This window comes from Podarcis erhardii, assembly GCF_964252035.2.
Source record: "Podarcis erhardii genome assembly, chromosome: 8".
NCBI classification, from domain to species: domain Eukaryota; kingdom Metazoa; phylum Chordata; class Lepidosauria; order Squamata; family Lacertidae; genus Podarcis; species Podarcis erhardii.
In genome coordinates this window covers 32,702,037-32,774,125 of record NC_138499.1, presented here as the reverse complement: position 1 = coordinate 32,774,125, position 72,089 = coordinate 32,702,037, and the positions used below count along the sequence as shown (strand labels likewise).

At 42.8% G+C, this 72,089-nt stretch overlaps 1 protein-coding gene across 2 annotated transcripts; it reads left to right on the top strand.

Annotated features, from left to right (window-relative positions):
• The first annotated feature begins 28,384 nt into the window (after positions 1-28,384).
• CRISPLD1 (cysteine rich secretory protein LCCL domain containing 1) lies at positions 28,385-58,684 on the top strand. Of its 2 annotated transcripts, none has more exons than XM_081874406.1 (15): positions 28,385-28,841; positions 30,446-30,768; positions 43,562-43,680; positions 43,833-43,965; positions 44,582-44,697; positions 48,217-48,317; positions 49,735-49,887; positions 49,985-50,045; positions 50,149-50,215; positions 50,790-50,920; positions 52,678-52,721; positions 52,815-52,887; positions 53,591-53,666; positions 56,124-56,254; positions 57,894-58,684. In XM_081874406.1, the coding sequence occupies exons 2-15, from the start codon at positions 30,511-30,513 to the stop codon at positions 57,943-57,945; spliced, it is 1,515 nt and encodes a 504-aa protein (XP_081730532.1). In that variant the 5' UTR covers positions 28,385-28,841; positions 30,446-30,510; the 3' UTR covers positions 57,946-58,684. The 2 variants fall into 2 exon arrangements, with proteins under 2 accessions (XP_081730532.1, XP_081730533.1); XM_081874407.1 differs by lacking the exon at positions 28,385-28,841 and adding an exon at positions 29,611-29,672.
• Positions 58,685-72,089: the final 13,405 nt, after the last annotated feature.

The following is a 72,089-nucleotide window of genomic DNA, read 5'->3' as shown; positions in this document are numbered from 1 at the left end:
TGAATAGGCAGCTGTTCCTTGTTTCTTGGAGGGATCTGGATATCTTTCCTCAAAGTAGTGGTTCTGTTTCAGTGATACTGCATTCTCCTAACACACATAGCACTAGACTGAATTACTGGGAGAGTGGAAAATTCTATATTCCCTGCCCCACTAGACTGTCAATTGTGGCTGTCAGTTCTGGGAAAACCTAAGTCTTATTCAGGCATTGTTAGAATAGGGATTTAAAAGCTTATCCGGGGACTGTGCACACCAACCCTGATTCCCAGTGTCGCCACCAGCTCTACTTCTGACCATCATGTGCTCAGAACAAAGATCGGAAGGGAGTTTCTAGCTGTATTGAGCTGAAAGTCCTTATTCACCATGATTGGGAATCCTGCACAGTCTAATTGTGGCGAGGCTACTAACTGCATCAGGACCACTGGGATGGGGGTAGCATAGTGCATTACTGCTGGCCACACACACAAAAAACCAGTAATTTGATTGCTCTGTCACATGTCACAATCAATTTTTACCATGTGATAAGGTCAGTAACTTTTCTCACACCTAAAATGGCCACAAGACAAGTGGTCTGTGAGGATATTGCACCCGAGAGCTAAATGAGATGTCCATTGAACTCCGTGTGCAGAAAGAACTGATATTTAGGGCCAAACTGCATATGATATTAGTGGGGGTGGGGGAGAAATTCAATTCAGTCCACATTTAAAGGCAAACCTACCTATTGAGCACATTCCAAAACAATGTGCAAGCCAGAGCACAGCCATCCATCAAAATTTATACTTCTCTGAATTTCATAATACAGTTATGCAGCAAAGTAAGTAGTAGAAAAAATGCACATTGTCAGAGTCACCCGTGGTCCCAGCTCACAAGAGACCAAAGTCCACTCCAGCTTATGTACAAAAGCTTTTATTCAAGAACATCAGTAGCTTTAGATCCGAGGTCCGTGACCCTACGTCTTGTTACCCTTAGACCGCTGAAGTCCCCTCTGACTCGCTCCCCCCTCGACACCAGTTTAAGAGGCTTGTACTGGTCCACCTCTTTCTCTCTTTCCTTTTCCGCAGGGTCTTTCTGCCCCCCTGTGTTCTCTCCCTTCGGGACTCTCCCGAGGCTGAATCCTCTGCCGCCTCCTCCCCCCTCCTTCGGGCTTTGGGACCAGGCTCCTCCCCAGGACTCTCTTCATTTCCGCGCGCCTCCCATTTTGAACTTGGCGCGCTTACGTTGCTCTTGACCTTCCTTTCGACAGTTACATTGCCCTCAATACTACTTTCCTCCCCTTCCGGCAGCACGTTTTGCCCTGATCTCCTTCCCCTCTCTGCTTCCTGTTCTGCTCCTTCTGACACACTGGTCACTCCTCCCCCCTCACTCCGTTCCAGCGGAGCAGCCGGTCTCGCTCTCCAACTCCCACTGGGGGTTCCCCCTTCCTTTCCCTGCTCCTGACTGCTTCCCCCTCTAGCTCCCCTTGGCTTGACCAGAGGGGCTCCCTTTTGGGAGTCCTCCGATTCACTGGACGGACTCATGGACAATCTTGGGTCATTGTCATCCTCTTCCTCGTCAGTCTGGAATCCTTCCCCCTCACTCTGCGTCTCTCTCCCTGAACCCCTGACATCCATCCCCCCCTCGAAGCCCCCCCTTCCCCCCTCCCGGCCGTCGGAGGCAGGTCGTGGGAGCCGCATCTCCTCGGAGGTAGATGCAGGATACAGTTCGTTTGCTTCAATGTCCTCTGCTAGCAGCTCGGTGTATGTGTGTTCGAATGCGGGTTCTTCACCCAAGGTGTTCTCGGCTCCCTCTTCCATTGCTACTTCGTCTGGTGCTGCCTGCCAAGGCCCCGTCAGCCATTTCTTGCGCCAGTCGTCCTCTGGTTGCTCGTCCCACCAGTAAGAGGGTTCTGTGTCTACCCCCGAACTCGATCCCCTGGGCGGGCTTGATTCTGGCGTTCTCTCCTCGGCGGAAGAAAAGCCCCTGAAAGTACTGTCTGAAAGTGTGGGCGTAAAGAGCCAGTCATCAAAATATTCGGCTGGCATGGGTCTATGCGGGAAAAGTGCATGGAACTCGTCTTTCAGAAGAGGTTCGTCTAAAGCGTAGTCCGGCACCCAAATATTGGCACTGGCCGGGGTACCCTCTCTGGCTAGAAAGTATTCTACTCCCTCTACCCCCCATCTCGAGTCCAGGATCTCAGTGACCTCGTTGAGTGGTTCGGCCCTGGGCGCCCCCTCCCTCTCGGGTGACTGAGTGCATGCGTGCGGTACTGTGTCAGACTCCTGAAACCTGTGCGGGGTCTTGTAGGGAGTGAGCACCGACCTATGAAAGACCGGGTGCACTCTGGAACCTTCGGGGAGGGCCAGTCGAAAAGCTACAGGGTTAATCCTAGCCTCCACCTGGTATGGCCCTAGCTGCCTGTGTCCCAGCTTCTTCTTAGCCAACGACCTGGCTGGCATCGCTTGGGCCGCTAACCATACCCAGTCCCCCACCTGGATGTCCTCTCCCACTCTCCTGTTTTTGTCTGCCTGCACCTTATATGCTTGTTTGGCTAGCTCCAAATGTCTCCGCAGCTCCTCGTGCACCTCTTGCAGCTCTGCTGCGAACTGGTCGGCTTCTTGCGTCACCCCCTCTCCCGGTGTTACGAACCCCGGGAAGGTTCTGGGATGACGACCATTGTTCGCGAAGAACGGCGTCACCCCCGTCGACGCGTGCTTCGTGTTGTTGTAGGCAAACTCCGCCATCGGCAGGTAGTCTACCCACGCCGCCGGGCGCTGATTGGCGTAACATCTCAGGTACTGCTGCATGATCGCGTTGACTCTCTCTGCTTGGCCGTTGGTCTGCGGATGCCTTGCCGACGTTAGGTTGATCTTGACATGCAGGATACCTAGAAGCTTCCGCCAAAAAGTAGAAACAAATTGGCGCCCCCTGTCGGACAGGATGGATTGTGGCAGCCCATGCACCTTGAACACGTGATCGATGAAGAGTTTGGCGGTGTGTTCCGCCGTCGCCACCTTCGCGCAAGGAATGAAGTGCGCCATCTTGGTGAACAAGTCCACCACCACCAGCACCGCCGTCTTGCCTCTGGAGCTGGGCAGGTCAGTGACGAAGTCCAGCGCCACCCTCTCCCACGGTTGCTGTGGCGTCTCCAGCGGTTCCAGTAACCCTGCTGGCTTCTGGTGCACTGGCTTGGACCTCTGACAAGTGTCACACCTGGCGACGTAATCCGCTATCTCTCCCCGCATCTGGGGCCACCAAAAGTCCCTGGCCACCAGTTCTATTGTCTTCTCCTTGCCGAAGTGGCCCGCACTGGGGGCGTCGTGCAACTGCTGCAGAACCCTCGCGCGGAGCTCTTCGCCCGGTACGTAGAGGGCACCCTTGTGAGTTAACAGCCCGTCGCGTAATTGGAACTCATCTTCTCTCTGCGAACCCCTGCGCAGCGCCTCCATCTTGGATTGTGCAAATCGATCTACTTGCAACGCACGTCGCACCGCGTCCAGGTCGACTGCGATGGTAGCGCACGTCCACGCCTGCGGTGCGAAAATGTGCTTGGCAGCCACTGGCGCTGCTTCCTCGAGATATTGCGGTTTCCTGGAGAGCGCGTCGGCTATAACGTTGGATTCTCCCGGGATGTATTCTATCCTGAAGTCGAAATCCGCGAAGAATTCAGCCCAGCGCATGTGTCTTTGGCTCTGAAGCTTCGCCGTGCGCCAATACTCTAAGTTCTTGTGATCTGTGCGGACCTGCACTGTGTGCTTGGCACCTATGAGGAAGTGTCGCCATGCTTTGAAGGCAGCGTGGATGGCCAACAGCTCTCTGTCCCATATGGTGTAGTTTTGCTCCGCCTTGCTGAGCTTTCGGGAGTAGAAGGCACAGGGTCTCCAAGCTCCTTGGGAATCTTCTTGCAGGAGTACGGCTCCCACCGCTCTGTCTGAGGCGTCGGTCTCTACTCGCATGGGTCTGCCCGGATTCACGTGCAGCAGCTGCTCCTCGGAAGCGAAGAGGCTTTTAAGCTTCCTAAAAGAGCGCTCTGCCTGTTCCGTCCAAGCGAACTTCTGCTTTTTGGAACTGAGGGTGTCCGTGATTGCTGCTGTCTCCTTTGCAAAACCCCTGATGAATTTGCGGTAGAAATTGGCGAACCCGACAAATCTCTGGACCTCCTTCCGATTGCGTGGGCTCTTCCAGTCTAACACGGCGCGGACCTTGACGCTGTCCATGGCCAGCCCCTTGTCAGACAGCTTGTAGCCGAGGAAATCCACCTCCGTCACATCAAACTGGCATTTCTCCAACTTGGCGTAGAGCCTGTGTTCTCGCAGTCTCTGCAGGACCTCCTTCACGTCTCTTTCATGAGCCTCCTGCGATTCCGAAAAGATCAGGATGTCGTCGAGGAAACACACACACTTCTTGTAGAGGAGCCCCGCCAGCACGTGATGCATAAAGGCTTGGAAGACGTGAGATCCATTTTGGAGACCAAACGGCATAACTCTGTATTCATACGTGCCCAGAGGCGTGAACATGGCCGTCTTCCACTCATCGCCCTCCCGGATACGGATGAGATTATACGCTCCACGCAGATCCAACTTGGTGAAGATCTTCCCCTTCCGCACGGTCGCTAGGAGGTCATCAATCTTGGGCATGGGGAAGGCCTTGGGCTTGGTCATGGAATTTATGGCCCTGAAATCCACAATGAGTCTTTTCTGGGGCGTGTCTTTCTTCTTTACAAAAAACACAGGACTGCCCCCCACTGCTTTGGACTCCCGGATGAATCCACGCTTCAAATTATGCTCTATGAACTCCCTGAGTTCTTGCATCTCGTCCTCAGACATGGAATACAGCTTCGCAGTCGGCAGCTGCGCCCCCGGCAACAGGTCGATCGCGCAATCGTAAGGTCTGTGGGGCGGCAGCCGGTCAGCTTCCTTCTCGCAGAAAACCTCCAGGAAACTCTCGTACTTGCGAGGAACTGCCTGCGCCATGCCAAGTTGCAGCTGCTGCTCCGCCCCTTCCTCCTGGCTGGACTGGATACAATGTTGAGCACAGTACGATGAGCAAAAGGTGATCTGCCGTTGGTACCACGCTATCGCAGGACTGTGTCTCTCCAGCCAACTCATGCCTAGTACTATAGGCGTGTCCGACAGGCGGGTGACATTGAAGCTGATGACTTCTCTATGATGTCCAATCCGCATCTCCATGGGAGGCGTCTGTTGCACAACTTGTCCTCCCAGCAATTTCCTGCCATCAACCGTGACTACGTTTAGAGGCGTTGTCGCGGGCAGAAGCGCTATGCGATGCTGCTTGACGAACTGCACCCCCACAAAGTCCGCGTTGCTCCCAGAATCGATCGTGATGGGGACTTCCAGGGTGGTTCCGTTCGGCAACTGGAGTGTTGCAGTGAGCTGCACCGTTGGCTTGGGTGGTAAAGGGTCTGTACGTTGCAAAGGCACTGGGGACTGCTCTACAGATTCGCCTGGCTGAGCCCCAGCAGCTCTGCTTCCAGCCAGGCACTGTCGTTTCCCTGAGGCTGCTCCTCTTGCATCACTTCTGCTGCCACTGTTGCTAAGGCTGCAGTGTGCTTCTGGGGCCTCTGGGGGCACTCTTTTGCCATGTGTAGTGCACTGTCACAGATGTAACATTTCCTGTTCCCTCTAGGAGGCTTCGCCTTTACTGCACCGGATGCTGGAACTCTGGCTGTTGCCTGAGCCTTAGCACCACCAATTTCCATCGGTTCCTCCCCCTGCCGCGCCAGAGGCGAGGGATGTGCCTGGCTGAAGTCTCTGGGGAGAAAAGGAGGCGTCCTTGCCAGTGCACGCGCCTGGCGTCCCTCCTCATTGTGCCAAGGACGTTCTTCGTGGCGTACCCCTATTGCAAGAGCCCTCTGCACAACGTCCTCCAGGGTCTGAGGTCTGTCTCCCCTGGCAAGTTCATCTTTTATGGGGCCGCTGAGACCCTCCCAGAACAAATCTCTCACTGGTTTGCAGCCCTTCTCCCAGCCCAATACAGTCAGTAAGGCGAAAAATCGCGAATGATACTGACGCACAGTGGCTCTCCCTTGCCGCAACCCGTGCATTTCCCTGCGTGCAAGATCAAGATCCACGGTTGACTGGAAACAAGCGTCCATTGCTTTAATAAATTCATCAGAATCGCGGCGGGCAGGGCCGTCTTCGCGCCACAAATTGCGCAACCAAGCTCTTGCCTCCCCATGCAAATGAGACACAATAAACCCCACTTTCTCCTCTTCATCTTTAAAGTCATTACGAAGCAAATGCAGTGCATACAAGACGTCTGCTCTGAAACTTGGGTAGTGCTTTAGGTTCCCATTGAAGTGGGTGACTAGACTGCCCCCCCGCCTTCCAAGTCCAATTCCCTCCGATCTGGACCCTGGGAACCCCTCCTTGCTAGCACGCTCCCACCTTATTTGCAGGTCCTGGCAGCGCTTCTCCGCTTCATCACTCTTCTTCTGAGATGCAATGACTGCAGCGGTGAGTTCCGTAACTGCGTTGCGCAGTGTTGTCAGCTGTTCCTCCGCACTCATGGCTGCCACCGTTCGTGAGCTTTGCAAAAAAAAATTTTGCGTTCTATGAGAGGGGACTTGCTGTCAGAGTCACCCGTGGTCCCAGCTCACAAGAGACCAAAGTCCACTCCAGCTTATGTACAAAAGCTTTTATTCAAGAACATCAGTAGCTTTAGATCCGAGGTCCGTGACCCTACGTCTTGTTACCCTTAGACCGCTGAAGTCCCCTCTGACTCGCTCCCCCCTCGACACCAGTTTAAGAGGCTTGTACTGGTCCACCTCTTTCTCTCTTTCCTTTTCCGCAGGGTCTTTCTGCCCCCCTGTGTTCTCTCCCTTCGGGACTCTCCCGAGGCTGAATCCTCTGCCGCCTCCTCCCCCCTCCTTCGGGCTTTGGGACCAGGCTCCTCCCCAGGACTCTCTTCATTTCCGCGCGCCTCCCATTTTGAACTTGGCGCGCTTACGTTGCTCTTGACCTTCCTTTCGACAGTTACATTGCCCTCAATACTACTTTCCTCCCCTTCCGGCAGCACGTTTTGCCCTGATCTCCTTCCCCTCTCTGCTTCCTGTTCTGCTCCTTCTGACACACTGGTCACTCCTCCCCCCTCACTCCGTTCCAGCGGAGCAGCCGGTCTCGCTCTCCAACTCCCACTGGGGGTTCCCCCTTCCTTTCCCTGCTCCTGACTGCTTCCCCCTCTAGCTCCCCTTGGCTTGACCAGAGGGGCTCCCTTTTGGGAGTCCTCCGATTCACTGGACGGACTCATGGACAATCTTGGGTCATTGTCATCCTCTTCCTCGTCAGTCTGGAATCCTTCCCCCTCACTCTGCGTCTCTCTCCCTGAACCCCTGACACACATGTTTGCATTAAAATACATACAAAAATTGCTTTGCAAAAAGTGTATATTAGGGGAAATTGCATATAGTAATATATATATTAAGGGACACAGGTGGCGCTGTGGGTTAAACCTCAGAGCCTAGGGCTTGCCAATCAGAAGGTCAGCGGTTCGAATCCCTGCGACGGGGTGAGCTCCCGTTGCTCAGTCCCTGCTCCTGCCAAGCTAGCAGTTCAAAAGCATGTTAAAGTGCAAGTAGATAAATAGGTACCACTCCGGCGGGAAGTTAAATGGCATTTCCGTGTGCTGCTCTGGTTCGCCAGAAGCGGCTTAGTCATGCTGGCCACAAGACCCGGAAGCTGTACGCTGGCTCCCTTGGCCAATAAAGCGAGATGAGCACCGCAACCCCAGAGTCGGTCACGACTGGACCTAATGGTCAGGGGTCACTTTACCTTTAATGTATATATTAGGGGAAATGTACACCAAGATGATGGTATGGAAATGTTGAGGACTGACCTGAAGAATCGGAAAAATGAGAAACTGAGAGAAATAAAAATGGTCAGTTTTGTATATCCTTAGATATTAATCATGTGTTTTAACAAGCATACACTTCATGGCTGCTTTTATTTTGGAGAAAAAGCAGTCATGAGTTCCTGATCAAGAATATGCTCCTGATCTGTATTGGGGCTCTGCATCACTTTTCTACATAAAATTGGTCCCTCCTGAGTGCATTTCCCCCCTGAAAATGCTGTTTACTGCAAACAACACCTTTCAGGGCACATAGCCAGGATGGGCAATTTTCAACAGAAAACCCAATGCAGATATCCTATCTGGGCAGTGAGTATTGCCCAGTGACTGTATTTTCTCAACAATATAAATAGTCAGCTTAAGCTTACTTGTCTGACCTTTATAGTCGTGTAAAATGTTCCTCAAGGTGCCATTGGACTGAAATTCTTTAAATGCATAATATATTCTCAAGCTCAGTTTGTGAACCAAGAAGCAAATGTAACCAAGCAAACTTTCTCTTGCGCGCTCTCTCTCTCTCTCTCTCTCTCTCTCTCTCTCGGAGTTTTAGCATTGTATCTGTTTATTGCTGGGAACATGAGCCTCCTTCCCATTGCTACTTGAAATCACACGGAGCCTAGAAGAAATACAAATGTATCATATGTACATAGATACATCTACAAAACCAAACAAATCTAAGCCTGAGAATAAATATTGCCTTTGGATGAGCTATGCTCAAGATATCCAAGGAATACTTCAGAAATTTATTGCTCACACAACATTTGTGGCTGGGGGAAAAGGACTTTCAACTATTTACATTTTAGATCCAAAACAGAAGCAAGCAGTCTATGATAATAGACGAGACATGAAATTCACCCCACCTTCCCCATCTAAAATTACCAGTATTGCTACCCAATGAGGAAGCAGCTTGTAACATTCTGTTAACTACAACTTGGCTCGTGTTAAATGGGTTATTCAAAAGGGATTAAACATCACAGTTTGTATTGCCTACATTCTCCCTAGCAGCAAGGCTATGCCTATTTACCTCTTCAGGAACCTGGAATACATTCAACGCAGCTCTTTCAAAGGTTACCCTTCTTTCAGTTCATTTTCAGCTGCATTCAGTTTGTTGTGTTGTCAGCCCAGGTTTTCAGCCTCGGATACTCAGGGCATGATTCCACCAGAGTGAAGCACTTCCAAGTCCCAAAGATTTCAATGGGAGAAACTGAAGCAGGTGTAGGAGCCAACTCCTAAGGGCTGAGGTCCCTTCAGCCCCCTCAATAAAGTATTTGAGGGAGCTGCCACCCCCAAAGTTAATAGACATTGCCATTCAAATGGTGTATGAAGAAGAAGAAGAAGAGTTTGGATTTGACATCCTGCTTTATCACTACCTGAAGGAGTCTCAAAGTGGCTAACATTCTCCTTTCCCTTCCTCCCCCACAACAAACACTCTGTGAGGTGAGTGGGGCTGAGAGACTGCAGAGAAGTGTGACTAGCCCAAGGTCACCCAGCAGCTGCATGGAGGAGTGGAGACGCGAACCCGGTTCACCAGATTACGAGTCTATAGCTCTTAACCACTACACCACACTGGCTCTCATGTGGTGATCTATGATTGATTGTGTCGGGTGGGGCTTACCTGGGCCATCCCAATATTTTACTCAAGTTGGCACCCTGGGAAGCAGGTATTTCTCTCTTTCGTTGCAAGCAATGAGACTTGCAAACACTTCATTTTGACTGGGATGTTGTGCGCTATGTTGATTTTTTGTGTGGAAAAAAATCAATCCAAATTTTAAGTGCAGAGCAAAGCCCTGTCCTGTGTTAGCAGCAACGAAGTGACCTCCCCAGGGCACAACCATGGGCAGTGTGTATGGAGGTGCTCACTTTTGTGGTGTAAAGGAAAGCAGAGCAATACATTTGGCACTAGCTTGGCTGCAGGAGCTGCTGGAAAGAGGCATACAAATCTCCATCCAACCATCTTAGGGATCCACTGCAGATTTGTGTAGGGTTTACTCCTTATCTCCTCCAGAAGATATTCCGCAAGGCAGTGGAGGTTTAGGATCAGAATTTTCCTTTCCTTAAATGGGCTCCTTTCCCCGGTTGATGAGTCCCATCGGCCTCCCTACTTCCCTCTGCAGCACGTGCAGAAACCACCTTCTTGACCATTGGACTCACTATTGGTCTCGTCAGCTGAATCCGCTGGACCCTGTCTTCACATGCGGGTGAAGTTCCTAACTCACTGAGGGTTTGAGACCCATTGGCTACTTTCATCTGGTTTAGTTGGCCAGTAGAAGCTGTTCCCAGAGTATGGCCGCTGTCACCTGCTGACAGCTTCTAGGAGCCACTGGTAAGAGCTGAGTGCAGGCTGGGGTGAGAACCAAAGAAGGACAAAATACATCAGAAGGAGCGTATCATCAACCAGAGATACTACCCCTCCCCTAATGCCCCATACACCCCACATCATCTACAACCAGGTGTTTTAAGGGGAGATGCTGAGGACTGAACCTGGGTCTTTTTCTGCATGCAAAATAGGAAGTCTTAACTATTGATTATTCCTATGACCAACCTTGCCTGACTGGAATGCTTTTGTATATAGAGACCAGGGAGTTCCACTTTTGATACAAAAAGGATTCCAGGCTTATACATAAGGTCTCACTGCAGTATTCTGCTTTTCTGGAGCAGGGTGGTGGTGTCCAAGACTGAATCTGAATCTGATATCCTCTAGGTTGCCAGTTTATAGCCCACTGTGGGCTGCTTAACTGCTGACATACATTTTTGCACAGTGTCTGCCTGGATGATTCATTTATAAGAGCATTCATGTCCTGCCTTATTTCAAGGCAACTAGCATTAAAAAAAATTTTTTTTTAATCAGGAAATTTTTAAAACAGAAAAATGAGTTCATGTTAAAAACAGACAGGAACAGCACACAAAAAACCACCACCAAGCATAATCAATCTTTCCTGAATGCCTGTTGGAACAAAACTGTCTTCGAACAGGCCTGGAAGTTGTCACATTCTCATGGTTAAGGAACAAGCTGCTGTGAATATTTCAGAAGATGTAATCACAAACAGCAGCCTGATGTCATAGCAAACCAGTGCTATGCCTTGATTTTCCAGGAGAGGGAGTGAGGCACCCACTGACTACTTTTCTGCCTTTCATGGCTCATAGTCAGTTTCCAATTCTTGCTTTTCACTAGGAAAGAGCAAAGATCCCGCTGTTGATTAAGGCCTTAAAGTATGCCTAATGCTTAGATAATATAGTTTAGTCAATCCACTGAGATGTGTTCTTTTAACATCAGAGACTAGAAATAAATGAGAAAGAACTAGGGGAAGTGTGTTAAAAGCAGAAAATTTCCACAGATTATGTTTGAAGTGACTAAGAAAGGAAACATATTGTTTGACAATGAGAAGCAGAGGGTGAACAGAACTCCTCACCCGACCTATATTTAAGGATTTTATTTTTTTTATGCATATAGTTTGGTCAAAAGTCAGGGGCAGCTGACTTACAAAGTAATCCTATATGTTAAGTGGAATTGACTATTATGTGCAGTAATGGCCAGCGAAGGTTGAATCTGCTGCAATGGCCTATGCTGTGCTGAGCTCCTCGCTGCCTTGCTGCCACTCCTCTCCCTCTTGTAACTGGCACTGATGTCCATCAAACATATTGGCTTCGCTTGACAGTTTTTGAACTGATGTCATCCCCAATTGGGACAAGCCACCGGGGGGGGGGGGGGAGAAGACTTAGCTTAGTGATGGAGCATCTTCTCTGCATGCGGAAAATCCCAGGTTCAATTCATGGCATATGCAGGTTGGGCTGGGAGAGATCCCTGTGTGAAACCCTAAAAGAACCATTGCAAATATCTAGAGGGCTCGTTTTCTCCTGCTCCAGAGGGTAGGACCCAAACCCAACGGATTCGAGTTACAAGAATGGAGATTCTGACTAATAATTTTCTGACAGTAAGAGCTACAGTGGTACCTTGGGTTACAAACGCCTTGGGTTACAAACGCTTCAGGTTACAAACTCCGCTAACATGGAAGAGTTATCTCAAGTTGAGAACTTTGCCCCAGGATGAGAATGGAAATTGTGTGCTGGCGGTGCAGCGGCAGCAAGAGGCCCCATTAGCAAAATCACTCCTCTAGTTAAGAACAGTTTCAGGTTAAGAACGGACCTCCAGAACGAATTAAGTTGGTAACTAGAGGTACCACTGTATTTGACTGTGGAATGGACCCCCTCAGAAGATGGTGGACTCTCCTTCCCTGAGATCTTAAAGCAGAAGTTGGATGGCCATTTGTCATGGAAGCTTTAGATTCCTGCATTGCAGGGGGATAGACCAGATGATCCTCAGGGTACCTTCCAGCTCTACAATTCCACAATTCAATTAGTGTAGGCAGCAGATGGACCAATGGTCTGACTTAGTATATGGAAGCTTCCTACATTCCACTACTCTTCCATGGGGTTCCGATTGCATCCATCCATCAAGCCAAAACCAAGTATTTTCTCCAAACAAGTTACTCAAAAAGACATTCAAAACAGATATCCTTGTATTTTTACACAGGGACAGATTCAGATAACATGCCAGCACAGATGAAGTCCTTCTGGAAAGGTGTGTTCTCCACACGTGGCACTGTGTGAAGAAGAACTAATGGACAGGTGCATTGATGCTTCTGGAGGAACATGCACAGATAAAATGCCACATCAGAATAAGTGCATGTTCAAATCCACTCACAATATTGTTGGATTCAATGGGTCTCACACATACTTGAGAGCTGGTGTGGTTAAAGTGCTAGACTTGGGGTTGGAGAGGCCTAGATTTGAATCCACAGTCACATCTTCTGGGTAACCTCAGACTACTCACTATCTCTCAGCCTGAACTATCTCACGGGGTTGTTGTAAAACAAGATGGGGCAACACCCTCAGCTCCTTAGAGGCTTACACACATAGAAGTGAGTAGCAGTGCTTATCAGAGATGCTTTGCAATCCTTGTGGAAACCCTTTGGGAGCAGCTAACTATGCTTCCTAGTGTCAGGTATGGAGAACATTTGCCCTCTACTACTGTGGTGACTCCAAGTGCAATGTGTGTAAAGATGGTCTATATATTGCAGGCACCCATAGAGGGACCCCTGTGCATTGTTGCTCTGTCTCATAGAGATTTGCAGTCAAGAGAAGTTTGATAAAGAAGGAGGAGATCTGGATTTGGATCTTGAAGACAGACAGAGGGGTTACTGAGGACATGAAATATTACCATTTTTCTGTCAGGGAACAGGATTTATTTCTTTTCCCTACATTATTTTCCATGAACAGGATGGAAAAAATCTGTTTATGTACACAACAACGGCCATACTGACATTGATCGCCCAACACTGGAAAGAAGAACAAGTCTCAACTAAAGAAGATTGGCAACTTTAATTAATGGAATATGCTGAAATGGCTAAATTAACTGGAAGACTAAGAAACCAAGAAGACAACAAATATAAAAAAGAATGGAAAATGTTTATTGCATATATACAAAAACATTGTAAAGAAGTTAATACTATAGCAGGTGTGTGTGTGTGTGTGTGTGTGTGTGTGTGTGTGTGTTTTAAACCCACTTGTAATATTAAGGACAATGTTCAAATCTGGAAATAATTGGAGGATAAGGAAATTATATACATGTATGATATAAGATAATATAAAAGAACCAGGGGAGGGAATAGAGGGAAGTCAAGGGATCTGAGTAATCCCAAAATATGGATTTAATAAGATGTGAAAATGTTTTATTCTCTATTTTTATTTTAATTGTATTTGTTTGTTATGGTGTATATGCTGATAATGTTTAAATGTGAAAATTAATTTAAAAAATTATTTTAAAAATACATTATTTTCCATGGAGGGCCATAATTTCCATGTTTGAAGCCATTTCTTTAGAAGGGCAGGCCTGCATATTGCCTTGAGTGGCCTCTATAACAGGTTGATATTCAAACTGTGGAAAAATTTTCCTGCACGAAAGGGCACTCTTTCATTAACTGCAGTACTTGGCAGGCTGAATATTAGTCCAATTTTAAAAATAATTTCTTTCGCAATACTCTCTTCACTGTTCATTGTTTTCCTGATAAATAAAATAATCCACACACTGCTTAGGCTGGCATATCAGCCCAGTTCAGGCATTCATTACACCCATCATTACAAATCCATAAGCAGGAGAGAGGGGCTGTTTCTGCTGGCCCTCATCCTGCCATCTGTGGCTCACTGTCCCTCTGAATGTTGGAAGGAAGATTTGAAGTAAGGAGCCTGCTCTGTGCCCCTGTAATTCAGAAGACTGCGCATGTGATATAGAATCCTATAGAGCAGGCTCTCTGCTTTTGAAGGTCAGGCAGTGGGGATGTCAGAGGATTAGAGTGGAAGACACATGCAGGTTGTGGGCAGAGATATAAGGTATGATCCAGCTCCATTTACCATGCATACATTACAGTCATGCCTCGGGATGAATGTGCTTCGGGATGAACGCATTCGAGTTGCGCTCCGTGGCAACCTGGAAGTAACGGAGTGCGTTACTTCCGGGTTTAGCCGCTTGCGCATGCGCAGATGCTCAAAATGACGTCATGCGCATGTGCAGAAGCGGCGAAAGGTGATGCACGCATGTACAGACATGTCGTCGCTGGTTACGTTTGCTTCTAGATGTGAACGGGGCTCTGGAACGGATCCCATTCACATCTAGAGGTACCACTGTATATGCCTGGAGAACCAGCATGTATATAGCTCTTGTGAGTCCATTTTTTAATATTACACTTGTTTTCATCCTCATATCTTAAACCCTAAAACTTCATCCAAAATCTGTATAGGAGAGAGAGAACCAGGCTTTCTTTCAGTTGGAACTTTCCGGAACTTAGTTCCGGCACCTCTCAGGTAGGCGCCATTGCCATTCTAAGAGAATGAGGGAGGTTTTCATGGTGATTTCTAGCATCTCTCTTTTTTTAAAAAAATAGCACAGGACAGAACATATCCATCAAGCGGTGTGAAGGTAAATTCTCCAGTGCAGACTTTCTTCATTGCAACTCATACAACCACAACCCTCCTAAGATAATGCAACAAAAGCTTCATCGTGTGCTATTTTGTGACATTTTGGCGGTCGTAATAAATACATTTTGCCATTTTTTTTTCAAAATAAAAGCGGTAGTTTTTAACCCTTAGCCATGTGTGTTAATGTACTTTCTCTCTCCCTCTTGGCGAGATTCTGAGAAAAGCTTATTTATTTGGCATGCAGAGGATTTGCAAACAGCATCCCAGGAGATGACATCATCACCCCTGCTGTGAAATAAGTAGTGTTGCTTCAGCCCTGCCCATCCTCACCACTGGGTGAACCACATCATCTTGTGTATGCCCTTTAGTGAGGTCTGACAAATTTTAAGATGGTATGGTACAGGCTTCTTGGTATGATACTTTTCTCCTGGTTCTCACATGTATGTTTAGTAGGCCACATGTCTGATAAAGGAAAAGTCAAATCACCTTTAAGGGAACAGCCAGCTATTACTGACTCCAACTTGACAATTCTCTCTGACACAGTTAAGCACAAGCGCTTTCCAAAGTGTAAATCTTTGAAAGAATTTGGATAAGTGAATGTGACAAGCACTATCAGGTAGCTAGGGTGAACTGCAATGTGAGAACTTCTTGGTCACTTACTTGAAACCTATTTTTCTAATGTCCAAAGCAGCTTTAGGATATTCTTGAAAGTTTATTTATGAGTCTGATCAGCAAAGTGTTCTCAACCTTCCTTAAATGTAATGCATTTAGTATTTTGGAGTAGCATGTTTTTCAGTGTGGGAGTTGTCATGAGGAAAGCAAATGTTTTATGTACGCTAGTTTTGTGGTTGTGCCACTGTGGGACTGTGGTTTCAGTGGTGATTACTAGTTCTCTTCACTGCCTGGCAAGCCTCCTTTACCACTTAAACAAGCAGGCTGATGTTGTGGTAGGGCTAGCAGCCAAAGGATAACGAGTCAAGTCCAATCAATATACAGAAAGCAATTCTGTGTAATTTCTTCTTACCATATTGAGCTATAATTAGTCAGTACACTGGTGAAAGGGATACCTTGCAAAAAAATTTATGACGACAAGGACAGTACATTTACATGAATATCCTCATTTAACAGCAATAACTCCAGCTTTTATTTAACTTTTTCATTTTCAGTTGACTCAGGTATTTTATCGTTCCAATTTCTTCTTTTTCGTCACTCTTCTTTGTATTTATATTTACAATGGTGGTCACTGATGTATATTTATTTTCCCCCTCGTACTAATTGATTTGCTTCAGAGAGGCCTACAATTCGGACAAAAAAATTGGCTTCCAGGTGGAAAAATCAAAATTGGAAACAGAATTATTAGAACCCAAAACTAAGATACTATCAAGAATGTATAACTTGCTGTTAAAATGGAATACACAGGATGAAATGGTTAAATCAGCTATGATTAAATGGGCACAAGATATTGGTCATAATATTATGTTTGCGGACTGGGAACAGTTGTGGACCACCGGTATGAAATTTACGGCATGTAATGCCTTAAGAGAGAATATTATGAAAATGATGTACAAGTGGTACATGACCCCAGTCAAGCTTGCAAAAATTTATCATATGCCCGATAATAAATGTTGGAAATGTAAAGAGACTGAAGGTGCATTCTTTCAGGGGGGGAAGCACTGGGACATCCGATCTCGGTGCTCATGGGCAGGAGGCGGAGTTACGCTAAGACCAGACCATGTCATTACCGAGGAGGCAGGTTTAGTCGTTGTTTGAAGACTATCCCTGCCTCCGGGTCTGGCCTTGACCGGATGGATACTGGAATCAACAGGGGAAACCTACATGACCTGAAGGTGTTGCTGTGTAATGCCAGGTCAATGATGAATAAAACCACTGCCATCCACGACCTGATTGTGGATGGAGGATTTGACCTGGCATGTGTGACAGAGACCTGGTTGGAGGAAGCAGATGGGCCTGTCCTTGCCGCTGCTTGCCCACCAGGTTTCTCTTACGCACAGCAACCCAGGTCATGTGGGCGGGGAGGGGGGGTTGCAGTGATTTTTAGGAAGTCACTAGCTTGCACCAGGCGTCCTACTGGGAAGATCCAGTTTTCTGAGTGCATGTTCTGGAAGTTGGGCAATAGGGGCAGTACAGGATTCCTTTTGGTGTACCGACCTCCCCGCTGCACCAAGGATTCCCTGTCTGAGCTGCTTCAGGTCGTGGCGGATTTTCTCCTGGAGACACCTAGTTTGGTTGTCCTAGGGGATTTTAACATCCATGCCGACACGACCTTACAAGGGGCTGCTCGGGACTTCGTGGAAAGCATGGCCTCCATGGGGCTGTCCCTGAATAAGTTTGGCCCAACTCATAGTCATGGACATGCCTTAGACCTGGTGTTCACCTCTAGTGACGTGGGTGATCTGACACTAAGTAAAAGTGAAACAAAAGAAGTGCCATGGTCAGATCACTTCCTGGACTTCTCCGCGACCCTTCCCCTCTGCAGGGAGGTGGGACCAATTCGGATGGTCCGCCCCCGCCACTTAATGGATCCAAATGGTTTCCAGAGAGTGGTAGGGGATGCTTTATCCCATGTTGATGGCCTTTCAGCTGATTCCCTGGTGGCCCGCTGGAATGTGGAGTTAACCAGGGCTATCGACTGTCTGGCTCCGAAGCGCCCTCTCCGATTGCATGGAGCCCGGACAGCTCCGTGGTTTTCTTCGGAGCTGAGGGCGATGAAACAATCGCTGAGACGGCTAGAGCGTCGGTGGCAAAAAACTAACTCTGAATCTGACCGGACACAGGTTAGAGCTCAACGTCGAGCCTACCAAGTGGCGATAGCGACGGCGAAGAAGACTTTCTTCACCGCCTCTATTGCATCTGCAGAAAATAGTAGCAGGAGACTTTTTCAGGTGGTTCGTAATTTAACGGAACCACCTTTACCACCGGGGCCTTGTAAAGACCCCAAGATCTCCTGCAACGATTTTGCAAAGTTTTTTGCAGATAAAATCACTCATATTCGGAAGGAGCTAGACACCACCGTGGGAGCAGGGCTGGGGCGGGAGAGTGCTAGAGCTCTGTCTGGTCAAGCTGCATGGAATCAATTTCAATCCGTTACCCCCAAGGTTGGTTGTGAAACCAACCACCTGTCTCCTGGATCCTTGCCCATCCTGGCTAATAAAAGCAAGCCGGGAAGGGCTGGGCGATGGGCTCTGCGGGGTGGTGAATGCTTCCCTCTGTGAGGGAACATTCCCAGATCCGCTGAAAGAGGCGGTCATTAAACCGCTTCTTAAAAAACCATCTTTAGACCCGGCCAGTATGGCCAACTATCGCCCAGTCTCAAATCTTCCATTCTTGGGCAAGGTGATTGAGCGCGTGGTTGCTGAACAACTCCAGGCACGCCTGGAGGATGTGGACCATTTGGATCCCTTCCAATCGGGATTCAGGCCTTATCATGGGACTGAAACTGCCTTGGTCGCGCTGGTTGATGATCTCCGGCGAGCTAGGGACAAAGGTGAGAGTTGTTTCCTAGTTCTGCTGGATCTCTCAGCAGCCTTTGATACAATCGACCATAACATCCTTCTGGACCGTCTAGAGGGGCTGGGAGCTGGGGGCACTGTCATACAGTGGTTTCGCTCCTTCCTCCTGGGCCATGTTCAGAAAGTGGTGGTGGGGGATGAGTGTTCAGACCCCTGGGCCCTCACTTGTGGGGTGCCTCAGGGTTCCGTCCTCTCCCCCAGGCTTTTTAACATCTATATGAAGCCGCTGGGAGAGATCATCAGGGGGTTTGGACTGGGTGTCCATCAATATGCAGATGATACCCAGCTCTACCTCTCTTTCAAATCAGAACCAGTGAAGGCGGTGAAGGTCCTTTGTGAGTGCCTGGAGGCGGTTGGAGGATGGATGGCGGCTAATGGATTGAGGTTGAATCCTGACAAGACAGAAGTACTGTTTTTGGGGGACAGGGGGCGGGCTGGTGTGGAGGACTCCCTGGTCCTGAATAGGGTAAATGTGCCCCTGAAGGACCAGGTGCGCAGCCTGGGAGTCATTTTGGACTCACAGCTGTCCATGGAGGCGCAGGTCAATTCTGTATCCAGGGCAGCTGTCTACCAACTCCACCTGGTACGCAGGCTGAGACCCTACCTGCCCGCGGACTGTCTCGCCAGAGTGGTGCATGCTCTAGTTATCTCCCGCTTGGACTACTGCAATGCGCTCTACGTGGGGCTACCTTTGAAGGTGACTCGGAAACTACAACTAATCCAGAATGCGGCAGCTAGACTGGTGACTGGGGACGGCCGCCGAGACCACATAACACCGGTCTTGAAAGACCTACATTGGCTCCCAGTACGTTTCCGAGCACAATTCAAAGTGTTGGTGTTGATCTTTAAAGCCCTAAACGGCCTCGGCCCAGTATACCTGAAGGAGCGTCTCCACCCCCATCGTTCTGCCCGGACGCTGAGGTCCAGCACCGAGGGCCTTCTTGCGGTTCCCTCATTACGAGAAGCAAAGCTACAGGGAACCAGGCAGAGTTGTGATATGTTAAGTTACAAAGTTAAAGATGATAAATGGAAAGAGGGTAAGGATTTGCTGATTTGATTATGTAAATGGGAATACAAAAAGGGGAGGTCTGAGGAGGTCAAGAAAATAAGGATATGAGCTTCAAAGTTAGAAAAAGAATAATGGATTTTTTCTTTCTTTTTTCTATTTTTATCTATTTTTTCTGTTTTGTGTATTTTTCTGTTTTCTGTTTTTTCTTTTTTCATTGTATTTTGTTAAAATTTCAATAAATATTTATTTTAAAAAAAACACTAATTGATTTGCTTCAGCTTTGGTTGGTTGGATAGACATGAATATAACATCAGCTACACAGTGAGACCAAAAACTTATGTCCAAGGTAGCGGAGGGAGGGCTTGAACCCTCATATTCCAGCTTGATGAACATGAGATGAATAAGTGAGCATCAGCAATTTCTGTCTCCATTTCTGTTTCCATCAGCATTCTCAGACATCCCTACCCTCAGCCACTTTCAGTGATAACCCTCAAAACCCTCACCTACCAAAATTCTTAGGAAAAGTGCCCTCAGATCAAGGCAGAAAAATGGAAGCCTCTTTCTCAGGAGAAGAGAACTTGCAACTAATTGGAAGATGGATTCTGCCATAGCTCTTTCCAACTTTAAAACTCTGGAACTTATTTTGACACGATAGTTTAATTTTCCTGGTTCACACACCTTCACCTTTTCTTCTGCTACCTACTCGTTGGATTAACATCATTTGCTTCATGCAGTTTTATCATGCACCTTTTGACTACAGGCTGGAAGAAACTGCTTTTCTAGCATTTTAAAGTGAAATGGGGAAAGTATGAAACATCTGGAATTAATGCATTCTGCTGCATTTTAAAAGACCCTCCCTCCTTACAGATTTGGGAAGGGGAGGGGGAAATGTCAGACACTTTCATCCAGATTACTAAAATATATATTATGTCTTGCTGACAGGTCATTTTTGGAGAAAGTTATCATCCTAAGTCAGTGGGTGGGTGGTCCCTTCAGGATTTGAAGGGAGGAAGCACATAGCATTCATAGATTTGTACAGTATAAAGTGGGTTACCACACAGTTCCTGTGGGTACATGGCATGCTAGCTTTTACTGTGTTTGTAACATTTAATAATCCACTCAACATGCACTACATGGCAAAACCAAGGAGGCATTAGTAATTCATCAACTATTCCCTCCCCTCCCCATGCTATACTTCTGTGTAGCAGGGAGCTTTATCAGGGATGGCGATAATGGTCCAAGTAGAACTGTAGAACAGATAAAAATGGACTACACCCGCAGAGCCAATCGGGTGCTTCTATCAATGCTTCGCACGACAGCAATCGCCACACCACCTGCCTCCTCCTGGGAAGCCACAGTAGCCCCCCCTGCCACGAAGTGAGTGTTGCAGCTCCGCCCCACTTGATGAACTTCTCCTGACCACAGATGATTCCTTAGAAGGTCAACTAGAGCCCTATTCAGGGATGAGCATATTGGCTTTGTTCTCTGCCACTGTCCCTGTAGCCCTCAAGGATATGGAAGCAGAATTTTCGGAAGTGCAGAACTCTTTCTAGTCAGGCAGGTTCCCTATGCAATTTTGAGTTCTAAATTGTTCACGGAGCTGCAGGTGGTTGTGTCCAGCTCATGAAGGGTGAGAAGAACAGTGTTGGGGGAAGGAGAGTTAGCATGCTCTTTCCTCCTTTCCCGCCATTGATTCTAAGTGCATGGGTGACTAGAATGCCTGTGCAGGACTTGTGTTCTACATCTCTGGTGGCTTCGTTTAGGATTTCATCATTCCCTTTGAACAAGGCGCTTAAACTAGTGGATTGGAACAGCATCTTTGATTATCTGAAAACAGTGGGCACATGATGGCCAGAGTTAAGCAGTGTTGAATCCTTCAGATTTCAACGGGATAAAATGCACCTTTAATTTTCCCTGGATTGTGCCATGTCATTTTTAATACATTGCATTTTATTAACTGACCACATTCTCCTGAGCACGATGTTTGCGTAAATTATGCCAATTTAACATTTGATCCACTATTGGGTAATGTGGTGCATTACTGAGAAGCCTGGTTCAGCTGCAACCCTGTGTATGTCCCAGGACTAAACGTGGATGCAACCATTAAAGTCCAGCCTGTCCCATTTCTGAACAGGGAATTTTAAAAATCCATCCTTGAAACCTTGCAAGCTCTCACTCTGAGCTAGAGCAGACCAGCCACTAAAGGAACTCATGCTTAGTATTGCTAAAGTCTAGGTATACTCTGCACTCCCAGGCTACTGTGAACCTCAGGGAACCCAATCCTTCCTTTCCATTTTCTAAAGGTCTTTCTACACATGTTTTGTCCAAACCCCAGTCATTACTACTTCAAGTATCTTAGTGCATGTCCCACTTCAAATATGATGAGTGTGGCAAGCAAAACCTCTTGGCTGATAGAATGGTAATACTGTGATGTTGAAATTCACCCTTTATCTCTAATGATCTGCATTTAATCTGCATCTGCTTGAAATTTATTTGTTTTTGCTAATTCCCCCAACTGTATATTGGCATTGATGAATTCCAAGTAATACAGTTATACAGTGCAGTGACTGAAAACCATGCTTCTGTGAATACACATGTATGTGTTCACTTGTATGTGTAAATAGCAACATAGGCAAGCCTGGTAACATGGTGCAGTATATCGAATGGTGTGTTTGGCCCGGAATTGATTTGCTTGTATTCCACTAGGCCCTGCATAGACAACCACAGCTTATATATGTTGTGGAGGTTATTGTGCTGTCATCATCTGCAAAATGTTAGCTATGACATGGTCCTTCTGAAAGCAACGGGATATAGATGGGCCTGTTCCGCTGCTTTCAGTGGACCATTACTCATGACTAATTTTTGCTCAATTGTGTCCCAAGCAATGGAAAAGGCGAAAAGGAAATATACTTCCTACCATAAGACCATCAATTCATCCGCCCACCATAGATCCAGAACATGGTCTATCACAAGTACAGATAAGGTGCCCTGTAAAGTAGATACGTTTGCTCTGCCAATGCTACTTGTAACTCAATACTTGTCTTATTATTCACATAATGATTCTTCAGAGAATCCGTAAAAAGTCAGAAATGGAGGGGGGAACCTGGCCTAACATTATAAAGCAATTTGCCCAGTACAAGGAAACACTGTTTAGCCAGGTTAGCACTCTTGCCCGTAAGCTGAATTGCAAATGACTAGCAAATAAGCTATTAATTAAAATGGAAATTGAATCCATCTTATGGGATTTACGGGAGAAATCTGATTTTCATGAGGTCTCTTCTGAGTGCTCCTTGAGTATAGCTGGAAACAGTGCTTTAATCTTTATATAATCCAACTCAATAATTAAAATATTTTTTCCATAAACTTTAAAATATTAATAAAAACTTAACAAGTCTAGCCAAACTGCTGCTGGGCAATACTAAGGAGCTACTAATGATCATACATAATATATGCTTGCATTTTTGGCTCACTGGCCATTGCAATTTTTTAATTCAGAACTGCATACAATTACTGAAATTGAGCAATATTCACATGGCATTTCCCATCATTTTGTTAAATGCAATCTGCTGGTTGTGAGGATTTAAATGAGACTTTGAGGGACATTCAAAAGGAATGTGAATAGCATGCTAGCAAATAGGCAAGGAGCTGGGCAATAGATGTTGAATCCAATAGCCAGTATGGTAAGATGCCTTGGGTGCCAGAGTTCCAGGCACTGGGTGCATGAAATCCTTGAATGGGAACACAGTCTCCTCCTTGGGGGCAAGGGTTCCTGATTATACCATTCCCCCCCCAAAAAAATCCATGCCAATCAATGGAGCAAAAATCCTTCCCTGCCTTTCTTAATGAGTATGGAAAAGAAGCTGCAATATATATGGAAAAATATTTGGGGTGGAACATCCTATTCCTTGTAGCACAGAACGAGATGTGGGGGGTGCTTGTGTATTACTGTCTCCTAGCTCAGAAGGATTGCTTGAATTAGGTCTTGTTCTAAGCCTACCCCACTGTCCTAACAGGTCCATGAGGTCCATTGCCTTGAAGAAGCTATGGCTGCTTGAAAGAGGGCAGTTCTATGAATACAAGATTCCAGGTGGAGAAGTAATGGCCTGTTTTCCTGGTTGCCAAGGATCCTTATCTGAGATTTTGTTGCCCCAGACTTTCAAGCTATTCTATGTATTGAGGGTTTCCTAGATTATTGGAAAAGAACTGTGCTACTCATAAGGTGTGCTACTCATAGGCTACCTTCTCTCCTAGAGGTGTCCAAGTGGGATCCATAAGCTGCTGCCTCCTTCTGCAATACCTTAGTACAACCGTAGCACAGTCTTCTTGGGTGTTGGAAATAGGCAATGGGCCTGACCCACTATGCAGCGGGGTGAAGCAACCCGGTTCAAAGGGATGGGCTATATGATGGTCAGAAATGATGCCTTAAGGATGCAGCAAGACTTTAAAAAACATTGACCGTAGAAATTATGTGTGTGGAAGGGAACATTTGGGCTCCTATTCAGGTAGCGAAATGTCTTGGGCCAGCACCAATAGTTAACAGTCCCCATCGTCACACACAAAAGCCAATTGAGTGTTTATAGGTCAAGGAACTGGTGGGGAAGTGAGCCATGGTGTTGTGCCCTGACTCTGACCTACGCACATCCAGATTGTGTGCATTTATGCACTTAAGACTGTATGGATCTTAAGATAAAGGGGCTGCAATAAATCTGCACAGTCTGCGCACATAGAGTTTGCATGCACTTAGTCTGTTCACACAATTTACTTAAGATACATTGATTGGAGGCAGAGCCTTCCATCAAGATCCTGCTTCGTCCCTCCATGCTCACATGAATCCATCAGGGATGAGGAACCTGTGGCCATCCAGATGTTGTTGGACTCCAATTCCCCTAGTCTGTGAACAATGGTGAGTTCCATAATTTTACTATGTGTTGTATGAAGAAGTACTTATTTTTATTTTCGTTTTGCTTTTAACTTGTTCCCCCCTTTTTATGGTGTTATTGTTTCGTTTTAAATTTTTTACATTAATGTAAACCACTGTGATGTATTTTTTTATGATACATCAGGATATAAATATTTTTATAAATAAAATAAAAATCTTCTGAGATTCAACTTCATTGGATGTCCATGAATTTGAGTGTTAAGGAGGATGGAGAAAAACTTTTTTCTGTCCATTTTCTCCATGTCATGCATAATTTTAATAAATGCCTATCATGTCACATATAACCCACCTTTACTCCAAATGGAAAAAGTCCCCAATGCTGCAAGTTTTCCTCCACCCACTTTATAATTCTGGTTGCCCTTTTCTGAAGTTGCTAGTGAGTGAGGTGTGCTGTCCTTGCATGGGTAAGTGAAAGAACAAATCCATAATCTGTGAGAGAAGTCTTGAGACCTGTATAAAATAGCGTCTTCTTACAATGTTAAGTGATGCTGGATATTATTGGTTGCCTTAAAAAAGGCTAGGCAGATTGTCAACATCAGTTCACCACAGGGTCTGACTGCATTCTTGTCACCAGTATGGCTAGGGCATTTTTTTCTGATTACAGTTCATCTATATGATGTAATCTGATGAAGCAGGAAAGTGGTCTGATTAATCGTTCTTCTGTATAACCACAGAGCAATGAAGGGCATCTGCCCTTTCTATCTGAACATCCTCACATACAAAATCCCCCTGGAATTCATTTGTGAAAGAGTGTGACAGCAGTGTGGTCCTTCCCAGCCATATAATTATGCTAAACCACGATTGCAGAAAAATGTGCTGGTTACCCACAATGCTATATTTCATGTTATTCTCTTAGGCCACCATTGCCACCAGTAGGGAAAAAGAAATCAGCTGAGAATAGCTTAGGAAAAAACAAAATCATTCTGGTGGCAAAACCAAATCCTCTGAAGAAGTGGTTGTGATCCAGTCCATCTCCATCTAAAGTCAAGTGTTTGTCAGAAGGTCTCAGTATTTGGGCTTTGGATTGATCACCATTGCTTCTTATAATCAAGGATGGGTTGTCACATTTCCACTCAGTCTATTTTTGTAATGTGGAGAGATGGAAAGCCAATGACCCTCCAGATGTTGTTGGACTATAACTCGCCTCAATCAGAGCCAGCTTGGGCAATAGTCAGGGATGATGCCAAGCATCATCTAGAGGGCCACAGGTCCTCCCCACATTTTAAGAATATGTGTGTGCCCACAAATTTATAGTAAACATATTCATGGAAACCACAGACTTGTAGCATGTATTTATGAAATACTTTCATATGAATGCTTTTCAAATATTCTTCATGGTGCAGCTAACCTGCAGTATAGACAGTAGGCCCCATTTTGTTGTGATCTGTGAAGTGGTCCTAAGCATAACATGTAAATCCATACAATAACAACTCCCTCTTCTGTGTCACCTGAAATTCACAAGAAGGTTTTTACTTTAAAGTCTTAAGCAACCTAAAGTCTTAAGCAATACATGTAAGTGGGTTTTTTGGGGGGGAGGGAAGCATTTTAATATCTGTCAGGATAAGAGTTTTACCCAATAAATAAACTCTCTCTGTGTGTGTGTGTGTGTGTGTGTGTGTGTGTGTGTGTGTGTTCTTAATAAGATCAGTTGCAAACTTACTAGTTAGAGATAATCTAATGCAAAGTAAATTCTTATCTACCTTCCATGTAAGTAATTCACTTTGAATCTAATGTCTGTATGGAGTATGATTCTAGCCTCGGTCAAACCCACATTTGTCAAGGTTGCAAAAATGTTATGTTCCCACAAATCAAACAAATGCAGTCAGAGCGCAGTCATAAACTTTAAGTGCTTATTTACTTTCTGATAATTTAACAGCCCAAACTGAAATTGTAATCATCTTAAGATCTATCGTTTCTGTTATATTTTCCTGAACATAAAAACTGCAATAAATTTTTAAGAGCAGATACAAAATCAGTATATCAGATCATAAGAAGAGCCTGGCTGGATCAGACCAGAGTAAAGTGAAATAATCTTTTTCATTTAAATTCTGATGGTGTAGGAGTATGCAAGGTGGCATGTCAGCCCAAGCAGACATCACTGAAACACAAACACAACATTCTTGGCTACAGGTTACTGTAGCAAAAAAAGATTAGAAACAGTGAACTAGATAATATTGATGGAACTTGTTCGGGAGATTCTGAGGCTTAATCAGAAGTTGAGTTTGCTGATGGCACTTCTGTTTTTCTTTTATATTGTTGATGTTTGTTATGTTGTTATTATGTTTGTATTAGGTATATTATAATGTGATTGTCATGGCCTTTGGCTAGCACAATAAACTTACCAAATGAGAATATGGTTACTCATGACCAGGTTATCCTAGTTATTGCTTGACTCTGATTTATATGATATGGCAAAGTGCCACTGAGTATCTCAAGATGGTAAAAGAAATGACCTCAGCTGATAAGATGCTACATTCTACCACTGTTGTTTCTCTTGTTGTTTGTTGTTTAGTCATTTAGTCGTGTCTGACTCTTCGTGACCCCATGGACCAGAGCACGCCAGGCACTCCTGTCTTTCACTGCCTCCCGCAACTTGGTCAAACTCATGTTTGTAGTTTCGAGAACACTATCCAACCATCTTGTCCTCTGTCGTGCCCTTCTTATTTCTCTAGTATACCTCAATTGGACCACTGAAATATTTCTTTTGTATTCAAGTGCAGGGATGATTAGCAATGGGAGTTTTCATTGGCATCAACCTGGCTTCCTATGTCACAACCAAAACACGCTCAGTGGCACCAGCTTACCTCAAAGTGGTGTGACGTGACATAAACATACATCAAATGTTACCTGTGTCACACCTGGCTGCCACTTCTCTGTGGCATAATCAGCACCAAGGTGTGAAAGATGTGGGCTGGGTGGTGGCATGTTGGTCCTGACTACCAACAAGGATTTCCTGCCTTTATTTCTGGGTGGATCTCCACTCCTTCCAGAGGGTAATCAGTTTATTTATTTCAGGCCAGGGGTGTCAACTTGAATAAAATATTGGGGCTAGTGGCGTAGCATGGGTTGTCAGCACCCGGGGCAAGGCAAGTAATTTGTGCCCCCTAACCTGTGGATTTGCGCCCCCTAACCCTACCCCTACCCCTAACCCCCAGATGTTGTGGCCGGTGTGGCCGGCCCCCCCTGCACCCCCCACGGTACGCCACTGATTGGGGCAGGGACAGGTAAGCCCCACCCTACATAATCCACCACAAAACATGGCACACTCACTATTTGAATCAACTATGTGACACATCAACCGGGGTGGGGCTCAGCCCCCTTGAATATTTTATAGGAGAGGCAACCTTGCCCCCCAGGAGTTGGCTCCTATGTTTCAGGTGCAAAACTGTCTCTGCCTTGCACAGCTGGAGCTGAGCACACTTTTAAACCTTTTGAGTTCATCTAGGCGGGACGCGGATGGCGCTGTGGGTTAAACTACAGAGCCTAGGACTTGCCAATCAGAAGGCTGGTGGTTCGAATCCCCGCAACGGGGTGAGCTCCCGTTGCTTGGTCCCTGCTCCTGCCCACCTAGCAGTTGAAAGCATGTCAAAGTGCAAGTAGATAAATAGGTACCACTCCGGCGGGAAGGTAAATGGCGTTTCCGTGCACTGCCCTGGTTCGCGAGAAGCGGCTTAGTCATGCTGGCCACATGACCCGGAAGCTGTACGCCGGCTCCCTCGGCCAATAAAGCAAAATGAGCGCTGCAACCCCAGAGTCGGCCACAACTGGACCTAATGGTCAGGGGTCCCTTTACCTTTACCTTTAGGTGGGCTACAATTCTACCTCTTCCTGAAGGCTTGCCCCTCACTGCATCTCCATGGCAGAAGGTCCCAGTGGCTTCTCTTGAAGAGCAGGACAGGCCTTCTTCGCCTGGAAATCCCTGGACCACTTTCAGGCCAGCCCGGCAACTCCGCGCCCCGCCCCTTTCCCACACGAGCTCGGCTAATTGTCCACTGACCCGCCCTCGAGCAGGTCTTTGAGTGACATCACGCGCAGCGTCTCACCGGAGCCCCTGACGTGGGCTGCTGCGGCATCCAGTCACCCAAAACGGGGTCAGGCCGGAGGTGGCTCTGGCTGGCCGGCGGGCGGGCGGGCGGGCGCGGTGAACGAGCAGGGCGGGCGCGTCCTGGTGGGTGTGGGCGCCCTCCGAGCTCGGGATAAAGGGCTGCCGGTGGCCAAGGAGGCGAAACAGAGCAGCGCCTCAGCTCCTCGGGCTCACCAGCGGCTGCCACTCGGAGGCGGGAGACCGCGCTCATTCCGTGCCGCTGAGGGGGGAAAAGGCGGGAGGCCCACACGTAGCCAGAGCGCGGGAAAAGTGGCCGCGCTGAGGGGATAAGAAAAAAGGAGGGGGCGAGAAACTTGGACGAGCCAAAGTTTGCAGCAGGCGCCTGCTGGCTTCTCACAGGCCCCGAACCCGCCATTCACCTCCTCGGTGGGATAGGAGCTGAGGGGAGAAGGCGCGCTCGGCTCTCTCCTGAGCCGCGTATGCACAAGCGAGACCCCAGAGAGGCCCGAGGTAAGAGCTTTGCTTCACTCCGGCGAACTGCCGCGCGCTCTCTCGGCATCCCTGCCGGGAAATGAACTGCAGTTCTGCCGAAGCGCAACGGGGGGAGGCGTGAAGGAACGAGCCGGCCACGCTTCTGCCTCTCTCTCTCTCTCTCAGTGCCTCCTCACTCCCGCTCTCCTCGATAGAGATCAAGGTAGCCAGCGGAAAAGTCACGCTCGCAGGCAGGCGATCGAGTAGCGCGCGGGGCTGCTTGGCACTCGGGAAACAAGCACGGACGGGGCAAAGGGAAGTTTTTTTGGGGTGGGGGGGGGCGTGCAAAGCTCATGGACCGTTGAACATCTCAAGGATGAAGACCAAACGTGGCGTCTTGCAGGATTCCGAGCTGTGATTGTTTAGTATAAGGGCAACTAAAGTTTTCTTTTCAAAAGTTTCTGAGATAAAGCGCTCTCTCCACCCCCCCCACCTCCCTTCATGTGATAGAAACTCAGGAAGACCAGAGAGCCGGTCTGAATGGTTTCTAATGGGCAAAACCCCACACTGTTTAAGATGGCCATATGATGATAGGTGGGAGGTAGCAAATTACAGCCGGCACTGACATTTTCTTCAATAATAAACGCGCTCTGTTTCTTGCCCACCTCCCCCGCCCCCGATCATTTGGTTCACAGCTTTGAATGCAGGGGATGCTGAAACGTTTATATGGTTGTGGCCTCTTTCCAAGCTAAGCAATCCTGTGTTGATATAAATTAAATGATGTGCGCTCCATTCATTTCTGTGAGAACTGCCCTCTCTGTTCAGGACATCTACTAGAATCATTTTTAAGAGTGTCAGCAATACTCCAAGGTGACTATTAATTGTAAGGTAGCGTAAATTTAGGCTGCAGTTTATAGTTTTTGAAAACCTTATTATAATTTGTTGTTATGCTGGGCGTTGAAAAGATTTTTAAAATGTGTGGCAAAGCCTTTTCACCAGACTTGTAGCATGATTGAGCCAACATTAAGTACTTTAACATTTTGGTGGGAGAGTTAAGCACATGGATTTCAGTGAGAATCAATGAGATATGCTGCACAGCCCTATGCACATTTACTCACAAGCAAGTACTTCAGTATTTACTGGGGCTTCATCCCGAATAAATGAATTTAGGACATTTGGCTGGATTGTGCTTTTAATTCTTAATTTTTATTTTTAAATCTGACTCAAAGCTAGCTTTCTACATGATCTCTTGGATATCTTCTTATGTTTATTTTAGGCTCATCATGCATCTTGAAGTTACAAAAATATTTTTAGATGAGCTTATGAGGGCAGAATTAATCTGTTAATTCTATGACTGCCTGTGCTTTCATGGAGAGAATGAGTTTCTTTCATGCAGGCTCGCAACTGTGCCTTCAAATAGATTTGTACAGCATTCTTCAGTTCATGAGAATGAAGATAAATTATCATCTCATACATACAGTATAATTGTTGGGTATCTGCACTAGTTGGCTTCTTAGACAGTCCCCTAGCTACCACACTAGAACCCTCCTCTTTAAAACACAGTTTCACTTTTGTTGTTCACCAAATTAATTCCTAACTGTACCTTAGCTTCAGAATAACCTCACTCTCTTTTGCTTTTGCAGTAAGTCAACTTGGAAGAAGGCTTTATCTTGGAGTTAACCCAGAGGAGTTTTTTTAATCATTCATCATGAAGAGTGTAGTGGAAGACTGCTTCAGAGTAACTGCCTTGCTATTCATAGCTCAAGCAGTTTCTGCTATGGTACTCCCCAATGCAACACTATTTGAGGAGATGCTAGAAAAATACATGGACGAGGATGGTGAATGGTGGATCGCCAAGCAAAGAGGAAAAAGAGCTATCACTGACAGTGATATGCAAAGTATCTTGGACCTTCATAATAAACTACGGGGTCAGGTGTATCCACAAGCTTCCAATATGGAATATATGGTAAGGATGCATTGCTGCTGGTTTGCAGAAAGAAAGAAATAATGTAATAGTTTGCATCACTGAACAACATAGAAATATTAACTACTTGGCATTTCTATGTTTTTCAAAACTTGCTTCCTATTTAACTGTTTGTTTGTGGTGTTATGAGATTAATGAAGTAGGGTTTTTTTTTTTGTAGACCCAACACTTTGTTCCAGAAAGATTGAAAGGCTTCATCAATTCCAATTTTTAAAACTATTTAAGTTATTTTAAAGGAATGTCTTAAACTAAGGGCATAGCCCAGCAGTTTTAAGTCCTATTGAACTGAGTGGAGAAGACTTCTAGCAGGAAGATAACTCTCCTGTTGAAGTAACGGGGACCTTGAACTGCTTAATTTTGGCTGACACACATAATGTTGGACAGTTCCTGAAAATTGCTGTGGGAGCCATGTGTGCCATACCTAAGATCACTTTGCAGCCATCTGGAAAAGCAAGGGTTTGCAGCCATTTACTTTTCAGATTGGCTTTCCCCTCAGAAGGAAGCACTACTATTTTCAATGGGGCTAACTTCTGTTGTACTGTAGCCCCTAGCAATGCACATGTCTTCCCCAGGTCTTTTATAATCAGGTTAATTTTTCTGTGAGCCTTTTCTGTGAAAGCTTTAAAAACCATTTTACCAACATGAAGACTTATTTTTCCACAGGGTGGCTGGAGACAGGAACAAAACCTGATTCTCCCAATCATACCAAAAGACATACTGTTAGGATACATGGAAGTTGTAGTTTCCTATTACACCCAACTCAGTTTATGGAACTGGTGAAACCAGTATGTAAGTTGTAACCCAAGAGCACCATTAATTTTCTGGTGAAAAGGTTTGGGTGCATAGGTATGCTTTAAGGAAGCATCAAGGTATCATCATAGCTCCAAGGAGACACTATTCCATAGGAAAGGGACTGCCAAAGAGAAGGCCCTCCCACAGGTTGCCATTAACTGAGATAGGGGCACAACCAAGAGGGCCTCCAAAACTGAGTTCAAAGCTCGGGCAAGGCAGTATCCTGGTTCCAAGTTCTTCAGAGCTCTATGTTAAAACAGTCTGGAACTTGGCCTGCTAGCTTACTGGCTGCCAGTAACCCTCATTCACCTTGGTAGAAAGTGCTGCTAGCCAACATAGCCACTTGGACTTCCAAGAACAAAGATGAATTACTCCCCAACTGAATACCTGTTCCTTTAGGGGGAGTACAATTTCATCCAAAAGCGGCACATTGCTGAACAACTTCCCTCTTGCCAGGATTCTGTTTCAGTTTATTGGCCTTTATGCAACCTGTTACTGCGTCTTGATTCTGGTTCAGTACCTACATGGCCTCATCTGATGTAAATGTAACAGAGAAATAAAGCTGAGTGTCATCAGCATATTGTGGACACTGTGCTTCAAACCTTTTAATGACCACTCTCAATGGCTTCAGATGATAAATAACATTGGAAACAGGACAGTCCCCAGTGTCACCCTATAACACAAGGGGGCTGAGGTGCAGTCATCCAATGCATTTAAAATACCAGTTCTTCAGATAGGATCCAAACTACATTCAAACTCCCATCTCACAGAGTAGGTCCAGGAGGATAACATGGCTAAGGGTATTCAAAGTCACTGAGAGGTCCAGCAAGAGTAACAAAGTTGTACTGTCCCATCTCCTGGTAAAGAATAACTACCAAGGTGACCAAGTGTGATTTAAGACCAGGATAAACCTGTGTTGAAATGGGTCTAGATAATCAATTTCTTCCAAGTATTCCTGAAGCTTGCCTGTCACTACCCTCTCAAGCCTAGGAAGGGAGAATCTGTGACCAGGCAGTAGTTATCAAAAACCTCAGGGTTCAAGGTGTGGGTTTTTTGTTTGTTTGTTTTAATTCACATTAAATTCACATTAGCTGAATTATCTAGGCTATGATACTGCTGTGATATCAATAGTGGTGAGAAGAGTTGGTACAATGAGCATCCCTGCTGCCAAGCTAAGGCATGAGGGTGGTTGTTACAATTTTCATATCATTGACGTTTGGAAGAGTCGCATGCTACTAGAGTGGCACGGAAGTGGTTTCCTTCTCTCCTAACCGCATCCTGCTCTGGGAAAGTGTGTGGCTTGGCTGAATGGGGAAAAAAAAGAAATTACCTTGGTGTAGCTCACTGTTGTCTACTCTGACTACCAGAGAACTCTACAGGGTCTTGGGCAGAGGTCTCTCATATCATCTGCTACCTGATACTTCTTAGCTGAGCATGCCTGGGATTGAATTTCCAGTAGAGCATCTTTCTTTGATTTCCATGCCAGCTTAAATATGATTGGCTTGGATGGAGTTGAGAAAGAGGAAGAGGTGGCTGATTGTGTGTTGTCAGGGTTCTTCTGAGGCTCTGTAACAGAATGCAGATTGAGACATTCAGCTAAAAATCCACAGATCAGGCACCAAGTGCTATCATGCAGGGGTTTTTTTTAGTGGGCTTATACTGTATATCAGCCTATGAAACAATTTGAAAGGCACTCTACGTGTTTTAGGCATTCACATTTTAAGGGCATGCACATGTTTTGTGGTGAATGTCTTAACATTATGTTTAAATTTCAGAAGCTGTTATTGCTTTTTATAGTCAAGTTTAATGTATTGTTAATATATATTTGTTACCATTACCACACCAAATAAACAGAGGAAAGCATTATAAATGGAAGAAGACAGAGAGCTCCCAGACAATGTCTGTTTTCTTCAGTGATCATAGTGCTCTGCATGTGACTTGAATACCGAAATGCTGGTTTGCTATGTGCTCTTGATATAGATGCTGAAAGTGCCACAAGTCATGCTGATTGTTGCTACTCAAAATATATTAGACAACATAGGGAACAGCAGTTGTTGTGTGAAACAATGTCTCTTCCATAAGGTACTTCCTGATGTTGTAAACTGCCCTGTGATCCTGAGATTGAAGGGAGGTATAAAAATTTAATAAATAATGACAATAATTTGCTTCTTTGTTAGGATTACCTTCATTGAAGAAGCTAACACTTGGAAGTACTCTGTTATTCAAGCAGCATGATCAGTCATATTTGCTAATATTTGGTTGGGGTTCTGTTATGCAGCCAAAAGTAGAGATGACACAAGTAGCAGAAAAGGGGAACTTGTAAAAGTGAACTCCCCTTGTTTGGTCACTTGCAATGAGTTGTAGATTGAGCAGCTATCAATAGGTCCCCTTGATTTGCACATTGAGCGTTCACTTCAGCAGTTGTCACCTTCTTCTCTTACTTCGCAAAGAGTCATTTGAATGTATTTGAGGCAAAATAAGGGGTGCCACCTCCCAGCATCCCCAGTGACAATTTCTTTTTACAAAAGGTGATAGCAAGAAAGCATGCTCTCTTGGGGAATTGGAGCTGCCACTCTTTCTTCTGCCCCAGGTAAGATGGGACAGGAGAAAAAGGAGGCGGCAGAGGTGGGAACAATTCATGAGCACCCATGAATGTGTGCCCTCACTTGGAACATGCACAAAGGATTTAGCCCCTTCAGGGTTAAATGAAGGTACACTTGTGCACCTGTATTCACTGGGTTAGAGGGTTACAGGTGCTGTCAAAAGATTCATATAAAGTCTACAAAAACATTTATTTTTGAATGAATGAGAAAATTATTACTGAACACTGAAATTTACACAATCACTTATAACATTGTAACTTACCAGCATTGCATTTGTAAACAGGATCACAGTGCCATTGTTTTATGCAACACAAGTAATAAGTTCTGTAAGCAACAAACTTTAATTTGATTCAGATAGAGCCTTTCTGGCTACAGTATTGCCAGGGATATGGGTGGAACTGCAACTTGTTAAAATGTGACAATATGGCAGTGCTGAATTTATGAGCTTTTACTTTAAGCTTGCTCCTGTCATGTATTTCTTAATTTGCAGAAAGTGGATGTACTTTCCAAAGGATAAATAGAATAAGTAGACTAATTACAGTCCCCAAAGATCCCCAGTTTATTAGAGTGCCACAATTCTACTTGTTCTCAGTTCTGTTCAACATAAGTGCCATTGCTTTCTTGATGCAACTAAGAATTCCCTGGCTCCTGACCATATGCTACTGAGCACAGTGTTTTGCACAATGTTTACTGGAGGTTAACAATAACGCATGGTTTTTACAAATTTCATAGTGATCTGGTTTCCTCTAGGATGAAGGAAGAGAAACAACTGTAGCATCAAGTTATTTCCTTTAAAAGGCAGTGGTGAAGTAACTGAATCAAACAATTAAAAAAAACCAGAACAGTTAGTACACTTTTGACTTCAGTTGATATTTTATTGCAGTAAGGAAGTGAAAGGTCAAGTAGAAACATGGAGTCAACATCTTAGCATCTAGTAGAGTGGCTGAGACTATCTTTTACCTGCTGCAACATGCTATACACAGGCTGCAACCCATCTTTATGGTTGTAGTTTTGTTCATATTTTCATTATTAGAAAATGAAAATGAAGTCCTGTAGCTGGAAAGGGTTGAAAGGGAAACGCTTCAGGGGCTTAAGATGAATCTTATAAAATGCAGCAGAGAAGGCATGAAAAAGACCTCAGAAAAGGATGAGACAGGTAACTGAGAGAAGAAGGCATTGAAGAAACATGGAAGAAAATAAGAAAGTAACAAAGATCAAGCACGAAGAAAGTAGGTAGGATCAGCTGTGAGACTAGCAGAAATAAGGAGGAAAGGGAAGAATGTGGGGAAGCCATAGGGGCTTAAGGAAAAGAAACAGATGAAGATGTGGCTAGAGAGAAAGGAGGAAAGGAAAAGTGAAAGGAGGAGGAGAGCTGGAGAAAGCAAGAGGTCATTGGAGATAAGTAGGGTGGTCAAGTGTCCCATGAGTCTTCCATTTGAAGGGGTGTCAAAGAAAGTAATCTGTTTGAAAGACTTGTCCAGTCCAAGGACTCAGCTACATTGGTAAAGATAAAACGCTTTATATGTGTTATAACACTGTGACATCAGATGGAGCTGCGGAGTCCCATCTTTCGCCAACGGAATTTCTCTGTATGACGTTTACAACACGTTTAACTGAATTGCTTCTTTGATGTGTCTAGATCCAGCCCAAGACAGTCACAATGCTGATGTGGCCTCACATCTTTCAGTAGGGAGTAATTACTAAATATTATAGTAATTATAAATTAGCGTGGTCACCTTTTATGCAAATTTGTGTCCTTTTTTTAATAAATATTTATTAAAGTTTTTGAATACAATACATAAATAATAAACAACATTACTTATATAATAACATAGTTTCATCACTTCTTTGGACTCCCTCACGTCTCCCGCTCCCACTTACATCGTTATAAAATTTTTTCAAGCAAATTATCATCTTGTTTAGAACCTTATATCCGCTCATTTAAATAAAATCTAGCAGTTCTCCAAAAAATTTATATTTTCCTTAATCACACTTATCGTCAAATTCAAATCTAATTCAGTGGTGGACAGTTATTTATGATCTAGCATCCTTCTTAACATTCAACCAAATTACAATATTTTTGTAGATAAATCTTAAATTTCTTCCAGTCTTCTTCAACCCTTTCTTCTCCTAGGTCTCGGATTCTGCCAGTCATCTCGGCCAGTTGCATATAGTCCATCAGCTGCATCTGCCACTCTTCCAGTGTGGGTAGATCTTGAGTTTTCCAGTTCTTAGCGATGAGTATCCTTGCTGCCATTGTTGCATACATAAAAAATGTTCGGTCCTTCTTTAACACCTTCTGGCCGACCATACCCAGAAGGAAGGCTTCTGGTTTCTTAGTGAAGGTATACTTAAATACCTTTTTCAACTCATTATAAATCATTTCCCAGAAGACCTTCACCTTAGGGCAGGTCCACCAAAGGTGAAAGAATGTTCCTTCATTTTCTTTACATTTCCAACATTTATTATCAGACAAATGGTATATTTTGGCAAGTTTAACTGGGGTCATGTACCATCTGTATATCATTTTCATTACATTTTCCTTCAGAGCATTACATGCAGTGAAGTTCAACCCAGTGGTCCACAACCTTTCCCAGTCCTCAAACATAATGTTATGCCCAATGTCCTGTGCCCACTTTATCATAGCCGATTTAACCATTTCGTCTTGTGTATTCCATTTTAACAGCAAGTTATACATTCTTGATAATACCTTAGTCTTTGGTTCTAACAATTCTGTTTCCAACTTCAATTTCTCCACCTGGAACCCTAACTTTTTGTCATTTTTAAAAACTTCTTTAATCTGAGCGTAATGTAACCAGTCTCGCACTTTATCCTTCATTTTCTCCAAACTCTGCAATTTCCAATTGTCTCCATCTTTTTCTAATATTTCCCAATATTTTGGCCATTTGGCCTCCATATTGGGTCTTTTTCGGGCCTTAGCTTCCAGAGGAGAAAGCCACCTTGGAGTTTTGTTTTCCAATAAGTCTTTATATTTTGTCCAGACATTAAACACTGCTTTTCTGACAATATGGTTCTTAAAGGCCTTGTTAATCTTAACTTTGTCGTACCATAAGTATGCATGCCAACCAAAAGCATTATTAAAACCTTCCAAATCCAGTACATCAGTGTCTTCAAGAAGTAGCCAATCTTTTAGCCAGCAGAAAGCTGCGGCCTCGTAGTACAACTTTAAGTCTGGCAGGGCAAAGCCCCCTCTTTCTTTCGCATCAGTTAATATCTTAAACTTAATTCTGGGCTTTTTGCCCTGCCAGACAAACTTAGAAATATCTCTCTGCCACTTCCGGAAGCACTCCGTCTTGTCCACAATCTGTAGTGTTTGAAACAAAAACAACATTTTTGGCAATACATTCATCTTAATAGCTGCAATTCGGCCTAACAAAGAAAGTTTCAATTTTGTCCAACTGTCTAAGTAAATTTGTGTCCTTTCACCCTCTTTTTTGCTGACGTATTTCCTGCTTTTTGGTGATGTGTTAGTGACAAAAGCTACTGAGTTGCTTCTAGCACTATTTACTTAGTGATGCCTCATCTTTCTATACATATTTACATTGCTTGTCAGATATAATGAAGGTTTATACCTGAGAGGAGTTGAAGGGGGGAACCAAAAAAAGACCTGTTCTAAGGTTAACAATACAGTATTATATGAGTATACTTAGAAGTAAGTCCTACTGATTTGGATTTACTGCCAGGCAAACTGATATAGGATTGCAGTCTTAGTAATCCTATACTTACTTCTGAGTAGGCTTGTATAGGATTGAACTGGAAAAAAAGGTTTCCAATACAGTGGTACCTTGGGTTAAGTACTTAATTTGTTCCGGAGGTCTGTTCTTAACCTGAAACTGTTCTTAACCTGAAGCACCACTTTAGCTAATGGGGCCTCCTGCTGCTGCAGCGCCGCCAGAACATGATTTCTGTTCTCATCCTGAAGCAAAGTTCTTAACCTGAGGTAATATTTCTGGGTTAGCGGAGTCTGTAACCTGAAGCGTATGTAACCTGAAGTGTATGTAACCCGAGGTACTACTGTATGCCTTCCTACTTATTTAAAATACTTTTCATATTTTTCTGCTTTCTTTTCTTTTCTCTCTATATTTATTTCATTTCATTTTTTATTTACAGTATCTGTACCCTGCTGTTCAGCCAGAGCAGCTAATATAAATTCAGTAGTTTCAGAGACACCTAATGAACACAATTCCCATTTTCAAGAACAGAGGACTATGGCCTGTGGGGCGTTTTAAGTGGTTGGTTTTCATAAGTTGAGCACTTAACTAAGAACCTAGCTGGAGTTTTCAAAGTGAAAATGCTTCCTCTCTAGCTTTCCACTTTCCTGCTTTACTTCAAAGCTTGGCGGAAGTGCTCCAGATTCCATGCCTTCACCCAGAGGCTATTGACATGGCATCAAAGGGCTGAGCAATGTCAACTTATCCTCTTATTCTTATCTGGAACTTTTCATCAGTAGATTCTGCCTTGTGAAAGTGGTCAAGAGGGCATGTAGGTAAATCTCTGCTGTGATACTCAAGGATGTATAGTCTTGATGTAAAGTTTATCAAGGTGACAACAACAATTTTAAAACAAAGAAGCATTCTTTCATTTATCTTTCATTTTGTGCATTTATTTTCTGTTAAATTCATTTTAGCAGTACTGAGGGCTGCAGGCTTTAAGTACATGTAATCAGTAAAAAGGTAAAGGTACCCCTGCCCGTACGGGCCAGTCTTGACAGACTCTAGGGTTATGCGCTCATCTCACTCTAGAGGCCGGGAGCCAGCGCTGTCTGGAGACACTTCCGGGTCACGTGGCCAGCGTGACGAAGCTGCTCCGGCGAACTGGCACCAGAGCAGCACACGAAAACGCTGTTTACCTTCCCGCTATAAAGCGGTACCTATTTATCTACCTGCACTTAAGGGTGCTTTCGAACTGCTAGGTGGGCAGGAGCTGGGACCGAACGACGGGAGCTCATCCCGCCGCGGGGATTCGAACCGCCGACCATACGATTGGCAAGTCCTAGGCGCTGAGGTCTTACCCACAGCGCCACCCACATCCCTTCATGTAATCAGTACGCTAACCAAAATAAAAGATCAAATCAAATGCACACACACATACATAGCTTAGCACAATCACCTGATGTATGTATACCAGATCAAATCAATGTTTCACCTCTATGGAACTTCAGCCATAGTGACATTTTTAAACCGATGGTACTGAGATTGTGTTCTGGCCATTACAAAATTAGACTTGAAAGTGTGTGAACCATGCCATGCTTGGTGAGACTGCTGGAGGGGTGGAGTTTCAGTGCCCTTCATAGTTCTTGCCCCCCTCCCCATGATTTTAGTGGCATAAATTACACAAAATAGTCCAAAGTGGGCATAGTTCCATAATTTGTAAAATTCATGCAGCTTTCAACTTCTTTTTGGCACTCAATTTGGGTCATTATTTTTTTACTTCAGAGTATATACACATCCATCAGTATAATGCAGATATGTTTTGGACAGTGTGTAATTTACTCAAAGTGGTAATTAGTACTTTGTGTTGAGTCCAGAATTAAGTGCCTAGGATAGTTCTGGTGAAAGCTGACTTCCCTGTCCAGTCCTATGCCATATGTAACACGGGGGGAACCGATGAGAAAGGAGGAATCCCTGCAAGATGGATGAAGACAACTTCAGCTAGTGGAACCAGGAGCTTTGAATATTGTTTTAAAAAAGAGCCCAAGTATTGGCAATTAGTTTGCAGCATTGTATGAGAAGTTCAGGTAATATATTTTTGAATAAGGAAGCTTCCCATTGTTTTTAAATAAGTGAGAATGCCCCTGTATGCCAGTGATATGTACTCATGTCTGTATATATCTTTTCTAGCAAATGCACACAAAATTTAAGCCCATGACTCCAGGTTCAGCAAGAGATATTCATGGAGGCCTGCTTCTCTACCTACATCTCTTTAGCTGGATCTGGGCATCTAATTAAAATGTGCTGGTTTGCTATGATATTTCCTATCCAGTTTTTGTATCCTTCTTTCACTTATTCATTGTGATTTGGCTTAAAGAATATAGTGGGTTTTATTTTAAAAGTAAAAAGCACCATACTGTACAGTGATATTTACTTTACAAGTCTTTTCCTTATATTTAGAATGAATACTGCATTGAGGTTTCTATCATGCCACAGTAAATGTTTACTTTTGTTGGTGCCAACTGTATGCATTACTGTCTTTACCAAGTATGAATCTTAGCTCTTTTTAATTTACTTTACAGGTTTTCACATATTGCTTTGGAAAGGTTTTCTTTGTGTTCTGTATGCCACTCCAAAAGATTCTGTGATTCTTTGGCCCACTTCAGATTTCACATTAAAACATGGATTAAAATAAACTATGGTTAAATCATGCAAATGCACAGTGTATTGGTGCTCATTGCTCAAATGTTTCTGGGGTGCTCTTTCTCCACTTACACTGCTGCTATGCTACAGATGACACAAGCTTGCCATGCCATGTGAGCTGGGCTTGTGGTACGTCAGGGTTCATTTTAGTGAAAGAAGCACTGAGCTTGGATTCTCATGATACAAAAAGCCACATTTTAACTGATCTGTCTGTCAAGTGAGGGCAAAGTGTAATGGGAACTTTTGAGCAGTGTGCATTATTAGCATGCTGCCTGTTCACATTTAACCATAGTTTATTTTAAATTATGGTTTAATGCAATGTGCACACCAGGCCTTTGTCTGAGACTCAGGATACTGATTAGAACTTGCTTGTAGAAGTATTTTGGAGTACAATTATGAAACCAAAATCAGTGACATTTCTGGTAAATTGTTTGAAGATTATTTTATAAGATAGTTGCATGTTTCTCAGGGTGAGGCATCTGTCTTGGGGATTGGTCCTGAGGCAGCTGGAGATATCCTTTTTTCACATTTTAATTCATATTCAAATCTGATGTACATATTCAAATCTCTGTGCAACTTTGTGTCATACTGATTTCTGTGAAAATTAGTGAAAATTCACAAACATTAAGCTGGTTGTATTTCCACATGTGAACTTTAGCAAACTGAACAGAGCTTGAGGGTTTAGTATGGAAACATGTATCTACTGATAACTATTAGTTATTGTACAATCATACTAATATAATTGCTTGGATATTTGTCTAAAATTAGGCTACAGTGGAGAACATCACTGATATATTAGAAACCTGTGCATGTCAGAATATTGTTTCGCAGCTAGTTCAATCTTTCCTTGCTACACTGGAATAATTTAATCACTGTAAATAGATTACAAATTAGTTTTAACTTTGTAACTGTGATTATTTCTACATCAACAACGACCCAGGTCATATCTTGTGTAGAGATAAAGATTCCCATTCCATATTATTTTAGGTGCTATTTAATTGTATGGTTAATGTTAAGTGGTATTTAACTTCAAAGATTAAGAGGTCTGTATTTCCTTCCTTTTATAGAGAATACAGTCCCAAAACATTTGTGTCCACCTCAACATTAATTGAGGAGTTAGCTAGTGGAAATGCACTGAGCAACTGTGCATGGATCAGTACTCAGTGAACAAATACCTTATTTGCACCAAGCTCACATGCAATGCATACGTTTCAACTACAGTAATGTAGTTAACGAAAATATATGTTATTTTGCCTGCATTTAAACATACAAAAGTAAGGTGGATATTCTGCCATGTAGGCAATGTAGAAAACAGAATATTATTCTAATTATTTTAAAAAGTATAAACCTTTCAGGATGACTTTGAATAATCGATCCACCCTCAACAGTTCCTCAACAGAGCCAGTGTGGTGTAGTGGTTAAGAGCGGTAGTCTCGTAATCTGGGGAACCGGGTTCGTGTCTCCGCTCCTCCACATGCAGCTGCTGGGTGACCTTGGGCCAGTCACACTTCTCTGAAGTCTCTCAGCCCCACTCACCTCACAGAGTGTTTGTTGTGGGGGAGGAAGGGAAAGGAGAATGTTAGCCGCTTTGAGACTCCTTCGGGTAGTGATAAAGCGGGATATCAAATTCAAACTCTTCTTCTAAGGATGTATGTGTTCATCTGTCATGTGTGAACACAAGAAATGAAATGCTTCATCAAAGGCAGCTTTTGCAGTGCTTTATACAGTTGTACTTCATTATTCACTGCAGAAAATGGATTCCTGCTAAAAATCCCACTTGATCACAAGCATTGCCTTACTTGCTGGAATATACTATAGGAAGATTACCAGTGGGATTCTCTATATATGTCCACTCAGAAGTATGCCCCATTAAGTCCAATGGGGCTTTCTGCCAGGTGGTTGCTATAGGATACCATTAATTATTACCAAAGTAGAAACATCTCCCAAAAAAGTATGTAGAACAGTGAAGGGGGATCTGTAGCTCATCAGATGTTGATAGACTACAACTCCCATCACTCCTGATAATGAATTGTGCTTGCTGGAACAGAAGGGAGTTGGAGTCCAGCAGTATCTGGAGGGTCACAGATTCAGAATCTCTGCTTTAGAACAGCATTGTACAATTTGTTGAAGCATCAAATTTCTTGAATTTGTAAAAATCACTAGTTTAAATTACAAAAACCCTTATCATTTCACTGGGTCAAAGTCAGTGTCATTATACAGATGGGAATTATGAACAGATTCGATTTGACATATGGACTAACTAATTATGAATTCTAGTGATACCACTAATTTCAGTTCAATCTGCTTCTCAGGTTAGCAAAGGGGGGAAAAGCTAATGACAACAAATGTGGTATTAACAATTTAGATGCTTGATAGTTGAAATAATCTTTATGATATAAGTAAACTAACTTCCGTGCAATTTGGAATCTGGCAACCAATTCATGAGTCCAAACACAGATTATTGTGAAAATATCGAATCTTCAGGGGATTCAAGACATATCTGGAAAAATGTATGAAGGATATCTTGTGGCTTTCCATTCAGGTGTCTCAGTTTAGGCCTTGATTACAAGAATGAACTTTTCATTCCAAAGTCTTGCTTGTTTCCTACGTCTTTGTAGGATAAATACGATCAAGAACTCTTTTTTTTGCTACTTATGACACATAATGTTCTAGATTGTGCAACTTGAGTAATAAAAAAGCAATCATTGGAATGGATTTGTAGAAAATCAAAGTAAGTACAAAGCAGAGGGGGAGGCATAGGGGGCAATAAATGAAAAGAATGAACATTGTCTTGTTAAGCAAGGTCAGGTGAAGGGGGCATGATTCGTACCAATCAGTCAATCAAAGACTTATGCCATAATTATTGCCAAATGAAGTCCTATTTCACTGGGATAAGTGGTGTCATAGGTTGTTTGTTCATGTGCATCACAAAATGTCCCTTTTCATAAGCTTAAAACACTTTCAAACAATTGCATTTTTCTTCTCTCCCCACCTCCTCAAATATAGACGTGGGATGTAGAACTGGAGAGATCAGCACAATCCTGGGCTGAGACATGTCTTTGGGAACACGGTCCTGCAAGTCTTCTTCCATCCATTGGACAGAACTTGGGAGCACACTGGGGAAGGTATGAATAATTATATTTTGCAAATGATTTCACACAGTGTAAAAAAGCCCCCACACGTTTTCCTTTAAAATGTCGTATAAACATTGTCTCTGTTGATAACTGCAGTGGCTGTTTGAATTATTTTTGAGTTTTCTTTGGTTCCTTTTTTGTAGATATAGACCTCTAACATTTCATGTCCAAGCATGGTATGATGAAGTGAGAGACTTCAGCTATCCTTATCCTCAAGAATGCAACCCTTATTGCCCTTATAGATGTTCTGGTCCTGTATGTACCCATTATACACAGGTGGGTATGCATTATTCTTCCCAATAGCAACAGTGATGTAATCAATTTGAGAAGTTTTTGCTTTGGATATAACACTAAGCCAGGGATTGTGTTTCTTTTCTTCCACTCACATATGGGAAAAGCAGGCAAAATTGGCCTATTCATGGTAAGCCATTAACTGTGGTTTACCTTGACATGTGAACTGGCCCAGTGTGTCATGAATTCAGTTTAAAGAGACAAGTATAGAATTTAGTAATGAAACATTCAGAATTCATTTTAAGCAAGTTTTGTTTAAAGTGACACTTAATATTATATATTATATATCCATTCTGCTTTTAAGAGCAAAATAATGATCAAAGATAATAACTGTTTTATTTTATTGAGATCAATAGATGATGTAAATAAGTGGAATTCCGTCAGAATCCACTCATCCTAGCAAGAGATCTGCAGTATATATACTTTCCTCGACTATTCAGTGTGCTGAACTTTAACTATATTAATTTTTCTTCTCTCTCTATGACTGCAGTACTGCCTGTATATATATATATTTTTAAAGTTTTCTGGATAGTATTATAATATTCATTTGTTTTGATTTGAGTCAGGCATTTAACTGTCTTTCTTTCGTTTTGTCCAATAGGTGGTATGGGCCACAAGTAGCAGAATAGGTTGTGCAGTTAATTTGTGCCATAACATGAATGTCTGGGGACAGATATGGCCAAAAGCCATTTACCTAGTGTGCAATTATTCTCCCAAGTAAGTATATATGACAGATTAAGAAGTTAGCTATGGTACATTGGTACACAGAGATAGGTATAAAAGAACCCCAGTGCCATTTTTTAAAATACAGAAAAGCTATTGGGAGGGTAACTTTGGGAGGGTTGGAACCTGTGGCCCACCAGATGTTCTTGGACCAGATGTTCAGCCCTAGATTTGCCCCAGCCAAAGGCCAAATGGTTAGGAATGATGGGTGTTATAATCTAACATCTGCAGGACCAAAGATTAGTAGTCATTCCTGGACTACAGAAATGACAGAGGTGGGTCTGCTTTATTATTTCCCCACACAAGCTGCTTTTTAATCTCATAAGGTACACATGGGTTTGTGACAATTTAACACCCCACTCTCGCCACCATCATGTTTCTGTTCCATATTCCCAATCCCTAAGGTTTCTTTTCTTTTAGCGTGGGGGGGGGGTGTCTGTTACATTTATAAATATATCAGCCACTCCCCATGTGGTTGGGTCATTAAAATATTACCCCAGCCACATGGAAGCTGGTCCCAGAAAATGTGCCTGTTACACATAATTAAACCTTGACACCTGTGTTTATTTCGAAAGGACAAAGGAACTTTTTAAATTAAGTTTTCAATTTTACATTTCAAAATAAACATTTTACAAACTTTAAAATATCCAATGACTTCCCTTCTTCTCCTTCCATGGTTCATTTCATGTATCACACATTCCTGCATATTTTGCTATAACCATTCACATCAGTTTTCCACTTTTACATCCATCAAAAATTATTTACTCTGTTGAATTTATCTTAGTGCTGCCAGCATTTTCAGCTGTATACAGTTATTTTCAATAAATGTTTTCCACTCTTTTTAAAATGTATGTTCTTCTTGCTCTCTTATTCTCTATGTTAAATGTGCAAGTTCTGCATATTCTATCAATTTAAGTTGCCAATTCTCTTTAGTTGGGAGCTCGTTCACTTTCCAGTTTGGGGCTAACAAAACACAGGCTGCAGTTGTTGCGTACATAAATAACCTTTTGCATGCCCAGTCGCAGACCCCTCATCCCCAGGAGCCAGGCCCGGATAAATAAGACACAACACAGCATAGTTATGGGATTAAAATTAGGTCACAACTTTATTAAAATTCAGATGTAGGAAACCTTGGCTTAGGCGTTGGGCATGTATCCATCTCAGCCCCCAATTGTGGTCTGAGGCTAAGAAGGGACAGACAGGAATTATGGGGGACACTGCAAAACATGTGTTTACGCAGCTGCCCCCTTCCAGTTCTGGGAGTCAGTGACTCCCAGCATAAACCCCTCTAACAGGGCCCTGCTAACAAGCATTTTCAAATAATTCTCTTTCAATGAATAAAGGTAAAGGTAAAGGGACCCCTGACTGTTAGGTCCACTCGTGACTGACTCTGGGGTTGTGGCTCTCATCTCGCTTTATTGGCCGAGGGAGCAGGCGTACAGCTTCCGGGTCATGTGGCCAGCATGACTAAGCCGCTTCTGGCGAACCAGAGCAGTGCACAGAAACACCGTTTACCTTCCCGCTGGAGTGGTACCTATTTATCTACTTGCACTTTGACGTGCTTTTGAACTGCTAGGTTAGCAGGAGCTGGGACAGAGCAACAGGAGCTCACCCCGTCACGGGGATTCGAACCGCCAACCTTCTGATCGGCAAGTCCTAGGCTCTGTGGTTTAACCCACAGCACCACCCAATTTCAATGAATAACATTCAGTAAATTCCAGGTCGCTTTTCCAAAGCTTCTCCCAGAGGTTAAGATCTATATTGTGTCCTATATCTATTGCCCAGTGTGTCATTGGAGCCTTACCTTGCTCGTCTTTTGTTTCCCATTCTTATAAAAAATTATGCATTTTAGACAGAAGTTTATCCTTATTTTGTAAGAGTTCTTTTTCAAATTGTGAGCTTTGGTCCAGAAATACATTCTTTCTATCTAATTTAAACATGTCATATACCTGGTGATATTGCAACCAATCTGTAACTTGGCTCCTTAAGTATTCCGTTGATTTCAGTTTGGGTCCCCCCCTCCCTGTACAACCCAGAAGTTCCCTGTAAGTCACACATTGTCTGTCCACAGACAAAAGGAACATTTAATCTATTAGGTAACAGAGAAAAATCAGACTGAATTTTCTGTTTTGAGTTTCTGTAATGTGCTGTAATGTGTTGCATTGATTCTAGTGGAGCTTTGACCCAGTGCAATGGTAACACGTTTTGAATTTTGCAACATTCCAAGCATTCTCGAAAATCTGCCAGCTCCATTTATATACACAATCTGCTCATTTTACAACAGATGATTAGAGGGGATTTGATTGGCAGCAGTTCACCTGCATTATGGTAATTTTGCATGGTGTTAAATAAGGCTGCACTCGGCTACATTCTTCCTTGGCTTTGGAACAGCATGGGCAGAGCAGACCTATACTCCAAATTTTTTTGGTTTGGGAGGGGAGGGAGATATGGCACTACTGTGCTGGCAGAATGATAGTCACGTACTGTACCCAAAGGAGTGGAGGGACAACCATAAAGTTCCCATAAGGAGAAAAATAGCAAACACCACTTTCTCCCTCCCAGACACATGGAAACACCACCGAAATATGCTAATGAGGAGCTATGCCAGACAGGCGCTTGCATGACAGACTTGGAGGGAGCCAATGAATTCAGATCCCAGGAGCGGACCCACATCACTCTCCCCTGAGTTGCTGCACAACTTGGAAAATTATACCCCAGTGCTCCCTTTCCACAAGTGCCATTGGCACCCGCATAGGCAGAATCAACACCACTATTGTGAGTCACCAATGATCCTTCCAAGCAAAGGTTTGAGTCTCCCTTGTGTGGCTCATGATCAGCATTTCAGAACACAGCACACACAAAGAGAAGGAAAAAGATCCCACACAACGCTGTACCCACATAGCTTTCTGGGCAGGAAGCCTGCATAAAACACATACAAAGAGTATGTACCCCAATGTATCCTCTCTTCTGTTCTCATTAGGAAAAATAAAAATACCCCTCGGTTTGGCCACTTATCAATCTCAGCCCTCATTTGTGAAATCAAGCAATTTCTTCTGTACCTTTGGCTCTACCAGCAGGAAGGATAATCTTCTGAGCATGTTTCTGGGGATTAGCTATATATGTTGCAGCTATAGATCACGTTGTCCTACTTACCAAATGCATTAATTGTGCCTGTAGCTCAATAAAATACTATATCAAAAGCTTATTAAGGCCAGAGAATGTCTCTGCTCTCCCTGCCCCCAGGCCATTTAGGGTAATGCTTTGGAAGCAAATCTACCATTTATGGCATGTCGCCATAGCTTTAGCTGTGCCACTCTTACAGCACCATCTAGGAGGTATGACTTGTGCCCCCGAAAAAGCAGTCCAGGTGAACCAACCGCCCCAGTTGGGTGAGAGGAAGTTTCACAGACACAAGTGCCTGTGTCCTTATTAGGTCAGTGATAGACCTTTTAAACTGTGCAAAACAAAATATTTATCATGAATATATTTCACTAAATAGCATTTCTCCCCTAGGGGTAATTGGTGGGGGCATGCACCGTACAAGCATGGTCGCCCATGTTCTGCATGTCCACCTAGTTTTGGAGGAGGCTGCAGAGAAAATCTTTGTTATAAAGGTGTGTATTCAGCAAATTAAATTCTATCTGCTGCCACTTTTCTTGGTATCCAAGGGAAAGGGAAGGGATCATTTGATTCCATGGGAATTCTATGTGTTGGTCAAAGCCTTATTTGTATTTTTTACCCCACATGAACTGACTTTGATGGTCAGAAAAACATAATGAATATTTGGCTTTAACAATTTGTACCAAAAAGCTTTTGCAAATCGACACCTATATCATTTCATCTTTTAAGAAAGACCAAAAATCATGCAATGAATTCATTAACAGTGCAAACCTACATATGTCTATTCAGAAGTGAATCCTACTGGGCTTACTTTCAAGTCAGCAAACATTGAATTGCAGCCTAAATTTATCCTAATTCAGAACATTCTGAACACAACACAAGGCATTTTCACACTTTCTATCTGGGGATCAAATGTAGCATACAGTGGTACCTTGGTTTGCATATGTCTTGGTTTGCATACCTTTTGGATTACGAACACGTCAAACCTGGAAGTGTGTGTTCCAGTTTGCAACTTTTTTTTGGATTACAACTCATATTTTTTATATTGCGAACAAATTTTTTTGGGAAGCCCCATTGGCGAAAGTGTGCCTTGGGTTACAACCTGTTTTGGTTTACAAACGGACCTCCGGAACAGATTATAGTTGTAAACCAGGTACCACTGTAATTGGAGTGCTGACCAACATGTACTTATTAGAATATAAGTAAAGGTCTTCCCTGCGTAGAACTGTACTTGAATAGAGTTTTCTGTGTAATCTGGAATGTTGCCTTTGCAAGCTTCCTAAGTCCATAGAGCAGGCATGGGGAAGCTATAGCCCTCCAGATGTATTTGGACAACAATTCCCATCATACCTGGCCATTGGCTGGGGTCAATGGAGGTTGGAGTCCAACAACATCTAAAGGGCCATAGGCTCTCTACCCCTCACTACTATAAACTGGCTCTCTACAGACATTATAATGAACCACATACCGTATATTGAGGAAAAGCCTGTACCTGTGATGCTGCCTCTCAATGCATTTTCATTATCTCCAGATTGAAGAGGATAATCTCTCATTGTGTCAGCAGCTTTGCATCCTAATACATTTACTTTTGTTTGTAACCTTCACTTAGTGACATGATAGTAAAAACAATTATCACAAGCCAGCCAGTACTAAACATTTTCAAGTCCCATTAATTGTAGTGAGAAATATTTACTCCCAGCAGGGCCTGGAGGTTCTAAGTACTAAGCTGCATTTAGTACTAAGCTGCACACAAGCTCCATACAGTGGGACTTACTTCCAAGTAGACCTCCATCAGATTGCTTTGGCTTCCTCGTGGCCAGTTACAAGGCATACTTGCTATTCCATTTCTGATTCACAGGAATTGACTGTTGTTTTAAAAATGGCATTTGTTCCATTTGTTTGCTATAACAGAAGGTTCAGAAAGACGTTACTCTCCAGAGATGGAAACCAATGAGATTGAACGGCAGCAGTCACATGTTCAGGATTCATCACAAAATCGATTAAGGTCACATGCAGCATCTGATGACGGTGACAGAAATGAAGTCATAAGCAAACTACAAATGTGTAAGTCAATTTCATTTTTATCATCGGTTTCATTTTGTTGTTGGATTTTTCTAACACTTTGGGACACTGAAATAATAATGGCCACTTTCTCCCCCAGCTCAAATTGTTTCCTGTGAAGTACGGCTAAGGGACCAGTGCAAAGGAACAACTTGTAATAGGTAGGGCATCCTTCCAGTTTATCCAGAATCCATGGGATTACATGCATTTTTAAATTTGATTGTTTTTGCCATTATTCTCAGATCAAATTGTTTTCCTCCCTAGGTATGAATGTCCTGCTGGCTGTTTGGACAGCAGTGCCAAAGTAGTTGGAAGTGTACATTATGACATGGTAAAAATATTATAATTAAGACTCACTGTAGCACCATTTGATTACATTTTTTTTATCTAGGAGGTTAGTTAATGCACACTATCATTGACAAAACATTATGTAAACAGAACTGGGTGAAAAGTAAGCTAAAATTGATAGAAATATCTGAGGATAACTGTTTGGTGAGACTTTACTCATTATCTCATTTTGAGTTGGAGATTTAGTTAGCACTCACGTAGAGAATTCACAAGTATAGTCAGACATACTGAGTTGTATCCAGTGTCTTTCATATTCAGAATAGACATGTTGAAATTGATTGACCTGATTAACTCAGGTCCATTGATTTCAATAGGGCTATTCTGAGTAGAACTTAGTTGGACACAACCTAATATATCTGGTATCATTTGCTAACTCATCTTTAATAGCATAAAACTGAAAATGACTAATTGATGACTGACTTGCAGTGTGCCAGAATATAAGAAAAACACAAGAGTTTGCTTTGGAATAGAGGTGCTCCTCCTTTTGGAAACATCATGGGGGAAATAATTGTTTGGGTATGGATCTTAATTTCTGTTTCTGTGTTTTTCTATCATAGCAATCAAGCATTTGCAGAGCTGCAATACATTATGGCATCCTAGATAATGATGGTGGCTGGGTTGATGTTACCAGGCAAGGAAGAAGAAATTATTTCATTAAATCCTATAGAAATGGAGTTCAGTCAATTGGGTGAGTAAAAATACAAATATTCAGCCACAAATGTTGTAGGTAAATCTCACGTTTTTAATATATTAGCCTATCAGCATGGGACATGGGTGGCGCTGTGGTCTAAACCACTAAGCCCCTTGGGCTTGCCGATCAGAAGGTCGGCGGTTCGAATCCCCGTGACGGGGTGAGCTCCCATTGTTTGGTCCCAGCTCCTGCCAACCTAGCAGTTCAAAAGGACACCCAAAGTGCAAGTAGATAAATAGGTACCACTCCGGCAGGAAGGTAAACTGCTCTGGTTTCACCAGAAGTGGCTTAGTCATGCTGGCCACCTGACCTGGAAGCTGTCTGTGGACAAACGCCAGCTCCCTTGGCCTATAGAGCGAGATGAGCGTCGCAACCCCAGAGTCGTCCATGGCTGGACCTAACGGTCAGGGGTACCTTTACCTAAGCATATTTATATATATAAAGGTAAAGGTAAAGGTACCCCTGCCCGTACAGGCCAGTCGTGTCCGACTCTAGGGTTGCGTGCTCATCTCGCTATAGAGGCAGTGAGCTGGCGCCGTCCGAAGACACTTCCGGGTCACGTGGCCAGCGTGACTAAGCTGCAGCTGGCGAGCCAGCACCAGCGCAGCACACGGAAACGCCGTTTACCTTCCCGCTATAAAGCGGTCCCTATTTATCTATTTGCACTTAAGAGTGCTTTCGAACTGCTAGGTGGGCAGGAGCTGGGACCGAATGATGGGAGCTCACCCCGCCGCGGGGATCCGAACCACCGACCATATGATCGGCAAGTCCTAGGCACTGAGGTTTTACCCACAGCGCCACCCGCGTAATTTATATAAAAAATCAAAACTAAATCCTGTTTTTCTGCCATATAAAGCTGCTTTTATAATCAAGTTTTTAAATGTTGTGAAATAAAAATATATATCCTGAGCAGAGATTTTGTTTTACCATATAATACTTGTCACTGTTTACTGTTATGTTGTAAGATAACATAGTATCTATGAACCTTGAATACTAATCAGAAAATTACTTCAGTAGTCATCTCAGTCTTTCTGAAATCCTCTGGTCTTTTGAAGTAACCTGGCTGTCACTCCATTCATCTCCCCAAAATTTCTGCATTATAATTTTTGCCATCTCTTGTTCAGTCAGTGGAACTTTAGGCTGAATCAACACAGTAAAGGATCCTCCAGCAGGTTTAAATCAATCACTTGACTTTGTGTTGGATGCTCTTAAATGTTTAGTACTTAAATACATATTTATGCAGCCTCATTGAATTTATTTATTTATGTAGAGACCTAAAGCTGCATTCTTATTCAAGCTTGGGAATGAGATGCATTGAAGTTAATGAAATCTGCTTCAGAGAAGACATGTATAACACTACACTATAAGTTAGAACAGTGGCGTAGCGTGGGTTGTCAGCACCCGGGGCAAGGCAAGTAATTTGCACCCCCTAACCCTGGATTTGCGCCCCCTAACCTTTCCCTAACCCTAACCCCCAGATGTTGTGCCCGATGCGGCCGGCACCCCCTGCACCCCCCACGCTACGCCACTGAGTTAGAAAGATGCTTGCAGAGTGGATTTCTACACAGTTGTAGAAGTATTCAAACAACATATTTTTGTTCCATTTTCCAATTAATTTGTGCTCCTTTTGCTCAGTTATTAAAAATGTTTGCGGCAATTGTTTTATGATTTCATTGTACATCACTTTGGAGAGCATACATAAAGCAAATATATGGGTGTTGGTAATAATAGCTACGTTTCTGTTTTTATTGTAGCAAATACCAGTCTGCGAATTCCTTCACAGTCTCTAAAGTGCCAGGTTAGCATTAATTTATATAATACAGCATTACTCATTCATTAATGTATATGTCATCTATTAACATTTATTTGAGTATGCTTTTTAAAATTTCAGTGCAAGCTATCACTTGTGAAACAACTGTGGAACAATTATGCCCATTTTACAAGCCAGCCACACATTGCCCACGGTAAGCTATTTAAATATGTCTGTTGTTTAATTGCCATTCCTATCACAATGCAGGGGAAAAGCTATTACAAACCATATGGTGATGTTGAACTAGAAATATTAGAGTCATTAGACTTCCTTATATACTGAACTTCAGGCTGCTGACATTATACTGAACCTTATGAATATAAGTTCATACACTGAGGGTGCAGATGGGGGCCACTATGCCAATCCTGAAACAGGCATATTTATTTTCCTTCCCATTAAAACATTTTTTTATGGGGAGAAATGGAAAGGGAAATGGAAAAAAAGGAAAAGGAGCCTGGCAGGGCTTTGGTTTTGGCCATTTGCTCACCACAACCACTCCTTATGTTGACTAAGTCAGATTGCTCTGTAGTTGATACATAGGTGGAACTCTCTGAGCTCCCATTCATAAAAAATGTGCTTATCCATTCACACAGTGAGTTCTGTGTGCACACTGAAGCATGTACAAGTACTATGAACTGAAGGCAAAGCCAGAATCGTTGGGAAATCTTCAAGCAGTCCATAGTGTTAAAAGCCCATATGACCAAGAGAACAGGAAAAATAATAGAACAAAGCAATGCATGAACATAAAACTGTTGCATTATGTGTGCTTTTCATTGGATGAAATGATCGAAAATTTGTGCTTTACATGTGAAAAAGTTATAATTGTCTATGTTTTTATTTTATTTTCGATTTTCAAGGCTCTATTGTCCTCACAACTGCATGCAGGCAAATCCACATTATGCTCGAGTGATAGGATCAAGAATTTATTCTGATGTAAGTGAGATAACATATTTCTAAATCTGGAGTGTAAAATAATTGCATTTATACAATTATGTATTATTTATTTATACTAGCTTAGCAGGTTGGGAATTGAATCATTAAAAATATGTGGCTTCATTTCCAGTTTAGATCCATTGATATACATTGATTCTCTGATTTAATTTTTTAGTGCAAACAGACACTATGTTTACAAAGCTGCTTGTTGTCTGTTTTAGCCACTTGAACCAATTGTGAACCAGTATAGATACATACAGTTCAGATATATTCAGTTTCTTTCCAGTCACAGGATACTTTTACACATACCGTATCCATGTGGTAAACCCTAACAATTAAAACCTATTTCAGGATGCCACATGGCCGCAATACATATTTTGTGCTAGGAAAGATCTGAAATTGTCAAGAGGAATGTTGAACTGCAAACAGAAAGTAGACCACACAACACAAGCAGACTAAGAAAAGCCAAAGCAGGAAAGATTTCACTGACTGGCTGTTCTCCTCAGCTGACTGTGGCTCCATTCATACACTTACATGTCTTAGTTGCTGTTGGCATCCGTCTCCTTCAGGAGACAATGGGGGAGTGCGCCTTTGGGGGCAGAGCCAAACTGTTGGAAGGTTACACCACCTGCTGTGGCTCTAGAGACTGAAGTGGAAGAGACATGTTTTGTTGCAGCCAGGGCAGATGAAGGTGTCCAGTTGTGCTGCTGCAGATGCACCATGACGTTTCTTCTCTCTGCACTCCTCCCAGCCATCATTTCTGACCTTTAAAGCCCTAAATGGCCTTGGTCCAGTATACCTGAAGGAGCATCTCCACCCCCATTGTTCAGCCCAGACACTGCGGTCCAGTGCCAAGGGCCTTCTGTTGGTTCCCTCGCTGCAAGAAGCCAAGTTGCAGGGAACCAGGCAGAGGGCCTTCTCGGTAGTGGCACCCGCCCTGTAGAACACCCTCCCACTAGATGTCAAAGGAAAAAACAACTACCAGACTTTTAGAAGACATCTGAAGGCAGCCCTGTTTCGGGAAGCTTTTAATGTTTAATAGACTATTGTATTTTAATATTTTCTTGGAAGCCAGATGGGCAGGGTATAAATAATAAATTTATTTATTTATTTATTTATTTATCTATTTATTTATTTATTTATTTATTATTTTTATTTTACTCTGGTCATTGCTATGGATACATGACTTAACTGCCTGTCTCCAGGCACTGCAGTTGTTTGCAAGGGATTCCCACATGGTGGGGTTGATGTTACATGTCATGTTTGCAGACATCTTTGAACATAGAGTTGGCCTGGTGCTGGAAGCCAGCTCCCCGTAGAGAACGTCCTTGGGGATCTTCCCATCTTCCATTCTGTGGACATGACCAAGCCAGCATAGGTGTCACTGGAACAGGAGTCATAGTAGTTACTGGCTATATCACTACGCAGTACCCTCCAGATGTTTTGGATTACAGCTTCCATCAGCTCCAGCCAATATGATAGAACTTGTAGACCAAACTATCCTGAGGGTATCATGTTGGGGAAGGAATGAGGCACAACTAGCAGTCTTATAAGCTAGAAATGGTTGCTGCCAAATTCATGTTTCGGTGGCTCACTTTTAATGGTTTTACCATCACTTGTTTGTTAGAAAATACTCTGGCAAGATTGGTTTATTCAGTACTTGTCAAGTAATGATGAAAGCCAGAAATGTGATCATGCCCTTCTTCAATATATATGCTGGTGACTGCAGTCGTGTACAATAGTACAGGGCGATTTCAACTATGCTGACAATCTGATTGACATTTGAATTATATACACACATCTCTCCTCATATGTTTGAGAGCACATTGATAACTTTCTATAGCAGAATAGGTAAAATTCCCTGGAATTCCATCTGTGATCAATAATAAATATCTATGTAAATAAAGGCTTGAAAGATCCTTTTATAAGTGTTTAACATGCCTTTGCAGACTGATTCTATGCTATTGTAAGTATCTGGAATTTTGCTGAGTAGCGAAAGAAGGAAAATGATTAAGCAGCTCGGTATTCAGATTCTGTGACCTGTTAAATGCTGATGAATGCCAAAGGGTTCACAGCACAGCAATAAAGCGAGGCCTTGTAATACTATATGAAATGTTCATGCTAACTTTTAAAGTACTTTAGACAGTCTTATTTATGCATGGGGCTGTACTGCAACCCAGTAAGACTATGGCCAATATATATATATATATATATATATATATATATATAATTGCTTAGTAAAGTGTGTTAAATGCAGACTATGAGTTACCCAGTACCTTTCATAGTTACCAATGCATGTTCATTTCGTCTTTATTAAAACTACATTTTCCCCAAAGAAAATGATGGTGAATACCTTGGTGCTACATAAACCACAAAAAAGAGAGAGAGATAAAAGTTCCGTCACTTGATTTGAAATTTTTCATTTTTAAAAAACCCCTTCTATTTTAATTTTCTTAGGCATCTAGTATCTGTCGGACAGCTATACATGCTGGAGTGATTCGGAATGAAGGAGGCTTTGTTGACGTTATGCCAGTGGATAAAAGAAGGATGTATACTGCTTCATTTCAAAATGGGATTTTTTCAGAAAGGTACAGAGTGTGACTTTGAAGACCAGTGTTTACTATCTACATGCACACACCTGCCATTCTTTGCAATCCTACATTAATCCTGGAATAGTTGTGTTCTACTTAATGCTAATTAACCAGACGTGAGTTGTATAACAATGGCAATTGCCAGGGAGAAGCAGCTGCCTGTTTCCCGTAAGCTCAAATCATAACCCTAAAAGCTGCTTATGAATAAAAACAACTCTTTTGTTGTTGAACCAGTAGCAAATGCCACAGTAGCTGATAAGAAAGTTGCATTGAGTTTCTTCAGGATTTTCAGGTTTGCTTCTGCCTAGGTATACACGTTTATATCCACAATTTATCAGCAAAGTCCTGTCAACATTAAGCATGTGAAATCTCATTTAATTCAGTGATAGAGTTGGCATTTAAAAGCAGAAGTGTTTCACTTTGTATTGTGCCCTAATTATTTAGTGTAGGTAGCTAAGTTCTTTTTACACAGGAGGAGTTCAACCCCCACCTCCCCAAATCAGACGGGCAATAGCTGTGTACTCTAAATAATCACCTTCTTTAGACTATATATATATGATGTGTAGGGGTATAGAGAAGATATATTTGGTGGCATGTAGAAATAAACAACAAAAAAAGTTTTACTAAATTTGTAAAATTGCAAAAGAGAATGATAGAACTATCCCAATTCCCTAGTGTAGATGGCTTGAATGGTGGTGGTGGTTAGGATAGTGTGCAATTGCAATTGCCTATCCATTGGATTTCATTGCTGGAGAGGAATCTACTGGTGGGGAGGCTCCGGCTCTGTGGGCAGAAGCCAGTGTGGTGTAGTGGTTAAGAGCAGTAGACTTGTAATCTGGTGAACCGGGTTCGTGTCTCCGCTCCTCCACATGCAGCTGCTGGGTGACCTTGGGCTAGTCACGCTTCTCTGAAGTCTCTCAGCCTCACCCACCTAATGGAGTGTTTGTCATGGGGGAGGAAGGGAAAGGAGGTTGTTAGCCACTTTGAGACTCCTTAGGGTAGTGATAAAGCGGGATATCAAATCCAAACTCCTCCTCCTCCAGTAGGAGGCCCCTAAATGAGCTGGACCAGTGCCTTGTGGATTTCCCAAGGGATCCAATCTTTCTTCTCTCTGCTATGCCAGCCTTGTTTGGTAAATAGTAAATATAATGACAAAATCTGCAACCCCACCTTCTGCCCGGGCTGGCATGAGCTAGCTGGGCTCAGGATATGTCAAAGAGGCCTACTCTGCCCATGTCATAAAATGTGTGTCAGGATTTCTGATCCTAGTAGTTGTTTTGATAGCTCTAAGCTATTGAATTGTATCATAATTTTACATGCTGTCAAGCATGGGTCTGTAATAACCTTGAACACAAGATTGGCCTGGTGTGTTGTTGTTTTTCTGGGAGGGTTGCACTTATTGAGAACTAGATGTTTTACTTCAGCAGACAGTATTGAGCATTTGGAAGTACAGATGGAAATACAGATAGAAATTTCTGAATGCCTATTTGCACATCTGATGGTGGGAGAACCAGGGCTTCTGCAGATGGCTTAAATGTATGCGTAGATTTATCTCTAGAATAAGTGCTTGGTAAGATTGAGATCTTAAAACACAAACTAACCTATATGAAATGTTACTACTTTTCCCCTTCTGTAGTTTACAGAATCCTCCAGGAGGCAAGGCATTCAGAGTGTTTGCTGTGGTTTGAAGGTAACAAGTAAACTGTAAAAACAAAAGCTAAATACAGTGCTTGGAAGAAGAGAAAGAAAATGCCATCTAATTTCCTTCCTCAAGTTTGTATAAAGATGTAATATTGCTGTACAGAATATATTTACTGTTTTCTGACTGAAAAGCGGTTTAACTGCATGTAAATCTTAATGGGGAAAATCTGTAAAGTTAAACATGGGAAAATGCATATGAAAAACTATGATGATAAATAACTTGTTTTGAATCCTGTGTTAAATATTGCTATATTTTCTTAGCATTTATTCCTATGCAATTCGTTTGAAGCTCATAAATGTTCCACAATTTAAAAACAAAACAAAACTGAATACATTATTATTATTATTATTATGGTGTTTTATGTATGCCACTAACATTAACTGTAAAGGTATATCTATGATAGATCTTATATCCACTGTATATATCATTTTTCATTGCTTAAAATTGGAAAAAATAACTAATTCCCTAAAGCAAGGTGAACATATATTATTGCAGAAACACACAAAGTCAAAAGAATGAGATATTTTGCCATTTTTACACTTTTCTGTTTTGATCCAACTTTTTAAAATGCCAGTTAAAACGAATCCTAGTTGAGAGCAGTATATTTTTAAAAATATAATAACTGTCTTGTTTTTGTATCGTGTTGGTAATTCAAATCTTAAAAAAAGCAGGATCAGATGCCACCAGCTTGGTGCAAGCAGTTGTTTACATAATGATATGTAAAAGTTGGGTTAAAAGCCAGTAGCAGCCCCTGTGTGGGGGCGGGGGGGGGACACACTGGCTTTCTGGCATCGGCATCACTGCAGCTCACCTAGATGAGGTTGGGGTGTGGCAGGGCAGCAACAACATCAAGTCTGCATGAGTAGGCTGGCAGAGTCAATCTAGCACTCTCACAGGTGCACACAAGGACCTTTCACCTCTCTGTCACCCTGTCCCAGTCCCATAAGCACTGCCCCACCACTCCTGTTAAAAATTAAGAGTTTTAAATCCTACAGTCATGTCAAGCATTGGTGAAACTGACATTTGAGTAAACCCTTAGAACTGGGTTTAAGACAGACTATATCTGTACTTTTCCGTGTATAAGACGCCCCCATGTGTAAGACTCCAAATAGAGAAAATGAGGTGGGGATTGTCCATATTTGTAGAGCTTTTGTAGGGGAGGGGGTTTCCGAAATTTGCTCACCCTCAGGAATGCAACAGCCAATCGCATGCATATCAACGATGCCACCAATCATCTGCACGCTCGCCAAAAGCAAGTACCAATCGCATGCCCAATTGCCGCAGCAGCCACCCACCAACCTTGCAGCACCCACCAATCACCCGCAAAATGCAGCAGATATTATCCTGCTCACTGCAGCTACCAATCGCCCGTCACACTTCTCCACTATCCGTGTATTAGATGACCCCAAGTTTTTAGCATAATATTTTAATAAAATAACCTAGTCTTATACACGGAAAAATACCGTAGTTCATTTGGGCTCCAGTAAATCAGCTCCCAGAAATATCATGGACATAGAATCACAAAACCAAAAAGCTCTAAGGAAACACAGATGTCCCCCTTCTTGCAACCCCCTGCAATGCAGGAATCTTTTCACCCAACATAGAGCTTTTTACCTGAGATTAAGGTGCTCTACCAAACTGAGCTATCACTATGCACAAGGCTGTTTGTAAGACTGACACCCCATACTACATAAACTGTCTTGTATAGTACTGGTAAATGGTGAAACTGCAGAATAACGGAATTTGTAACATAGGCCCTAATACCTTCAATTTCTTCATCTGATGCATATTCCTGCAGGGCGGGAGACATCTCATTTATGGTAGATAGCCCTGTGCATTACATCTGACCTATTGTGGTATACTAGAGAAATTATATAATGGTGACATTATCAAGCTTTCTATGAAAAGTGTATTGTGTAAGACTGTAAAACTGATAAATAGTTTTTTTTCATGTTATTTTTTTATCTTTATAGTTGTGGACTTTCTTTTGAAATGCGATTGGTAGTGATATTCTTCATACATGCATCACAGTATTATTTTGTTCAGCTACATGTACTACCTCATGTAGTTAGGCAAACTTTTTTTGAATAAAAAGTCTACTAAATGAAATGACAGTAAAATTGTGATTCTTTTTATAATGCTAAAGAAATATGTTTTTGGCATATCACATTTGCTCATTATAGAGATTAAAGCAGACCTAGGGTCTCTTCGAAAGATCACCCTGTCAGAGCCTTCCTCGCTATGCTGAAATTATAGCGTTTCCATTTAGGTAAAGGTAACCTGGTCCAGTCATGGCTGACTCTGGGGTTGTGGTGCTCATCTCGCTTTATTGGCCGAGGGAGCTGGCGTACAGCTTCCGGGCGAAGCAGAGCAGCGCACGGAAATGCCGTTTACCTTCCCGCTAGAGCAGTACCTATTTATCTACTTGCACTTTGACGTGCTTTCGAACTGCTAGGTTGGCAGGAGCAGGGACCGAGCAACGGGAGCTCACCCCGTCACGGGGATTCGAACTGCCGACCTTCTGATCGGCAAGCCCTAGGCTCTGTGGTGTAACCCACAGTGCCACCCACGTCCCTTTAGTTTAGAGTAAATATTTCTAAATCAGTACATATAAATTAGCACATGCAAATGTTTTTTGTGATGCATTTACCCTTTTTTGCATGATGCATATGTGACCACACCAAACAGTGCATATACTATGAATACAGAAAGTCTCAGACTCAGTCTTTAGTACCTCCAGTTAGAGGATCATGAGTAGGAAAGACCTCTGAACCTGAAACTCTGGGGTGCTCCTGCTATTCCAGGCAGACATTACCTGGCTGAACACATTAACACTGACTGTAGAAGGTAGCTGTTATTTCTTTTTTTTCTTTTTACTTATTTTTAATAGGAATTAAAAATAAGCAAATCACTGGGTCCAAACATCATTCAGCCAAGAACACACATGTGAAATTGCAAACATTGCCAGCGGTGGAGGAAGCTGCTCGGGTGCCTGGGGCGGCACACCCAGGACCAGGGCGACCCACCAATAGGGGCGGGGTGAGGGCAGGGTGAGCCGCCCATAGGGGTGGGGCGCACCGTGGGGCCTCCAGAGTCTTCCTGCCTCCTCTCACTCAGCCGCCCTATAGCTGGGGGCCGCGGGTGTACCATTTGGGCAGCATGGAGCCTGCACACACCCAAGCCACTGTGTCTCTTCTCCCAGGAGAGACATGTGGCTTGGGCCCACTGCAGGCCCCAGGGTGAGTGCCACCTGGCATTTTGTCATCCCCCTCAGTGGTGACACCCGGGACGGAGCGCACCCACCGCACCCCCCTTCTTACGCCCCTGCATATTGCAGCCACTGAGGTCCTGTAAACACTTCACTGAGCCATCTGTGAGGAAACATCAAATGCATTGTCCTCCCCAGCAACCCTGGAGATGCATTTGGGAGGGCCTTCCCCATCCTTATGGGGTTCGTGGTAGGAGTGTGGGGAAGATTTTGCCCTCAGTTCAACAATGTCACAAAGTACAGCACTTTCCTTTCTCCATAGGACAAATGGTAACCACTTATTTACATGAGAAAAAGTAAAAGGATGCACTCAGAAACGCATTGGGGTGGAGTTGAAACCTGCTTCCTGACTGCTTATCCCAGCCATTGAAAAAGAAGCTTCTTTTGAATGATGACTCCACTCTGTTTCCTGATCACAGCAGAGTATGACAGGATATTGGCAAGTCATGATAGGAGTGGCCAGCATGGTGCTGAATGCAGCATGTCTGAATGCAGCTCCCATTGTCCCTGACCATTGACTATACTGGTGGGACTGGTGGCAACTGTTAACGACATCTGTTGGCTATGCCTGATCTTGAATGATTGTCCCAGAGCAAATCAGAGATGAGCAGTGCTTTGAACCCTGGCTTATCAAATTCCATTCTAAAACACCACTAGAATCCACAGTCTATTATCGTGTCTAAAAAATACAGTCCATCTGAGAATGAGATTGGTCAGTTCCACTAAATAAAACTTGCCTCTTAGACTGCAGAGTCTTTGTTCCTTCTTTGTCAAAATCCATCTGTTTCTTGTTTTATTTTTATTTGTTCTGGAAGCCTTTGCCTTCTGAATAAGCAATTCTATTCTTGTTTCAGGGCAGCTCCAAAACCTTTTGGGCAACAGGCAGTATTAAGTACAGAAACAGAGAGGTGATTTATTTATTTATATGTAATAAAATTTGCATAAAAGCTTAGGGGTTTTTTCTTCTTCTTCCATAAAAGCTTATTTTCCAATTCTGGATTAAAACCATTTGAAGCACACAAAGGACTGCATTGTGAGATCTGATTTAATACTTGCTGCGCTGGGGGTGATATGCCTACCCTGGCACAGCTATAACGGATCCAAGAGCTAAAGAAATGGCTTAGCAAAATACTCTGATCCTCTCTCATTCATCTAGAATGAATTATGGGCTAAATTAGATGCTCTGTGTATGTGTGTGTGGTTTAAAGAAACACTTATTTTTGCAATAGGGCTTGGCCTAAATATATCTTTAACCATTAGCATCAAGCTAATGGTTATCAAAGCGTGGTAACACAGGAAACTGTTTTATAGAAGGTGAGATTATTTGTCCATCTAGCCCAGTATTATCTCCTATTATAATGTCTCTCCAGAGTTTCAGGGAGAGAGGGTCTTCCCCAGCCATTTAATCTGAAATGCCAGGATTGAACATGGGACCTTCTGTACAACAGCACTAAGCTACAGCACGTGCCCCAAAATTTAACTACTGCAAACAGAACTGCATTCTGACCTTCAGTGTGGAAGCTATCCAGTTAGAATTAATTATAAGCATCATTGTTAAATCGATTTAAAGTCAAAGTTTCTTATTGGTGCATCTGCTAATGCCCAACAGTCAGAATGGTAATTAAGCCTGAAGGGATTTCCATTTGGAACACAAAAAAGCCCCTGATGATGTGGCATTTAAGAATCATAAAACAGACAGACACGTTAATTGATGTACGAAGCCAATTTACCTCACATAGTCTTTATCAGACTGAGCCCACAGAGGTCTGAACTCCTTGGAGGAAGAAGAACATAAACAAAATAATCAAGTAAACCAACCCTTTTGGATGAGATGTGCCAGCCTTTTTGTGATTGTATGGCATACTGTCACAACTTTCTTTGCTTTTCATGGCAGCCATTTTGTGCTGGCACTCACAGCACTTTTATCAAGATATGAATATCAGCATATCTCTCTCTCTCTCTCTCTCTCTCTCTCTCTCTCTCTCTCTCTCTCAAATACACACGCACACACACTCTCTCTCTCTCTCACACACCATAAGTGTATTTTTTGCTAGATGACTACTGGCACATGAGTGATGAAAAAGAATTGAAGGGTAAAGAATTTAGCTGAGTGGCAATGAGACACCAGTGGAAAGTGGACTGAAAACATTGGGAATGCTGAATTGGGCATAAGATAAACCTAACGTAGCATCATTTTATGTAGAAAGGGTGGGTTGTTCCTTGGATTATGGAACAAAGCTAAAACCTGCACCAGCATCAATGAATAAGTCAAAGCACTGCTTCCATCTTTTCCAGTTGTTTGCAGCCTATTTGGAGAGATCCAATGTGGGGGAATCTACAGACATTCTGAAAATGTTTTTCTTTTTTAAAAAAAGCTTTTTAATAAATACATTGAATTTTCCATGAGGCTCACCATCTAGAGTCACATTGCGTATTGCACCTAAAACTCACTTAAAACGTTTTATTTGCAGCCGTATAGCTGAGTTCTGTGTCCAGGACTCCAAGCAGTTCTATACTTCCTTCTCCCTCTTTCAGTTTCACAATCAACCTGTATTGAATCCCACTTCAATAGTACCATGTGTTTTTCTCTGAATTACAGAACAAATCTAGAATGGAGAACTAACAGTATGTGTGACTTAATACAAGAGACCTCCATCATGTTTACCCTCTCAATTTGTTGTAGTTCACTTTCCGTCTTCACTCCTTGTTCCTTCCAGCCCATTTCTTAAGGAAGCTTCACCCTCACAAAGGGAACCCAGTGAACACATTTTAATCAAGGAATTCTGCTTTGCCTTTGAGAGTTTCCTCCTTGTGTGTTCTCTTCTCTAGGCTCCATTTTTCACCAGCAAAATACTGTATTCTTAATCTCTGCTATCTCTCCTGTTGCTTCTGTATCCTTAATGGATGGCTGCCAAAAATCACAAAGCATCAGTGGCCTGACATCCAAAGAAGTAAATTCATCAGGATGCAGAGAATTTTGCATAACTATTCAGAAACAAAATGCTGCTTCTCTATAAAAAGCAAACAAAAGTACCCTACTGAAAAGAGGAGAAGCATTTGGGAGAGAGGGGAGTCATGGTTATTGTTTTTCATGGAAAGGTCTCTTGATGCCCTTGATCAAAAAAAGCTGTCATTCCCTCTTGGAACCAGTTCCATGAATGGCATATGAAACACCTTCATCCCATTTAAGGCTTAGTTTAAATTGTCATCCTTTTCTTTCTATCCCCCAAGGCACTGCTTCATTTTTATTTTACTTAGACATGTAAGCAACCCAATTTACCTTAGATATTGGCTCTTTGGCAATCACAGGGAAAATATCATCTAACTACACACATTTTGTGTAAACAGCAAAAATAGCTTTCTTAATGTGCGTAGTAAAAGTAAATAAGTATCTTCCAACATAAGCAAACCAGTTTGCCAGCAAAGCCAGATAACTCCCCAATAAGGTTTCTTAAGGGGGAAAAAAGAGTTGCCTTTATAATAAACTGTATAAAAGCTGAAGTCTTTTGCAGATTTTAAAAATAAGTCTGATGTTACAGTAAAAACAGTATGGGTTGTTAGAATTAAAATGTCTTATGCAAGCAAAAGAATTGGACATGTCCTGACTTTACTCCTTAGTAAAGTGAAAAATGTTAGCAGATTAGTGATATATACTGGTGTGTGTGTGTGTGTGTGTGTGTGTGTGTGTGTGTGTATCATAGCACTTTGTTTTTTAAACAAATTGATTGCTGTGTTAAAATTTTGAGGCAAATAATGTTAAAATAAGAACTGCTGCAAAACTGTACTGTTGATGATCCCAGGAAATGAAGAAGGTGCTGATAAGAACATGAAGTGGCATAAAGGATTGAACCAAAGATACATCTAGACATACTACTATTTGTCCTTAGATACAGGGATTCAGAAATGTACAGATTTTGAAAATACAGTATCAGCCGTCAGCCAAAGTTTAATTAAATTCCTTCTTTCTTTTGTTACTAGAAAGTCAAGACATTCAGTGAAGTTGACTTGCATTAGTTGACCACAGACAAAATGGTGCCCTTGTACCCATGGATGGACTTTTGGCCCAGCCAATGCATCTGCTAGTGGGAGGGAAGGGAAGGTAATTTTTACTAATTTCCCTTCCCTTATGCAGTTCCCAGCACTCCCCAGATTGTGCCTCCAGAGAGTTGGGGGAGGGTGAAAGATGGTGAGGGGCACAATAGGGTGATCAACAAAATTTGCATTTCCTTCTATTCCATTAACAGGGGTTTCCAAAGGACCAAAAGTCCTTTCACGAACACCAGGCACCTCTTGGATTCCACCCAATAAGTTGTTCACACATAGTGAAAGTATGGACTTTGTTTCCACTATTGCTCAGTCTGCATAGCAACAGTAAACTTTTCAGATTGTGCAGTATTGGTAGACTGTGACAGAAATGCTTCAAGTGTCCTATAACACTTTATTGGGAGCAAATCCCATTAAACTCCATGGGTCTTCTTTAATGAGGGATTCCATCAGCAACTTATAAACCATGTTGATATAATGGTCTTTTCGCATGTTATTCTTTCTCTTATAATTATTCTAGTAAATGTGAGGAACAATCATCACATCGGCCCAGTTTGCACACCACTAAACCATACATTTTTTGTGAATACATGAGCATGCAGGCTACTAGAAAGGAGATTTCAGCCACTTTGCTCCTTAGCATGCCATGGTTTGTTTACTCCGGACAAACTACAAGGGCTAAGTCAAAGAACAAACCTATGGAAAGCTAAATTTATTGAATGTTCTTAGGCTGGCATACAGAACACATATTTAAGCCCCCTCCCAAAGAATTATGGGACCCATACTTGGTTAAATGCACTGAGAACTGTAGCTTGGTGAAGGGATAAACTAGAGTGATTTAAATGGATGGTGTGTACGCAATTTTAGTGTGCACAGAAGTCAGGTACAATAATCAACTAGTATGAATCAAAATATTGCCAGGTCAATTCTTCCAGGATACCTGGATAATGTCAATGCAAAGGTGTTGGAGTTGAGTTACGTTATAGGAAGTGGTTGTTGCTTGTACCCTACACTAAACTACTGACAGAAGGAGGACATTTCTCTAGCACCCAGAGAGGCCACCAGGAAGCTCTATGAGCTCAAGTCACATTGCAGGAATGACGTTGATAACTCTTCACAACATCTACTTCCCCCTGCTAGCCCCTTTAGCTAACAATTTTATACCCTCGAAAGCACTATTCAACTCTTTCTTACAAGGTAAAGTCACAGTAAGTAAGGTTTAAGCTACTACAGTATACAACTTTTAGCAGGATTAGATCCCCCCCCAACTAGCTCCCTGTATTTATGAATTCATGAGCTCTGGAGATGATCCAGCTTTATTTTCCAACTTGTGACATGGTGCCTGGTCTCTGATCTGTACAGAAATGGGATCAAGATGCAGGCATGCTGATTTGTTTACATTCCAATGAGAGTAAAAGGGCCCAGACTGAGACAGCACTAACTCTCTCTAAGTATGTTTTAATAAGGGTTTATTTCATATTAACTCTGGTCATTGACCTTAGCAGTGGAAAATATAGGTGTAATTAGGTGCTCAAGCATCATTCAGGAAAAAGAGAGCAAGCAAGCATCTGATTTAAACAGTGGCCTTCCCTTTCATACTTTAATGTATCTGGGATGAAATTTGGGTTAAGGGAATACATTAAAGAAATTGTGCTTTCAGAGGACTTTTTCTTTCCTACCTTCTCTCTCTGGTGTTTTAAACTGCTTGGGTAATTTCCCCTTGGATTCTTTTCAGGAGTACAAATTGTGCTCAGATAACAGCACACCTGAGGTTCCACGTTCTTCAAGGATACTTTTATTTATTTAACTTTATAAAAAGCATTTTTATACCTCCCTTTCACCATAACAAGGATCCCCCAAGGTGGTTTGCAAGAAGAGGACCCCCTGTCACTTTAACAAGAACAGAATTACAGTCTCAGAAATCAAGACGAGCAGAACTGAAACCTTCAACCTCAAATTATGATCCTTTAAAAGCCAATAAAAATGTTTCTGCTGCCCACATAAAAGTCATCATGGATGAGGCCACTCTAACCTCCCAAGGGAGGGATTTCCATAGCATGGTGCTGTCACAGAAAAGGCCCTGCCCCACATTCCCACTAGCCGAATCCCTTTTAAGTGATGATATATACAACAGGGCTTTGGGAAATGATCTCAGTTTAAAGCCATGTTCATAGGAGGATGGGGTCTTTCCAATATTCTGGATTTAATTTTTTTAGGGCAAGGGTGGAGATGTTCCAGCCTGCAGGTAAAAATTGGCCCATCATGTCTCCTCATTTGGCCTGCAAGGTCATTTTCAGGAAGCCACACTTACCTTTTTTACACCTGATGTCAGGTGCGGGGCAGGGATTGTTCAAAGGAACAATCAGGATGTTAATGTGGGCTCCCTATTGCTCCTCTGCTCCAACCCACCCATCTTCTGGAAGCCACTTCTTCCTCCCATCACAGTATTCTGAAGCCCCAATTATCAGGAGTAGCACAAAGCTTTTAAGCAACCACCCAGATGCTCCTTCAAATTAGTTTTGTCCTCTTTTTTGATGATGCATAAGGACATACCTTGACTTGGGTGCTGAATTCTCTTGTTGTCACCAAACCTTTAGTTCATAACTCCCAGCTCTAGTGGATAATGGCTTGTGCCTAAACTTGAGATCATGTGATTGACAATTTCCTGTCAATTCTGGTTGTTGTGGGAAGGCTTTTTTTAAAAAAAACAAAGAAAGTATGGACGTGCCTGCAAACCATAGGGGTCTCTTCTGTTTTACACTATTGGTATCAACCAGACCCATACCTGGGATACCCACTTTAGTAATAAAGGAAACATTGACATGAAAACCCATTTAATGATCAGATTGACAATCGGGAAGAAAATATATTCAATATTTGGGCCTATTCCTTGTTGGGCCTCAGTTGTTATACTGTCCTGTGCAGCTGTTATTGTACACTTCAAATCATGTATTAGATGCTCTTGAGAAAAATATCCCAAATTTCCTTTTAATTTGGCTAAGGGGCATGTTTCTATATGAGACACGATTGGTTCAAAGTTCATTAGCTCTAACCTCCCTCAAGCTGTTGCTTATTCATCTAGTTTGGCTTATTCATCTAGCTGGAGAAAATGAAGCACATGAAGGAACATATTTACACAAAGCCTGATTTGGTAGAAATAATAATAATAATTTAGGCCCTAGGTGTTCAATAAAAGCCAAGTCCTACAAACATTAAGTGAATATTTAGATTTCAAGTTTCCGTAGTATAGTGTGGATCCCTTACAATTATGGCTGGAAAGGAACCACCTTTTCACTGGTTTCAAAATCCAACGTTCTACTTAAAAGTCTGGAAAATAAATAGAACTATATGGAAAGCAGCTTGAGAAGTCAAAAATGGAAAAAAAGAGGGGTGTTGTTCTCCTTTAGAAATATCATCATAGTGACTAAAAGCCAGGAGCAGGACCCAATGGCAGTAGGTCCAGTGCAGAGGCAAAGGTAAACATGGTTACTTGATTCACACCCTCCTGAGACCTCAAATACGCAGTGAACTTGTCACACTGCTGCAACCATCTCTACGTATGTATCTTTTGTTCATTATGCAAAATATACAAGGTCTAACTCTCTAATCTTATAGAGGATGAAATTGTTAATTCAGTCCTTGGACTGCTTGCTTGCTGAACATGTATAGACTGCTTAATAATAATAATAATAATAATAATAATAATAATAATAATTCCATAAGTGTTTGACAAAAAACATTTAGAAGAAAACACTGATTAAATCAACAAACTTTAAAAACAGAAAGACGTAACAGAATTATTGAAATATTGATAAGACCAGCTGAGTTCAAGTTTACATAACAAAAATACATGTTTAAGTAGACCTGTTTAAACAAAAATGGCTTAGTTTATTTATTTATTGTCATTTTCAGTATATATATATTTAAATAACTCCATAACATATATCTACAGAACATAAAAAAACCATAAAATGCAATCAACACAACTTTAAGAAGGCAGTTCCTGAATGACTTTTTTTTAATAATATATTTATTAGGTTTTACAGAAAGAAGAAACACATAACAACCACAGAAATAATAAAAAAAAAACAAAGACAGTCGAAAATAAAAACATTAAAATAAAAACTCCAACCTTTAAATTCATACTTGCAAAACTTTCTTTCTTGACTTCCTCACACCTCCCTTTTTTGTGTTCCTCTTTACCCAATCAGATACAGCAAATCCTTACCCTCTTTCATAACTCATTTCTAATTATTAAAATCAATCTATTATGTCTCCAATCTTTCCTCCTTATGTTTAAACGCCTTTAACATATTGTTTACTTTTGACATAATATAACTTTAGTCTTTCACCCTTCTTCAATTTACATTTTTTACATAACTTTTAAACCTGTATCACTAATGCCATATTATTTTTAATACCAACATCATTTTAACATTCATAAATTTTACAGTGTTTCTGCAAGTAGTCTTTAAACTTCTTCCAGTCCTCTTCCACCGCTTCTTCTCCCAGGTCTCGGATTCTGCCAGTCATTTCTGCCATCTCCATGTAGTCTATTACTTGCATCTGCCATTCTTCCTGAATGACTTGGGCCCTAGGTACCGGATGGTGTTACTTTCCCTGTATAAACTAGTCCAGGATCTCAGATTGACAGAAGCAGCTCTTCTTGATGTCCCACTGGCAAATGTTGTTTGGGGGGGTAGGTCCTTCTTGGTAATTGCACCCCAACTGTAAAACTCTCTTTCCTTGGAGACATGATTGGCTACATCACTGTTGAGCTCCCATCACTTAATTAAAATGTATCTGTTCTCACAGGCTTTCATTGTAAATGCTGTGTTACTTTGTTTAGCATTGGAAACTGCTTTTTAACCACATCTGTGATAAAAAGTGGCCTACAAATTTTACAATAAACAAACAGAACAAGGCAGGACAGGCTAAGCAATGAAAATATTACGCTTATGTTTATATCCTGTTTCTTGAAAATTAATAAAAGGGAGAAAAGAAGATGCTCAAACAAAATTTTAACTTGGAGCCAAAAAGCTGACAAATTGGCAATAATTGCACAGGACTCCATTGCGACCATGACAAGGGAGGCTTTCATCCTCTTTGCATAGGAGCCAACTCCAGGGGGCTGTGGGTGCTTGGGCACCCAGAAGAATATAATTGTGGGGAGCCTGGTGCTCACAAAGTCAATGAGCAAAGCCAGACAGAAGCAGCCAGCCAGCCTCTGCGGTGCAGCCTCTGAGAAAGAGGCAGTTCAGCTCTGTCCTCTACAGCCATCCAGCAAGTCACCCTTTTCCAGGAGATGGCGACTCAGACACAGAGGCAGATTCTCTCTGCCTCCATGTCTAAGCCTCTTCCCGCAGAAGAAGGTGCCTTGCTGGCTGTGGAGAGGAGGAGGAAGAGGATCTGCCACTGCCGATCACTGCACCCCTCCCAAAATGTGATGCGATGTTGCACGTTGTGTGTGTGACATCATATGCACTACATGCAGGCCTGCGCATTGACATCGCACATCCACATGACAGTGGCAGGCACCCACAATCCTGAGGGTGAGATGGCACCCCTGCCTCTTTGATATATAATGAGTAGAAAGTACTTCAAGAAGTGTTCCCCCACCAAAAAAAAGAGATTTTATTAGAAGTCTGCTTAGTGAACTGAGGCTTGAACAGATTATATCCTTTAAGACTAGACTACTCTCTTTGGCACACCATTAGGCTTGAATATGTGGGCTGAAATTATTTCAGCTTTATAATCCAAATCCACACACATACCTTTTAATCTAGAAACTTTTCCAACTTTCCTGGAAGAGAAGTCACCAAAAGATAGAAAAAATGTCACTCTTGGAATGCATTTTTGTTTTGGATAACTGAGAGTCCACCCAGACAGGTGTTTTATTGCAGGTGTAATCTGCAACATTTTCTTGACATATTATTATTATTATTATTATTATTATTATTATTATTAAATTTCTACACCACCCTTCATCCACAGATATCAGGGCAGTTATCAACATACAATTTAAATATAAAACCCACAAACCACTAAAATTGTGCATTAATAGTGGATTTATTCTTCTCTTTTAATCTGTGGTGCTTCTGCAATGCTATCCCATTAATGCTGTCCAGAGGGACTACCATGCCACAAAAGTAAGACAAAAACTCCAGAGCATCTATGCTAGGAAAAGTTATAGGATTTCAGCTGGAAGTTACAGGATGTGCACTAATTGGAAATGAAGCACTATGACTACCCCAAAACATTTGCAAGCACAAACAGTATTGAAACTGGAATCACTTACAATCAGTCTAATAATATAATGAGCACAAACCATCATGAATGTGTATTCAAAGGGCCAGCCCAAGACATTTTGACACCTGAGGCGTACCCCCAAATGGCGCTCCCTTCCTGCCAGGGTAAAAAGGGGTGAGTGAAGATGTACATCAGGAACAAGGGGGAATAAAGATCTACCTCAGGATCTGCTGCTCCTGTGGATCCTGCTGCCTAAGACAGTTGCCTCACCTTGCCAGCCTTGTCCTGAAACATCTAAGCAGTTCAAAGGAAGTATCTATACAAGCTTTCTACTGCACTCTGAAGATGAATATAGTGATGACATCTTTCAGAACTAAACATATACACCTGCCACATACAGGAGTACAATCTCCTCTGGTGGCCTATGGCTCTCCACGGTCTCAAAGAAAGATTTTGTCTCTCAGTTCTGCTACTTGAGATCCTCTCGACTGGAAATGACCGGGGACTGAACCCAGGGTAATTTGCATGCAAAGCCTATATTGTACTGCTTAAATGCCTCTACAGAGAGG

What these genes read in the sequence shown, in the direction of transcription:
- CRISPLD1 (XM_081874406.1), top strand. Translation starts at nt 30,511, where the DNA reads ATGAAGAGTGTAGTGGAAGACTGCTTCAGAGTAACTGCCTTGCTATTC. An exon ending in TTGGGAGCACACTGGGGAAG is followed by an intron (nt 43,681 to 43,832) that starts GTATGAATAATT and finishes CCTTTTTTGTAG; the next exon opens with ATATAGACCTCTAACATTTC. An exon ending in AAAGGAACAACTTGTAATAG is followed by an intron (nt 50,046 to 50,148) that starts GTAGGGCATCCT and finishes TTTCCTCCCTAG; the next exon opens with GTATGAATGTCCTGCTGGCT.